The sequence below is a fragment of the Drosophila willistoni genome, unplaced genomic scaffold, assembly GCF_018902025.1.
Source record: "Drosophila willistoni isolate 14030-0811.24 unplaced genomic scaffold, UCI_dwil_1.1 Seg290, whole genome shotgun sequence".
Taxonomy (NCBI): Eukaryota; Metazoa; Arthropoda; class Insecta; order Diptera; family Drosophilidae; genus Drosophila; species Drosophila willistoni.
The window spans coordinates 33,536-105,624 of record NW_025814245.1 but is presented as its reverse complement, the minus strand read 5'-3'; the positions used below and the strand labels follow the sequence as shown (position 1 = coordinate 105,624).

Genomic DNA, 72,089 nt, shown 5'->3' with positions numbered 1-72,089 from the left:
CTAATTCAAACGCTTTCCAAAATTCTATTCCTCCTTTTCCATCCTTTTCTGAATGGACGCAATGATGAATAACTTTATCGGTCTGGTTTGGTTTTTATAGGTAATATCTTACGTAATGAAACCGATGACTGGTTGATCTTGTCCATCCGTTGTTTTAACTTGGGAAGAAATACGACGAAACTTTGGATACTTTGACCAATCTTCTGAAGCCAAAGTCGAACCCACGCAACTTATGTTCCCGCCGGTATCTAAACCTTGTTCACGAAAATTCAACAATGATACTTCCGCATACAATCTTCCATCCGACTTTTCATGAATCATTGACGAAATAAGTAAACGCTTAGTTTGTCTAACTACTTTCCAAAAAGTTCCCAATCGAGTAGTAGAATCGAGTTAAACTTGGGTTGCTTCCGAAAATTCTACTACGCACTTTGAGATAATTTCTCAAACGTTCTTGATAGGGTTTCACGAACGATATAACTTGCGTCTTATCGTAACAGTTAAAAGGTAAGTCTGGTATTTGGTTTGCTTGCTCTATTGGTTCTGAGCTAGCCGGTAAATCAGGTAATATTTCAATTAAAGATTTTTCGGGGCCATCCGAGCTTTCACAGATGGACCCTTGACTAAGTTTTCCACTTTCTTGGCGATACAATTATTACATTGGGGCTTTTTCGAGCCACACCCATAACAAAATATAGTGCGAGGCTCTAAGCAGTTGTCCCAGCCATGTCCCTCTGCATCACAATTCCAACAACGAAATACTTTAACCGGAGCTTGCACTGCTTCTACATTGAACACATTTAAATCTATCTTTTCGGAGAGTTCGAACTCTTCTAGCTCTTCTACTTCCGCAATGTTGCGTTTAGCATACTGAAAATTGGCTGAAGTTTTATTTGCTTTCCAAGAGACTACATCCCCTAATAAATTTTCGCGCATTTGCACTAGCTTTCGAAGAAGAGGTATAGAAAGGATAGGTATATACAACAATTCATGACGAATGTCCGGCAATAAATTACGTGTGAGCAACTGAATGAGTTGTTCTTCGTCATTGCTTTTCGACATACGTGACATCTGAGTCATAATCTCATCGTAAAAGTTTTCAAAGGTTTCTTCTACCTTTTATTTACGCCCACGAATATCTTCTAGTATATCTACATCACTTCTGTAATCTTTATATTGATATTTCATGGCTGTACAAAATTCTGACCACTCTAAGTTTACTACATCTCTACGGTATCTCCAATACCACTCTTTAGCTTTGCCTATCATCAAAATCTTGTTCTAAGCAATCCTCCGTTAACGTTTTGATACGATAAAGAAACTCTTCGACCGTAACTCCTTTTGACGAACCGTCAAATTTTACATTCCAACTATGAATTAGCTGTGTAATTTTATCCGGGTTATGACCTGTTCTGCTTGGTCTGAGTGTAGATGACCTCCTAGGAATACTTTGGTTTTGCGCTGACGCATTTACATGTTGCTCTGTAATTCCCAATTAGGTATATTATGGACTCTATTTGATTACTAATTTTGTCATAATCAATTTCTACCGCTTGGAAAACATTGAGCAGCCAAGTACACCGGATCAAGTGGCTAACCAGTTGCCGACGATGTCTCGTGAGACCTCTGTAGGGCCAGACGCGAACGTGCATGTTCGTGAAAGCGCACAACCGGAATATAATTGTCGCATTAACTTGAAGGATTTCAAAACTACCGTACCTAAATTCTCTGGGGTAACCGACTGCTGGAGGGACCTGCTAAAGCATATAAGATATATGAAAAGACTACAACCTGGAACGAGCTGAAGGATGCCCTTGTGAAGGTATTTGACCTTCAAATGACAAACTACGAGATTGCCAACCAAATAAGAAAGCGCCCGATTGGCAAAGGAGAGTCACTCTTGCCGTATTTCATCATTATGCGAAATATTGCTCAGCAGGGCAATTTTGAAGACACCGATGTGGTCAAATACATTGTTGACGGACTACAAGATCGAACATGATTGTCAGCTCCTTTGTATTATTGTACTTCTCTGAACGAATTGCGAGAGAAGATGATGCGTTTTCAGACAGTTCAGCCACCAGCCAAAAACTACGTTCCTCAGGCTCGTCAGACTTCAGACCGTGCGCGGGCCATTACGCCTGCTACAAAGGAGAAGAGATGTTTCAATTGCCGCCAGATTGGTTACTTAATGTTTGACTGTCCACGCCCGGAGAGACCAAAAGGAAGTTGCTATCGGTGCTTCAAAGTGGGCCATCAGTACCGGAATTTTCCAATGCGAACCCAGCTGTGTGGCGTTGCCACTTAGTTCATTCTTTTTCCAGCTGGTTAGCAACATTTCGATTCTCACCACTTTAGCAAACATCGATAACAACAACAAAAATACTAAATAATCGAAATCAGTTGAATTTTAAAATAACTGAAATTCCTGTACATTACACCACTGTTTAATTCGTAGTTTATTCAACGTCACGACGCTTTAAGAAACGCCGGTCAAAGTTTCGCATTAATTCCTTTACTAAAATTGCTCTGAACAAAATTCCTTCTAAAAACTTCCTGACCAACTTTGAAACAGATAAGCCTGGTTCTTAAATTATATTGCTGGGCTTGTTGTTCATATGCACTTTTCAAGTTTTCCCGTAACTTTGATCGTAATAATTTAAGCTGATCATCTCGATCGAGCTGTACTACTGGTTCATCTAATATTGTTAAATTCCTTAGCAGTTCATATTGACTTGCATGTATTATCATATCTAATCCATATACCGCATGGTATGGTGATATCTTTAAACTTTGATGATAACTATTTCTTAAGGCACAACTTAATTCTTGGATGTGGGTATCCCACTCTGTTTGATCAGATTTTAAATACGAACGAATAGCGGACACGATCGAGCGAATCACTCTCTCTGAAGCATTTGATTGAGGGGAATATGCAGCTGTATATGTATGGTGAATTCCAAACGTAGTTAAAAATTAATTAAATTCGTTTGATTTAAACTGCACTCCATTATCACTTACTAAAATTTCTGGCACTCCATAGGATAGAAAAATCTGACTTTGAAGAAACTCTATAATTGGTTTTGTCGTGAAGTTTTTCACTGGACAAAGCCATTGAAATTTGGTCAAATGATCTAATACAATAAGTAAACTTATGTTTCCTTTTCTACTCCTTGGATATGGTCCTAAGAGGTCGATGTACAAACGTTGAAACGGTCGTTCAGACACTGCCTGTTTACCCATGGGTGGTTTTAATGTCATATTAGGAGGTTTAGTACACTTACATACCTCACAATTACGCACATATTCTCGAATCTCGGAAACCATCCCTGGCCAATATAAATGTCTTTTTATTAGTTCCACGGTTTTTACCATGCCTCCATGCATGGCCACTGAGAGAGCGGGGGTGACGGGTGGGTTTCCCCCGGGCCCGCAGTTTTCAGAAGGGCCCGCTATGCATCACGGTCGAAAATAGCGGATTTATTTGAAGGGAGGTAGGTAATTTAGGGGGTCCGAACCCCCGGGCCCTGATTTTCTCTCAGCGGCCTTGCCTCCATGAGCTGTAATAGTGGAATCATGAGCACGTGATATTACTTCTGCGGTCATTCTTTGCGGCACCCACAATTTCCACATTTGCTTTCTGCACTCCTCAGTACCATCATTATGTTCAGTCCTAATATACACCAAGTTATCCATGACTTTGGGTTTGACTGCACATTTTGTAGTACTTCCTCCTTTAGTTTTTGATACTCTTCATCGTTAAAACAGTCTGAAGATAAATCAATTCCTGGCCCAAATGAGTCTAATTGCGCGATCTCTTCGGAGTACATACGCGACAATGCATCTGGTAATATATGTTCTCGTCCTTTTCTATTACTTGTCTCAAATTTATAACCTTGCAATTGCATAGCCCATCTCGATAGACGCCCTTGAAGAATGGACTGCTTCATCAACCAAGATAAACTGGCATGATCTGTAACAATCTCAAAATCTTGAAGTTCTAGATAACAACGATAGCGTTCTACACCCCAAACTACGGCTAAGCATTCACGTTCTGTGACACTGTAATTTCTTTGTGCCGCGTTTAGCCTTTTGGACATATAGGCTATGGGTTTTTCTTCGCCTTCCAAATCTATTGCACTAAACTGCACCAACACCAACATCGCTTGCATCACATTGAAGAAAAAACTTTTTACTAAAATCTGGGTTTTGCAAAACTGGAGCAGTCGTCAGTTGTCTTTTGAGATCATCAAAAGCTTTCTGCGCACTATCTGTCCATTCAAACTTCGTTTTCTTTCCTAGCAAATCTGTAATCGGCGCCGCAATTTCTGAAAAGTTTGCGATGAATCTTCGATACCATCCTGCTAATCCTAAAAATCCACGCGTTTGTTTTAGGGACTTTGGTGTAGGCCACTGCCAAATCGATTCAATCTTGCTTGGATCGGTTGAAATTCCGCCTATGCCAATTATGTACCCTAAATATTTAACTTCGGTCACAAAAAACTGACTCTTCTTTAGATTTAACCTTAGATTCGCTTTACGAAATTGATCCGCTAATCTCATTAATACTGATAAATGTGAATCAAAATCTGCTGTTACTACACATAAATCATCAAGATATCCAAAACAAAAATACTTTAAATCCGCTGGAATAACTTCGTCCATTAACATGCACATAGTTTGCGGGGCATTGCACAACCCGAATGGCTTTGCTTAATCGGTTTCGAAGATTCGACATCTATATGATGTTTAATCAACGTTGTTCGCCCAAGCCCTTTACTTTCAAATGACGGAAATAACGAAATAATGGCTTGAAGTTGACTCTTTGGACAGTCAGATAATGGGTATGATTGTTCCTCTTTACTATCTGGAATTCTGAATTCGCTTTCGTAATCTAAAGCTGATAACAAACCTGGCGCCAATTCAAACGCTTTCCAAAATTCTATTCCTCCTTTTCCATCCTTTTCTGAATGGACGCAATGATGAATAACTTTATCGGTCTGGTTTGGTTTTTATAGGTAATATCTTACGTAATGAAACCGATGACTGGTTGATCTTGTCCATCCGTTGTTTTAACTTGGGAAGAAATACGACGAAACTTTGGATACTTTGACCAATCTTCTGAAGCCAAAGTCGAACCCACGCAACTTATGTTCCCGCCGGTATCTAAACCTTGTTCACGAAAATTCAACAATGATACTTCCGCATACAATCTTCCATCCGACTTTTCATGAATCATTGACGAAATAAGTAAACGCTTAGTTTGTCTAACTACTTTCCAAAAAGTTCCCAATCGAGTAGTAGAATCGAGTTAAACTTGGGTTGCTTCCGAAAATTCTACTACGCACTTTGAGATAATTTCTCAAACGTTCTTGATAGGGTTTCACGAACGATATAACTTGCATCTTATCGTAACAGTTAAAAGGTAAGTCTGGTATTTGGTTTGCTTGCTCTATTGGTTTTGAGCTAGCCGGTAAATCAGGTAATATTTCAATTAAAGATTTTTCGGGGCCATCCGAGCTTTCACAGATGGACCCTTGACTAAGTTTTCCGCTTTCTTGGCGATACAATTATTACATTGGGGCTTTTTCGAGCCACACCCATAACAAAATATAGTGCGAGGCTCTAAGCAGTTGTCCCAGCCATGTCCCTCTGCATCACAATTCCAACAACGAAATACTTTAACCGGAGCTTGCACTGCTTCTACATTGAACACATTTAAATCTATCTTTTCGGAGAGTTCGAACTCTTCTAGCTCTTCTACTTCCGCAATGTTGCGTTTAGCATACTGAAAATTGGCTGAAGTTTTATTTGCTTTCCAAGAGACTACATCCCCTAATAAATTTTCGCGCATTTGCACTAGCTTTCGAAGAAGAGGTATAGAAAGGATAGGTATATACAACAATTCATGACGAATGTCCGGCAATAAATTACGTGTGAGCAACTGAATGAGTTGTTCTTCGTCATTGCTTTTCGACATACGTGACATCTGAGTCATAATCTCATCGTAAAAGTTTTCAAAGGTTTCTTCTACCTTTTATTTACGCCCACGAATATCTTCTAGTATATCTACATCACTTCTGTAATCTTTATATTGATATTTCATGGCTGTACAAAATTCTGACCACTCTAAGTTTACTACATCTCTACGGTATCTCCAATACCACTCTTTAGCTTTGCCTATCATCAAAATCTTGTTCTAAGCAATCCTCCGTTAACGTTTTGATACGATAAAGAAACTCTTCGACCGTAACTCCTTTTGACGAACCGTCAAATTTTACATTCCAACTATGAATTAGCTGTGTAATTTTATCCGGGTTATGACCTGTTCTGCTTGGTCTGAGTGTAGATGACCTCCTAGGAATACTTTGGTTTTGCGCTGACGCATTTATATGTTGCTCTGTAATTCCCAATTGTCCTATTCTTCGGTATATTATGGACTCTATTTGATTACTAATTTTGTCATAATCAATTTCTACCGCTTGGAAAACATTGAGCAGCCAAGTACACCGGATCAAGTGGCTAACCAGTTGCCGACGATGTCTCGTGAGACCTCTGTAGGGCCAGACGCGAACGTGCATGTTCGTGAAAGCGCACAACCGGAATATAATTGTCGCATTAACTTGAAGGATTTCAAAACTACCGTACCTAAATTCTCTGGGGTAACCGACTGCTGGAGGGACCTGCTAAAGCATATAAGATATATGAAAAGACTACAACCTGGAACGAGCTGAAGGATGCCCTTGTGAAGGTATTTGACCTTCAAATGACAAACTACGAGATTGCTAACCAAATAAGAAAGCGCCCGATTGGCAAAGGAGAGTCACTCTTGCCGTATTTCATCATTATGCGAAATATTGCTCAGCAGGGCAATTTTGAAGACACCGATGTGGTCAAATACATTGTTGACGGACTACAAGATCGAACATGATTGTCAGCTCCTTTGTATTATTGTACTTCTCTGAACGAATTGCGAGAGAAGATGATGCGTTTTCAGACAGTTCAGCCACCAGCCAAAAACTACGTTCCTCAGGCTCGTCAGACTTCAGACCGTGCGCGGGCCATTACGCCTGCTACAAAGGAGAAGAGATGTTTCAATTGCCGCCAGATTGGTTACTTAATGTTTGACTGTCCACGCCCGGAGAGACCAAAAGGAAGTTGCTATCGGTGCTTCAAAGTGGGCCATCAGTACCGGAATTGTCCAATGCAAACCCAGATTGCCGCCATGAGCGCTAGTGAAGACCCGGACACCATTGATGATAAGTCATTTATTCAATTAGTAAGTTTAAGAATATCTTGTAAAGGGGGATGCACTGATGTTAATAATATTTTTGCCCTATTAGATTCCGGAAGCCCAGTAAGTTTTGCCAGTAGAGCGTTGATGCCGCATTTAGATTGCGATAAATCAATTAAAAGTTCTTTTCATGGACTGAGCGGTGGCTCTATTCTGACTTTTGGAACAGTCAAATGTTTAGTTCTGTTTTGCAAAAAATATTATTTTAGTTATTCCCGATAATATTATGCCGACACAACTACTTCTTGGTAGAGAAGCCTTGAATAAAATAGGTCTTAAATTCTCATTGATTGAAAATGTAAGAAAATATGAAAAGAATTCCGCATCATTGAAGAGTACCATTGCTTTTGTTTACAAATCCTTCTGTGCATCCCTGTTTACTAAATATCCTAAGCATAATACCATTAGTAATAACACCACTGATCTAGATAATAATTGTAATAACCCTAATGTAAACACGAATGCATCCCCGTTTCGAGAATGGCTAACAGATTTGCAAACCGTTTGCCGAGACATTGTGCATGAGCATTACATTGATCGATTTTCAATTAATTACGGGTTGCCTAAATATATGATGAGAATATGTCTGACAGATACACCATTTCATAGTAGTCCTAGAAGGTTATCATATTATGAAAGAGGAATCGTTTCTAAAAGAGTTAGTGAGTTGTTAGCCAATAATGTAATCCGACCAAGCAACTCCCCCTATGCGTCCGCCATCGTCCTAGTGCGAAAAAAGGATGGCAATATACGAATGTGCGTTGATTATCGAGGTTTAAATAAGAAGACTGTGAGGGATAATTTTCCGTTGCCTTTGATAGAAGATTGCCTAGAATACCTGGAGGGCAAGACCGTTTTCTCCGTCATAGATTTGAAAAGTGGCTTTTACCATGTAGGCATGGAAGTGGATTCAATTAAATACACCGCTTTCGTTACACCCGATGGGCAGTTCGAATATCTGAGAATGCCCAGCTGTATTTCAGAGATTTATATCGAACATACTTAGTGATATGATTAGAGATCGAGAACTTGTAGTATATATGGACGACATTATTCTTGCCACCTGCACCGTAGATCAGCATCTTAAGTTGTTAGCAAAACTGTTAGATCGTTTTATTCAGTACAATTTAGAGCTCAATTTGAAGAAAAGCATTTTCCTACAGAAGAGCATAGATTATTTAGGATATGAAGTCAGTGATAAGGGAATTTCACCAAATAATACACATTTAAAAGCTATTCAAGAATACCCAGAACCACTTAACAGCAAAGCATTACACTCGTGCTTAGGATTATTCTCTTATTTTCGCAAATTTGTTCCGAATTTCTACCGAGGCTCGCGCTGGTCTTCTACAATCGTCCAAGCTTCTACGAGGTATATTGGACCCATTTCCTTGAGGTCTTCCTCGTTGTTTTCTTATCGTTGTGGGTCGCTCTCCTGCAGACATCTCTATATTTGCAGTTGCTTGATTAGCTTGTTCACCCCCACTAAAATTTCTACGAGAGCGTGTATTTGGGCCTCTCGGCACTGCTCCTGTTGTGATTGCACCTATGTTGACAGGACGTTCGGATTCTATCTCTGCAAATGGCACGTTTTGCACTTCCAAATCTGCTCTACGTATCGACGCATTACAAACTTGACATACATTAAACTGATCAATCCATTCTGATATACAATTTTTATGAAATAGATGATGGCATGAAGTTTTTACCACCAACTCTTGCGTGGCCCATACTGCTTTCTGACAAATTGAGCATAACGCATCTGAGATCTCATAAGCTAAGTTTTCTTCACTCCTAGTGAGAACCAATATGACCAATTTCTGATTAATTATACCCTTGCAAAAAGGGTATATTAATTTTGGTCAGAAGTGTGCAACGCATAGAAGGAAGCATCTCCGACCATATAAAGTATATATATTCTTGATCAGCACGACGAGACGAGTTCAAATAGCCATGTCCGTCCGTCCGTCCGTCCGTCCGTCCGTCCGTCTGGATCAACGCAAACTCCTCCTAGACCGTAAGAGCTACAGAGCTGAAATTTTGCATGTAGGATTGTATATACTGCAGGCGTTGTATATCTCGGATTCAGCCGGATCGGATCACTATATCATATAGCTCCCATACAAACGCCAAAGTCACGAACAGTGACTTTTCTTAATAACTTCGTTATTTTTTGAGCTATTGTCGTGAAATTTAATATTGGTTAGTTAATTACACATATAAACGACTATGCCAAATTTGATCAAGATCGGGTGACTATATCATATAGCTCCCATAGGAACGATCTTTCGAAAACAGTGACTTTTGTCAATTACTTCGTTACTTTTAAAGCAATTGTCATAAAAATTTATATTTCTCAGTTTAGCATAACTATTTATGACTGTGCCAAATTTGATTAAGAGCGGGCGACTATATCATATACCTCCCATAGGAACAATCGGTGGTGAACAGTGACTTTGATCAATAACTTCGTTATTTCCTAAGCTGCTCTTTCGCAAATATTAGACCTTTTACTCAAAAAACTTGCAAGGGTATACAAACTTTGACGCGGTCAAAGTTAGCCCCGGCCCTCTGGTTTTAATAATATATCGTGATTAAATTTTAATTGGTATTGTAAGCATTAAGAATATTTGAAATAAGCCCGCTCTTCGTCTCAATGAATTTCCCCGATAACCGAATTTGGTCACACTAAAAGGTACACTAAGGCGGGGTACGGGCACACTCTCAAAAATAGGCAATAAGACCACATGTGCAATTAATAAAAACAGAAATAAAATTCGAAAAAAAGGCAATCCCAAGGGATTAATTAATGAAAATAATAGAGAGTTTACAAATCAGGTGTGGGGTTTGCCCTAAAGAAAGTATTTTTATGAAATACACCGAGATCATTAAATTAAACAAAACCGCATTGTTTGAGTTGCTAGCGGCCAAGGAAGTACCTTGCGATAGAGAAGCGTCAATTTACCAATTGCGAGCATTGGTAAAAGCAGTCATGGCACAGAATCAGTCTGGAGAGAGGGATGTACCCGAAGAGAAGGCAGTCAGCCCAGCAGTGTCTGCAAATGTGCTTGCCGGATAACTTGTGGATGTTGGTCCGGAGCCTCTTATTGAGCAGCGCGGCTTAGGAAACGTTGAGCAGCCAAGTACACCGGATCAAGTGGCTAACCAGTTGCCGACGATGTCTCGTGAGACCTCTGTAGGGCCAGACGCGAACGTGCATGCTCGTGAAAGCGCACAAGCGAGCGAAACCGACGAATTGGCTACGATTCTTAGTAGCGTCGAATTGTATACAGCACGTAAAAATCTAATGGAGCTAAAAACACGTGTTATGGAGCTGGAGGAGAACGTAGGCAAAACGGAATACATTTGCCGCATTAACTTGAAGGATGTCCAAACTACCGTACCTAAATTCTCTGGTGATGGTGATCTGTCCATTCACGTATGGATTCGTGAGCTGGAGATATCGGCTAGAGTCTATGTACTGAGTGATGCCCAATGTTGGTAGTTGCATAGCATACAAGACATATGAAAAGCCTACGACCTGGAACGAGCTGAAGGATGCCCTTGTGAAGGTATTTGGCCTACAAATGACAAACTACGAGATTGCTAACCAGATGAGGAAGCGTCCGATTGGGAAAGGAGAGTCACTCTTGCAGTATTTCATCATAATGCGAAATATTGCTCAGCAGGGCAATTTTGAAGACACCGATGTGGTCAAATACATTGTTGACGGACTACAAGATCGAACCGAATTGTCAGCTCCTTTGTATTATTGCACGTCTCTGAACGAATTGCGAGAGAAGATGATGCGTTTTCAGATAGTTCAGCCACCAGCCAAAAACTACGTTCCTCAGGCTCGTCAGACTTCAGACCGTGCGCGGGCCATTACGCCTGCTACAAAGGAGAAGAGATGTTTCAATTGCCGCCAGATTGGTTACTTAATGTTTGACTGTCCACGCCCGGAGAGACCAAAAGGAAGTTGCTATCGGTGCTTCAAAGTGGGCCATCAGTACCGGAATTGTCCATTGATGATAAGTCATTTATTCAATTAGTAAGTTTAAGAATATCTTGTAAAGGGGGATGCACTGATGTTAATAATATTTTTGCCCTATTAGATTCCGGAAGCCCAGTAAGTTTTGCCAGTAGAGCGTTGATGCCGCATTTAGATTGTGATAAATTAATTAAAAGTTCTTTTCATGGACTGAGCGGTGGCTCTATTCTTATGAAATTCAATTTTTAGTTATTCCCGATAATATTATGCCGACATAACTACTTCTTGGTAGAGACGCCTTGAATAAAATAGGTCTTAAATTCTCATTGATTGAAAATGTAAGAAAATATGAAAAGGAATCCGCATCATTAAAGAGTACCATTGCTTTTGTTTACAAATCCTTCTGTGCATCCCTGTTTACTAAATATCCTAAGAATAATACCATTAGTAATAACACCACTGATCTAGATAATAATTGTAATAACCAGGGGCGTAGCGAGGTTGTCGATAATGGGGGGGTGACTCTTATTGAATTGCCGACTTACCTCGTGTATTTGCCAACAGCATGTAGATTTGCGGTAGAAATAAATTTACTTCGATAAAACAAAGTCAGTATATAAGGAATTTATTCTTTGAAGATAATTTGGCAAAAATTATAATTACAGCATTTGGTACGTACATGAATGTGTAACTAAAACTAACATTGCGCAGAAATGGACGATAAATATTTCTAAGTTCCCTTTATTCGTTGATCAATTCTATTTAAATTTTCACTCTGCGGTGTTTCAATAACGACCATTTTTCTACGTGTCGTCTACCTTATCGTTTGAAGAATAAAGTAGCATCAATGCATTCAACCGATCATATCCCATCGTTGTTCGCAAATGATTGAAAACCAATTTCAATTTACTAAATGATCGTTCACAAGAAGCTGATGTTACAGGAGCAGTCAAAATAAAACAAACGAATTTGTAGGCTAAGGGAATCACATGTTTCAACTTAAACACAACTTCCAAAATATCTTTGAAATTCGTACACTCTTTACATGAATCAAAAAGAATTTTCAACTCAGCAAGCAAACATTCTGGTTCCTCGCTAAAATAAAAGGGTTCTTATTGCACAATGGATTCGATTGAATTCATTGTGACATTTTTTCTGTCGATTGGAATTTGGAAAACTTTCTGGACACACGCAAATGTTGAAAAAGTGTCTTTCAAGTTTTCTTGAATGCAATTGTTGAAAACTTGAAGCACAGTCCTGAATTCTTTTCGATAAAATGTCAAAATTGTGAGCTGTTTCTGGATTTACACCATACTTTTTTGGTACATAACGCGTTTTGTGACGTTTCGAAAAATCGTCTCGAGGATTAATCTTCAATTTTTCAGCAAATACAGCCGAGCTATTTATCAATGCATTGATCTGGTCGTCATCGTCCATTTGTTCAAATGATGCGCTTGTTAGCATAGGAAAGAACGAATATATTGATCAAACTCACTGTTTTCCTCCGATCGTTCCTATGGGAGCTATATGATATAGATACCCGATCTTTATCAAATTTGGCTCAGTTATCAACAGATATATTAAACTCACAAATAATTAATTTGAAAGCAATCGCGTTAAAAGTAACGAAGTTATTGATAAAAGTCACTGTTTTCGAAAGATCGTTCCTATGGGAGCTATATGATATAGTGACCCGATCTTCATCAACCTTGGCATAGTCGTTTATATGTGTAATTAACTCACCAATATTAAATTTCACGACAATAGCTCAAAAAATAACGAAGTTATTAAGAAAAGTCACTGTTCGTGACTTTGGCGTTTGTATGGGAGCTATATGATATAGTGATCCGATCCGGCTGAATCTTGTATATACAACGCCTGCAGTATATACAAGCCTACATGCAAAATTTCAGCTCTGTAGCTCTTACGGTCTACGAGGAGTTTGCGTTGATCCAGACGGACGGACGGACGGACGGACGGACGGACATGGCTATTTGAACTCGTCTCGTCGTGCTGATCAAGAATATATATACTTTATATGGTCGGAGATGCTTCCTTCTATGCGTTGCACACTTTTGACCAAAATTAATATACCCTTTTTGCAAGGGTATAATAATGTTTTTGGTCGAGATATTGAGTGACTGAAGTGCAACTACAATTTTATTGGACAACTCTTCTCCCGTTCTCCCGTAATTGGGTTCATCAATCATACAATATTCTGATTACCGAATGCATGTCGACAATTATAAAATAAAAATATATTTTTGGATTTTGAGAATCAAAAGTTGTTGATTAGCCGATTACTTTTAAACAAATTGCCGACTCTAAAAACTTGGGGGTGTGTGCTACACCCCTGGTAATAACCCTAATGGAAACACGAATGCATCCCCGTTTCGAGAATGGCTAACAGAGTTGCAAACCGTTTGTGCAACGCTGTCGGATACCGGGAATACTACTGTTGGCAGTGAATTTGGATTAGGCGCGATGCGTGAGTGCCGAGACATTGTGCATGAGCATTACATTGATCGACTTTCAATCAATTACGGGTTGTCTAAATATATGATGAGAATATGTCTGACAGATACAACACCATTTCATAGTAGTACTAGAAGGTTATCATATTATGAAAGAGGAATCGTTTCTAAAACAGTTAGTGAGTTGTTAGCCAATAATGTAATCCGACCAAGCAACTCCCCTATGCGTCCACCATCCTCCTAGTGCGAAAAAGGATCGCAATATACGAAAGTGCGTTGATTATCAAGGTTTAAAAATAAGAAGACTGTGAGGGATAATTTTCCGTTGCCTTTGATAGAAGATTGCCTAGAATACCTGGAGGGCAAGACCGTTTTCTCCGTCATAGGATTGTTCTCTTATTTTCGCAAATTTGTTCCGAATTTCTCCCGCATAGCTAAACCGTTAACTGAGTTGCTTAAACAAGGTGGTATTTCTCACATTACGATCCGACATTAAGATTCTGGAAAGAATTATCCAGTCCGCCCGTATTAGCTATCATTAACCCTACTTACGAAGCTGAGTTGCATACTGACGCCAGTTCAAATGGCTTTGGTGCCTCTTTGATGCAAAGACAGACTGATGGCAAGATGCATCCAGTCTCTTATTATTTCCGAAAGGCGACAGTCGCCGAGTCCCGTTATCATAGTTTTGAACTTGAAACTTTGGCCATAATATATGCCGTGCGCCGATTTCGCGTTTATTTAGAACACAGACCATTTTTGATCGTTACCGATTGTAATTCATTGGTCCAAACGTTGAGTAAAAAGTCAATAAATCCCCGCATTGCGCGGTGGTCGTTGGAATTGGAAAACATTGAGTATACCATTGCTAATAGACCCGGATCAAACATGGGCCATGTAGACGCATTAAGTCGGCAAACCGAGTTGTTAGAGAATATTGTAGAAGGTGATTTTGATCCTTGCGATTTATTAGTGAAGAGAGGCCAGAATGCCCCAATTAAACCTTGTGAACCGTATATTACCTTTGAGGAAAGTTGCGTTAAACCGTGTGAGTCTGGTGGAGATTTGACCAAGCTGTGTGCCATTCAAGATAAAAGTTGCGTTGAACCATGTGAGTTCGTTAAACTGAATGAGTTTGAAAGCGATTTGATAGAACCGTGTGTCCCCTCAGAGAAAAATGCGTTTAGTAGAGATTCGATTGGACCGTATACCGTTCTGGAACAGAGTTGTTCCGAACCGTGTGAAATAAAACCGTGTGCTCCTTTAGGGAAGAATTATTTAAAACCGTTTGAGATAAAACCGTGTGTTCCTTTACGATAGATAGAGATAGACCCGTTGGAGATAAACCTGTGTAAAATAAAACCATGTGCTCCTTTAGGGAAGAATTATTTAGGACCGTTTGGGACAAACCCGTGTGTTCATTTAGCGAAGAGCTGTTTTTTTAGGCCGTGTGAGCTATGTTTAGAAAGAAGTCGGTTAAAACTGGTTAAGAATAAACCTTGCGTAGTGAGTCATCTAAAGTGTTAGATGAAAGTTCTGTGGATCCGAGATTGAGTAGAATACAAGAGAGAAAAGAATCGTTACTATGTAACCAAAGCGAAAGAAGTGACCAGCTCGATCGAAATGAGTCGGCAAACCTGGTTTGTGTAGTGGGTGCGTTTCCGCAAGATGTTGATTTATTATTGCAGTCAGAACAAATAAGAGATCCGGATATCCGTAAACTTAGAGAAAATTTAGGAAAAGGCAATGATGTTGGATTTGAGTTAATAGATGGTATTGTGTACAAAAGAAATGCTAAGGAAAGACTGTATTTGTATGCACCGGCTCGCAAGCAATTTAAAAGAAGGTGTCACGAGAAACTAAGTTACTTAGGCGTTGAGAAATGTGTAAACAATTTGAAAGAAAAGTACTGGTTCTCGTTAATGAATCCAAAGGTTGAGTCGTTTATAAAAGATTGTCTGCCGTGTATTCTACATAGTGTTCCAAGAACTAAATATAATAGAACCTTGCATAGTATTCCGAAGAGTCCGATTCCATTTGATACTATTCATGCTGACCAATTAGGTCCCTTACCGAGTGTTACATCAAAAAGAAAGCACCTATTAGTAGTGATTGACGCATTTACAAAGTTTGTGAAATTGTATCCCGAAAATTCCACTAGTACCAAAGAAGTTACCGCCGCATTAGAAAAATATTTTGATTATTATAGCCGACCAAGAAGAGTTATATCCGATAGAGGTACGTGTTTTACGTCGTTTGAGTTTGCTGAATTTGTAGAAAACCGAAATGTGGAGTTCGCTATTAATAACTCAGTGCAGTGTAGTACCGGTAAAACTCCGTCAATGTTGTTGTTTGGTCGCGATCAGCGAGGCCCTTAGTAGACGAATTCACCGAGTATCTTGATGAGAAATTTAGTTCAGAAACCCCTGTAACCTTGAGGCACTAGGCAAGAGGCAAGTGCGAAAATTTAATTATCGCAGGAGCGCAATGAAAAGCGGTACACCTTAAGGCATAAGGCACCTTTATCCTATAGAGTCAATGATTTTGTTGCCATTCGCAATGTTGATGTCACTCCTGGGTCGTGCAAAAAGTTCGCTCCTAAGTACCGTGGTTCTTATAAAATAAATCGAGTTCTGTCAAATGACCGTTACGGAGTCACTGATATTGACGATTGTCAACTTACTCAATTGCCCTACAAAGGTATCTTAGAATCAACCCGACTCAAGCCGTGGATGCATGCGTGTGATAAAACTGTGAGCTTCTGTTTGTAATATGTATTTGATAAGCAGTATTTGTATATGTATATTGTATGTTGTATGTTATATTGTATGATCGAGGTCGGTCAAATGTCAGGATTGACCGAATGTAAACATTAAGAATATTTTAAATAAGCCCGCTCTTCGTCTCAGTGAATTTCCCCGATAACCGAATTTGGTCACACTAAAAGGGTATAATACACTAAGGCGGGGTACGGGCACACTCTCTCAAAAATAGGCAATAAGACCACATGTGCAATTAATAAAAACAGAAATAAAATCCGAAAATAAAAAGACAATCCTAAGGGATTAATTAATGAAAATAATAGAGAGTTTACAGTATTTTATCTTAAATCATATCGTTCCCTTTATGTGAATTTGAAGTCACTTCTTATTACACCCTTGCAGAGGGTATTATAAATTGGTCAGATGTTTGTAACGCACAGAAGGAGACGTTTCCGACCCCATAAAGTATATATATTCTTGATCGGCATGAGAAGCTGAGTTGATATAGCCATGTCCGTCTGTCCGTCCTTCCGTCCGTCCGTCCGTCCGTCCGTCCGCCTGTGCATATGCGTTTTACTCAGCGTGGTTTTTTATTACCCGGGAAAAATAAAGTATGAAAACCATCAGGATCGGACCACTATATCATATAGCTCTAGAAGAACTAGAAGAAACATTTTCATAAAAATTGGAGTATGCTATGAAATTTACATATTTGATAATATTGGATATAAAACCCCAGATCCCAAAATTTGAATGTGATCGGATAAATATAACACAAGTTACACTCAATATAATAATCGGCTCTGCTCCCAGCTCTGCCGGCAGCGCTGCTTGCTGTCTACTACGTCTTTCGTCATCAACAGAGTACATGCATACACACACAGACGCAACGCTACATAAAGTGTATGTGTATGCGTGCGTTGCTTTGCTTTGGGAATGAGGGAAGAAGAAGAACAAATTGTAAAATAGAGAGTAAAATTGTTTTGTTTGTAAATTGATGAATTGAGTTGCAGAAAACAAACATGTAAAATTATTATTACGAAGGACTGCAAGGGTATATAAACTTCGGCATAGCATAGCTAACAAGCTTCTTTGATATTTATTTTTATGTTTGATATTTGCAATAAAGGTTGTATTTGAAAATGCTTTATTAATTTAAACACAATAAGAAAATTAGAAAAAAAAAAACAAAAACAAAAAAATGTATACACAAATATGGCCCGCCCTGAAACTGAGCTAAAAGTCTCATGTTTATCTTTGGTAAAGGAGTAGATTGCTCTGAGGAGTATGTCGCTCTGATTGTACAACATTATATATATATATATATATATATATTGTAAACATTAAGAATATTTTAAACAAGCCCGCTCTTCGTCTCAGTGAATTTCCCCGATAACCGAATTTGGTCAAAATAAAAGCTCGAATTGCGAGAGAAGATGATGCGTTTTCAGACAGTTCAGCCACCAGCCAAAAACTACGTTCCTCAGGCTCGTCAGACTTCAGACCGTGCGCAGGCCATTACGGCTGCTGCAAAGGAGAAGAGATGTTTCAATTGCCGCCAGATTGGTTACTTAATGTTTGGCCGTCCACGCCCGGATAGACCAAAAGGAAGTTGCTATCGGTGCTTCAAAGTGGGCCATCAGTACCGGAATTGTCCAATGCGAACACAGATCGCCGCCATGAGCTATAGTGAAGACCCGGACACCATTGATGATAAGTCATTTATTCAATTAGTAAGTTTAAGAATATCTTGTAAAGGGTTGATGTTAATAATATTTTTGCCCTATTAGATTCCGGAAGCCCATTAAGTTTTGCCAGTAGAGCGTTGATGCCGCATTTGGATTGCGATAAATTAGTTAAAAATGTTTAGTTCTGTTTTGCAAAAAATATTACGAAATCCAATTTATAGTTATTCCCGATAATATTATGCCGATGCAACTACTTCTTGGTAGAGACGCCTTGAATAAAATAGGTCTTAAGTTCTCATTGATTGAAAATGTAAGAAAGTATGAAAAGAATTCCGCATCATTAAAGAGTACCATTGCTTTTGTTTACAAATCCTTCTGTGCATCCCTGTTTACTAAATATCCTAAGAATAATACCATTAGTAATAACACCACAGATCTAGATAATAATTGTAATAGCCCTAATGTAAACACGAATGCATCCCGTTTCGAGAATGGCTAACAGAGTTGCAAACCGTTTGTGCAACGCTGTCAGATACCGGGAATACTACTGTTGGCAGTGAATTTGGATTAGGCGCGTTGCGTGAGTGCCGATACATTGTGCATGAGCATTACATTGATCGATTTTCAATTAATTACGGGTTGCCTAAATATAAGATGAGAATATGTCTGACAGATACAACACCATTTCATAGTAGTCCTAGAAGGTTATCATATTATGAAAGAGGAATCGTTTCTAAAACAGTTAGTGAGTTGTTAGCCAATAATGTAATCCGACCAAGCAACTCCCCCTATGCGTCGCCATCCTCCTAGTGCGAAAAAAGGATGGCATAATACGAATGTGCGTTGATTATCGAGGTTTAAATAAGAAGACTGTGAGGGATAATTTTGCGTTGCCTTTGATAGAAGATTGCCTAGAATACCTGGAGGGCAAGACCGTTTTCTCCGTCAAAGATTTGAAAAGTGGCTTTTACCATGTAGGCATGGAAGAGGATTCAATTAAATACACCGCGTTCGTTACACCCGATGGGCAGTTCGAATATCTGAGAATGCCCAGCTGTATTTCAGAGATTTATATCGAACATACTTAGTGAAATGATTAGAGATCGAGAACTTGTAGTATATATGGACGACATTATTCTTGCCACCTGCACCGTAGATCAGCATCTTAAGTTGTTAGCAAAACTGTTAGATCGTTTTATTCAGTACAATTTAGAGCTCAATTTGAAGAAAAGCATTTTCCTACAGAAGAGCATAGATTATTTAGTATATGAAGTCAGTGATAAGGGAATTTCACCAAATAATACACATTTAAAAGCTATTCAAGAATACCCAGAACCACTTAACAGCAAAGCATTACACTCGTGCTTAGGATTATTCTCTTATTTTCGCAAATTTGTTCCGAATTTCTACCGAGGCTCGCGCTGATCTTCTACAATCGTCCAAGCTTCTACGAGGTATATTGGACCCATTTCCTTGAGGTCTTCCTCGTTGTTTTCTTATCGTTGTGGGTCTGTCTCCTGCAGACATCTCTATATTTGCAGTTGCTTGATTAGCTTGTTCAAACCCACTAAAATTTCTACGAGAGCGTGTATTTGGGCCTCTCGGCACCGCTCCTGTTGTGATTGCACCTATGTTGACAGGACGTTCGGATTCTATCTCTGCAAATGGCACGTTTTGCACTTCCAAATCTGATCTACGTATCGACGCATTGCAAACTTGACATACATTAAACTGATCAATCCATTCTGATATACAATTTTTATGAAATAGATGATGGCATGAAGTTTTTACCACCAACTCTTGCGTGGCCCATACTGCTTTCTGACAAATTGAGCATAAGGCATCTGAGATCTCATAAGCTAAGTTTTCTTCACTCCTAGTGAGAACCATTTTGACCAATTTCTGATTAATTTTAATAATATATCGTGATTAAATTTTGATTGGTATTGTAAGCATTAAGAACACTGAATCTTCGTCTCAGTGAATTTCCCCGATAACCGAATTAGGTCACACTAAAAGGGTATAATACACTAAGGCGGGGTACGGGCACACTCTCTCAAAAATAGGCAATAAGACCACATGTGCAATTAATAAAAACAGAAATAAAATCCGAAAATAAAAAGACAATCCCAAGGGATTAATTAATGAAAATAATAGAGAGTTTACAAATCAGGTGTGGGGTTTGCCCTAAAGAAAGTATTTTTATGAATTACACCGAGATCATTAAATTAAACAAAACCGCATTGTTTGAGTTGCTAGCGGCCAAGAGAGTACCTTGCGATAGAAAAGCGTCAATTTACTAATTGCGAGCATTGGTAAAAGCAGTCATGGATGTTGGTGCGGAGCCTCTTATTCAGCAGCGCGGCTTGGGAAACATTGAGCAGCCAAGTACACCCAAGTGGCTAACCAGTTGCCGACGATGTCTCGTGAGACCTCTGTAGGGCCAGACGCGAACGTGCATGTTCGTAAAAGCGCACAAGCGAGCGAAACCGACGAATTGGCTACGATTCTTAGTAGCATCGAATTGTATACAGCACGTAAAAATCTAATGGAGCTAAAAACACGTGTTATGGAGCTGGAGGAGAACTTAGGCAGACCGGAATATAATTGCCGCACTAACTTGAAGGATGTCGAAACTACCGTACCTAAATTCTCTGGTGATGGTGATCTGTCCATTCACGTATGGATTCGTGAGCTGGAGAAAGCGGCTAGAGTCTATGTACTGAGTAATGCCCAATGTTTTCTGCAACTTAATTCATCAATATACAAACAAAACAATTTTACTCTCTAGTTTACAATTTGTTCTTCTTCCCTTATTCCCAAAGCAAAGCAACGCACGCATACACATACAGTTCATGTAGCGTTGCGTCTGTGTGTGTGTTATATTTATCCGATCACATTCATATTTTGGGATCTGGGGTTTTATATCCTATATTATCACACATGTAAATTTCATAGCATACTCCGATTTTTATGAAAATGTTTCTTCTAGTTCTTCTAGAGCTATATGATATAGTGGTCCGATCCTGATGGTTTTCATACTTTATTTTTCCCGGGTAATAAAAAAACCCGAAAAAAATTTCAGCCCGACAGCTTTTAAGACGCATTCGCACAGACGGACGGACGGACAGACAGGCGGACAGACGGACATGGCTATATCAACTCAGCTTCTCATGCTGATAAAGAATATATATACTTTATGGACTCGGAAACGTCTCCTTCTGTGCGTTACAAACATCTGAGCAATTTTATAATACCCTCTGCAAGGGTATAATAACTGAAATTCCTGTACATTACAGCAAGTAAATGTTGACCCAACTACCATGTTTTTCCATCCATTTTATTTGATTGATAATTCTAATCATTTCAATAATTGATTAGCAGGCAAATTTTGGCATACGCCAAAAAAAATCAATTCTATTGCTTAACACATTGTTATATTTGTTTTAATTTTTTGATTTCTCGCGCATAACTCCAAAAATGTTTAGCTTCTATTTAAATTCTTTTATATTATTAGACCGGTTTAAATTGATTTGTTATTCACGTTATTGTATTAACGAACAGTCTCTAATATTTCCGCCAGATGACATTTCTTCATTCTTTATTTTTCTTTCAGACATTCTATACGGCGAAAGTTTTAACTAACCACTTCTTTTATTTGAACACTGCTTAAATTCTCGCTTCGCACAGTAACATTTATCCACTCTTCGTCGTTTTCTTCGATTGAAAATCGGAATCTCTCAAGAAAATTTTTTTTTAAATTGCAAAATAAGTGTCTCGTTAAACCTTTTTTTATTGTGCGGCTAGATCCAGCAATATAAATAACTTAATTAACCGAAGCATCTCACTAATACACTGAAAGTCATTTAACTGTGCCATTTTTCGTTTCAGTTTACTTCGTTTATGTTGTGTGTATGTGTAGCCGAAGCGGTAAAAACGCTGTAAAAATGTGGCGTCTTTTTTTGCTGATGTAATTTCCCAGAAATTGTGAAATTAATTTTTTCTTTTACACCGATTCGACTTTTACTAAACTTTAAGCATATCTTATCTTATCTATATATATATAAAAGAAAGTCGTGTTAGTTACAACAATTATAACTCGAGATCTGCTGAACCAATTTTCATTTCATCATTTTGATTTGTTGTATTTGTCTCCACCTCGAATAGGAGAATACATCTTAAAAACAATAAATAATTGCACCCCTTAAAACAGCCAATTTCTTTTCCCTATACAAACGTTTTCAAGCAGTCAATTTAAATAAAGTCAACCGTTGTTTTAATGTCATTGTAGACATACTCAATACTCTTTCAATACATGTAAATTGTATGTATAGGTAAAACAAGGTAGGCCAAAAATAAAGAATCAAGTAGTCTGCTGCGACCATTTTTCCGACTGCTGCTTTTGTCGACTTCCGAATTTGGCCAATAGCAACAGTCGGAACAGTTCCTAGTATTAAAATGTATAACTTGGCTGTTGCTATCAAAGCAATCTGTTTCGGGTTTTTGCTATTGCTGCTGCTGTCGGGATTTTTGCTTTCGGATCTTTGCTGTGTGCTGCTGCTGTCAAAATTTTCTATTTCGGTTATTTGCTGCTGCTTTTTCTATCAGATTTTCTGAATTCGGTTTTTTCGGAAGCAAAAGCAACACAAAGTATTTGTTTTCATACCGTAAGAGCGTCTCCACACGATCGGTAGTTCAACTTAAGATCCTTCGTTGCCGCCAAATACCTCATAACTTGCTTAACTGCTAGTTCCAAATAGCCATCAGCCCTCACTGTGAGGTTCCTTACTCCTTTGCGCTAATTTGATAACTGAACGGCTGGCCGTTGCTTCGGCCAATGCTATTTTGATTACGTTGCATTTTCATCGCGCGGGTTACTCGAAATCATTGCGAGGGCCGTTCGTTGACTTGGCTGTTAACTAGTCCCCCCTTAAGTTTGTTGCCGTCCTCGGTGACACTTAGTTCATTTACCACAGCCTGCAGTTTGAGGGAGTATCTTCTCCGGTACCAGTACTGGTAGATTATGCCAATGCAGCCAATGGTGAGGCTGAGGGTTACACCGACTATGAACCAAACTCGCGAGACCCCTCCGGAATCCACGTCGTCTCTTAGTTGTCGAATTACGTGCAAATTATGTTCATTCATTCTTTGTAGCAATGGTAGGCTAAGAACTTGGTCGTGTCCTGTAATATTCAGCAATGGTGATGCCGCGATGCCTGGACTTTTCTTCACAACGCCGTTGTAGTTAATGTATGTGGTATCGTTTATGGTCGCGAAGCGTTCGAATGTGACGAGATGTGTACCTCTGACTGTCATCAATGGGCCGTCATCTATTCTTATTCCTGCTGGTATCTCATTGACGATGATTATCCCTTCGTCGACTACGGTAACTGGTTCCATTATGTGGATTACGCTATCTGATTGAAATATTTTTATTTTTGACACTGCCATTAAACTAACTATTGGGACTTCTGTGAGCTGTTTGGTAAAAATGGATTTCAAATCTTCGTGGTCGAGAATTGCTGGGTTTATGATATTAGATTTGGCAAGCGTTATAGTGAGCATAAGGTTTTGGATTTCGGTGGATAACATTCTATTGCGCGCAAGTAAGGTTTCATACAAATGAGGGGAGTCTACAAACTCGCCTTTCTTTTCTTTAATTATTTTATTTACTGTATCAGTTAATAGGTTGATTTGTTTTTGCGCTTCAGTGATTACTATTACTTGTCTGTTGTTTGATTCTATGAGCTCGGCTTCGGTAATCTTAATCCTTTCTAAGTCTGACGCATCGGGCGTGCCTGCGACGACTTTTAACGCTGTTCCTAAAAAGTCTAAACTTCTGGCCATTCTATGGTGTACCGTTAGGCTAGAAAAAATACTCTGGATATGATCGATATCTAAATCTAACAATTTTCGCATATGTGACTGAGGGAAAAGTTCTGGCAATTTTATTGGATAAATTTGTAGAGTGTTTTACGTAATTATGTTGTTCCCATACGAAAACGTTGCCGTCCAACACAGGAATATAGCTTGCGTGCGAGAAATCGGTGAGAAGTGCGCGAGTTGTGGCCAAAAGTATTAGGGTTACTCCGACGAACCTGAATGAAACGATTAGACTCAATTTTAGTAGCTTTCTGTAATAATCTTATGTGGTATGACCTATGTTTACCTCACATTGTCCTAATGGACCACCCTCCCCTTAACAAGTACAGACGTTCCCAGGTCTGCGTGTATGGCGCCCTCCGTGCACAAGGGGGATAGTTTGTTACCTAATCTTTTGTTATTTTTGAGGTAAACGTTCTCACCTACATCAAACACCCTGTTTTGTCTGTTTGGGTTGTATCTGGCTAATTGGTCTTGTTGGGCTTTTATTAAACGACTTTTGATTTCTTGCTTAGTTTCATCTGGTATAGAGTGGATTACATCGAGTGGCTTATGTCCTGTTACTGAGTGTATAGTTTTATTATATTCTATAGTTGCTCTCATGATAGCTTGAACTGTATCGCTAATTTTTTTGTCCAATTTTAAACACCTGGGAATTTCTATTAATGTACTGTGGAAGCGCTCTACTTGCCCATTGGAACAGCTATGTAGTGGGGGGGCGTTCACCACGTCGATGTTAAACTGATTCTTCAACAATGAAGCGATCGTTTCGGAGTTAAACGATGGTTCATTATCGCAATAAATAGTTTTTGTGTCCGGAAAGGTATTAATTATCAGTAAAATGGGGTTGACAATATCGGTTATTGCTCGAGAAGCTAAAGGTTGGACAACGGTGAATTTGGAAAATTTATCAATACAAGTTAGGAAAAGCTTCTGATCGGTAGAAAATATGTCAATGTGTAACATTTCTCCAGCAAATGAGGAAATTGGCGTCTCCCCGAGTTCTTGTTTTTTGGGGTGTCTGTTGTACTTGGCAATAGCAGATCTTACAATTCAGTACAACCTCGTTGGCCAGTTTAGTCATTTTTGGAAGTAGTAGTCTCGAAGTATTTGTTTTCGGTGTTGACTATTTCTACCTGTTCGTCCTTGTTAGTGATATCCGATACCATCTTTTTGCAGTGCCAGAACTTGGTTGTCGGGAACAGTGCAACTAGCTCATGTTGGAATGCAGCTAGAGTTGGGAGGTCGCAATAACACGCGTTTACGACGACGGGGTTTACAGCAAGTTTTAAAGTTTTTATAAGATCGGTCTTATCTATAAATTGAATTAAGTGACGGGTCTTTTGCCAAACAAAATAAATTTTCTATGCAGTGAATAACGTGAGTCCTCCAAAGCTATTTGATTTCTGTAGCAATTCAATGGGTTATCGGCAGTTTCTATAGTGTATGTAAGGGATATCTCACTGTGAACAGTGGCTATGTCTGACTGCGCTCCGTCTTGGAGAGCGTTAAGCTCTTGCCTAGATAAGGCATCTGCGACAAAATTTTCCTTCCCTGGCTTATAGTGCAACTGGGCGTTATATTGTTCGATAAACGCCTTCCACCTCTTGATTTTCGCATTCGTGTTTTTATCAGACACTGCGAATGTGAGCGGTTGATGATCAGTAAAAATATGCAACTTTTTTGTACCGTAAAGATAATTCTGTAGTTTGCCGAGAGCCCACACAATTGCTAACAACTCTCTTTCGTTGGTAGCATAATGAGTTTCGCACGTTTTTAGCGTTCGGGAGATCATGATGATTGGTCTCCCACCTTGAGACAACACTGCTCCAAGGCCAATCGCAGACGCGTCCGTAGTCAAGTCAAAAGGTTTCTTGAAGTCAGGGTCCATAAGCATAACGTCTTCCGACGCTAGTATGTTTCTCAAACGGTTAAAGGCGTCGCGCTGAGATTCGTCGAATTCGACTGTTACTTTTTTAGACATGTGTTTGCTTACAGTGCCATTTTCGCCTTTGAGTATATTAGTCAAAGGTCTTGCTATGGATGCAAAATCTTTATTTTAAATAAAGACCTTTGACTAATATACTCAAAGGCGAAAAAATATGCATCAAAGGATAAACACCCTATAGTAGCTGGCTAGGCCTAGAAAAGATCTCAGATAATATAGATTTTTTGGCTCAGGGTACTCTTGGATCGCTTTGACCTTTTCTGGGTCTGTCTTTGCTCCCTCGCTAGTAACAATAAAACCTAAGTACTCAACACTTTCTTTGAAAAACCTTGTCTTCTTTAGAGACCCTCATGTTAGCCTCACAAAGTTGAGGTACTATGTCAATATGGCGGACGTGATCCGCGGCATTTTCGGAGAAGATAATTACGTCATCAACATAGACGTAACATATCTTGCCAATTTGTTCTCGCAAGACATCGTCGATTGCTCTTTGAAAAATGCTACCCGCATTTTTTAAACCAAAAGGCAGTCGACAGAACTCGTACTTTCCGCCATTTACTGAGAAGGACGTCTTTTCCCGATCGCCCTCCGCCAGGTAAATCTGGTGGTACCCGGATTTAAGATCTAATGTTGTGAAAAACTTAGCTTTTCCGAGGTTAGATAAAATTAGTTGGATACTTGGCATCGGATAACGGTCGGCGACGGTTTTCTCATTTAACTTCCTAAAGTCAATGACAAGCCGCTTGTTCTTATTACCGTTGGCGTCTGTCCCCTTCTTATCAACAACCCAGGCCGGGCTGTTATACGCAGATCTTGATGGCCTTATGATGCCATCTTTTAGCAGCTGTGCGACTTCGTTGTTTACAAAATCTGACAGTCCTACCGGGTACGGATAGAGCTTTGAATATATCTCCTTATTGTCTACAGTTCGGATTCTAGCAACGACTGAAGTATTATAAGGCAGCGCCTCGTTATGCACTAATGCACGATGTCGCGAATGCACTAATTCTTTTTAGTATCATTTTCTTAAATTCGGCTCTTACAGAAGTTCACATTATCGCACGGATGGTGTTTGAGTACCACCGAAGTATTACCGTAGTTTATGGTGTTTTCCCTTAGGTCCATGGTTACCCCCGCCTGCGTGAGCAGATCGAAGCCTATTATTGCGTCAAAGGTGTCCAGGGTATCTAATAAGAAAAACGTGGCAACTTTCCCAAAAATTACCATTGAACATTTTTGCTGGATTTTACTGGACCCATGAATGGAGTTCACAGTAAATGGGGTTCCGACAGGTGTTACGTTTTTTAACTCCTTTACGGGTTTAACGTAATTTTTTGCCGCCCCAGTGTCGACAAGAATCTTTAACGTTCTGCCAGCCAACTGACGTTCGACGAACGGCAGTTGGGAACATCCCCTAAAAAATTCAACAGATCGTTGCTTTCAGATCCGTCACTCTCGTCATCTATTTCTTTAAGGGTATTCTCGGCTATCTCTTCATATTTTTCATCGTCTTGGCTAGGTGCTTTTTGGGTAACATTGTTAACTTTTGGCGACTATTGCCCGATGTACGCTCCGAATTATTATACCTCTTTTGAGCCCCGTCTTGTGTAGACTGGCCCTGTTGCTTTCCCCAGTTGGTGTTATGTCTTAACCTGGACATCGAAGGATCAACGTCCATGGGTTGAGCCTGATTTCTTAACTGTGCCTCTTTGTCCTTTGACGAGGTTTTAGGGTCAGCCTGTTGTGCCCTGTTCTGTCCTTGATTCCCAACAAAATGTGGGTTTCTTTCCTGGCTCCTACCTTGTTTAGCCTGGTTACGACTGCCAAACTTATTATTGTCGATGTTATGATTTCTCTCTTCTATTACTTTGGCATACGATGCAGCAAATGCACTCCTTTCAATGCTATTTTCAGCCTCACGGGTCACTGCTAGTGCGGATGGTAAATCCTTGGGCTTCGCTGGGATCACCAAGGATTTTAGGACCTCTTGAGTCCTGCCATGAAGGCATGTAGTGCGTCGTCTCAAATTTCTGCACAAAGAATGGACGCCTGTTCGTCATGTGTCATTACTATCTTATTTGTCCCGAGCGTAAGCTTCTTTTCTACCTCATCGTAATAATTCATTAGGCTTAGGTCACCCTGCCTTACTAGTTCGAGTTGCTGTCTTAGTACGCGTAAGGACGTTTTGTCTGCGTATGTGCAGTCCAGTCTGGCAATAATGGCCTCGAAATTAAGCACTGTGTTGTGCGACGTAAGGATTACTCGAGCCGGCCCAGTGATTTTATTTTTAAAAATGGCCACAGCCTCGTAATGCGCCTCACTGACTACGTATCTTCTGAAAATTTCATACGCGTCTGTAGCCGCTTGTAGCCAAGACACGTACTCCTCATGATTTCCATCAAAGCTAGGCACTGACTTTACAATGTCTAACTTAACTTCACACTTCACACTAGGGTCAATTGTCACTCTCTCATATACCTCAACCTCTTTTCTTTTTTTTTTTTTTTTTTTTTTTAAAACGCACTTGCACGTTAACAATATTACAATTAACCTGTACCGCAATGCACAATTTCGCGCTGCCAATTCACTTACAAATTCTTTACTTTTTATTTTTATATTTTTTAAATTTTCATAAAATTTTTTCAATTTTTACCAAACATTCACTTACATGTTTTTGTTTAGGGCCATGGTATTCCTATATAATAGTATATGGTAGTATATGGTATTCCAATATCGTAAGATTAACGGATTCCAGTATAAAGCCTGTTGGGCGCCAATTATTTAATTCCACCTTTCCCTCTGACGGCATTTGTGACGTCACCGGTGTAGCGGCGGATAGAGTTGTATATCAAAATGATTATGGTGGAGGACTTGACTTCGTCCTCTTGCTGAACGGTTGGCCTTGTGGCTCAACAGTGTATTAATAAGCGGGTAATACCGATTTTTCGTTCTACCTAGTTAATTCAAAAAATATAACATAAAGAGCTACTTATTCCTCTCGTTTGCGACAGTTTGTTTTTAACTTCATAAGTGGAAACACCTAAAATCAGGACTGAATAGTATTTGTCAATATAATTCAAGACAGTTTTATTTAATTGTGCAAAAATGTTGTTCAAGAATGAAAGGATTTTGAAAGTTTTCAAAGAGTGTGAAAACTTAAATGATTTTGAAATGGGATTGCTAAAGGAGATGAGCGTTTCATTCGGAAACGCTAGTACGGAGCTTAAGTTGAAAATCAAATATACACAATATAAAGCTGGGACTAAAAGTTGACTGCCCAAGGCATGATGAAAATACTTCAAGGAGATTTTTTGAAAATGATGAAGTGACATCTTTTATAACAGGTGTTGGTCAAGAGATCATTAAAAGGTTGGCTGTTATCTTGAATGTTATAAATTGCAAGGAAATGGTAAATGGTGAAAAATTTGCCGAATATACTTCAAAGACTGCTCATCTTTTGACTGAATTGTATCCGCAAAAAAAACTTACCCCAACGGTACATAGGATTTTGGCTCAAGGAAAGGATTTAATAGAATATTAGTATTTACCACTTGGAGAGCTATCCGAAGAAGCACAGGAATGTAAAAACAAGGACTACAAAAGGTTCAGATACACTAATACATTAAAAACTTTTCGTTTTAGACAAAATAAAGACCTTTTTAACATTCTAGCAGCCTCTTCGGACCCACTTATTGCATCACTGAGACACGTGCGATCACGAAAGGATTTGGAAAATAGCAACTATAGTCCCGAAATGTTGAGTTTATTAGTTACTGACGTAAATAGTGAAAATTATTTTGAACAAAATCAGCCATCAATAGCAAATTTTCAAAATTAACCTAAAAAAAAATGTTAAAAATGTTTTTTCTTTTTGTAATTATATTAAAAAACCAAATTAAAACATTAAAAAATGTTACATAGTCGTCTAAAACAATGAAAAATTCCATTTGTGATTGAAAAAAACCGGGTTTCGATCCATTTTTAAAGGAAACACATGCTTGGAAATATTTTCTGACTTTGACTTTGAATATTACAGCACCACGAACACCCAGCACTTTTGACAAGCATTCATTTTGAAGCTTAAGGTATTCTTTATCATATGCTTTTTGAAATCGCTTTATTGGTTTAGACGCTATGATTTTTGCAATGCTAAATGCCAGAAGGCCCTACTGTGCGTCGTTGCCACTCACCATTAACGTCATTAGAGTTATCCCTCGACAGGTGGAGGAGCAGTAGTTTAAGGTGAAGAGTAGAAAGGCGGGAGGGGAAGGGCAGTTGGGTTGGTTGAAACCAGAAACAACGTCAGAGTCGATGCACAAAAGCTGCAAAATGCTTTTGTGGCTTAAGTTCGCCCCAGAGCCTAGCGAATGGAGCTATCGAAGCGTACCAGGACATGAGGATGTATGAATGGAGTCCAGCCATGGGTCTCTTTCTCGCTCTTTCTCTCTCTATTGTTGTCAAAGCCAGAGTGTCGACATTGCACTTTTTTGATGGGCTCCAATGACCTACCCATCTTTCTAGCCTCTTTTCACTGTGTCACTCTCTCTCTCTGTCTCTCTCTATCTCTTTCTCCCATCCCCAAAAGCCTTTAATATTGCTTTGTTGTCGCGTTTTTGTTCACGCGCAATCCGAAAGACAACTGCCTTCCCTTCGGTTTCAATCTCCTACCACTCGATTCCCTTTATGTGAATTGCCAAACAATAGCGACGACAGCAGCCGCAGCAGCAGCAGCAGCAGCAACAGCAGGAATTTACCAATTGTGAATTGGTCAATAGACGCCGTTGTCATCGTGGTAGTCTCTTGCTGATTGATTCTGAATTGAAAACCAGTCTAACCTACAGATCGGACCTGAATGCAATTGGTTTGCCAATCCCCATTCAAGTGTCATCAGGTCTCAAAATTGAAGTTCAAGCTAAATCAATGCCGTTTAATTTTTGGTCAAGAGTCAGCTTAGAGTTCTCATGTTAAATGGATAAACTATTACTTATTTGATCATTTAAATTTATATAGATCATCCTTTAAAGAGATATCAGATAAATTTTGGTATCTAAGTGTTGACTTCTATGTATATAAAGCTTTTAACCGGTTTCTTTAGATTTATATTATTTTGTAAAATTTAAATATAAATTCAAAGTTTGTCCACTAAATAATATGTGGTTCCGTATACAATGGCTATAAATTGTTTAGAATAGAAAAATTAGATGTTACAGCTGAGAAAACTTTTCTTCTATGAAATTTCGGCCTTCGAAGGGCTTAAAAACAAATGTCTAACAAAGAAGAAACCCGTTTAAATTAAAATTTAAACCTATATAAATGATAGCTTGAGTTTTAATGACTAAACTAAATTTAGTTCCAATGAAATTTGGCGCATAATTTTCTCTCATTATATTTGAGAGGCAATAATAACATCAAATTGGAAGTTTAAGTAACGTCGCAATGGACATTTTTTGTTGAATAATAAGGATGACACTTTATTGTGAAATGTTAGAAAATCAATCTCTTTTGTTATATCATAGTAAAGATACACCTCTTAAGTCAAACCAAGTCTGAATATATAGTATTCTAGACACAATTTTACTATTCTTGTTACTTAAAACATTTTCATAGTAGATCTATAAATGGTTTTTCCACAACGATGCTGCCTGAAGTTTTATGTATGTACGTCAAGTCAGTTTTCATATTTTGTAATATGAAGAGAACATATAAAGCAATTGACTATCAGCTAAGATGAGAGTGTATATGTATATATATTTTTGGCCAAAAATAAATCCGCTCGTTACATTTGTTTGTTTGCAAGTTGTTAGGCCTCCCATTGGGCTCATTTTGTCTTAATATCAATTACGACAGTCAAAGTTAGGAACCCTGTCGCGAGATTGTCATAAAACTTAAGGGGAACGAGAACTGAGAGAAGGGAGAAAATAATGTCAGATAAGACCATGGAGATGGCGCCACATGGACAGGGGAACCAAAAAACATAAATGGATCCTTATTTTTGTCTCTCAGTCGATTGCTTCAGTTTCTGTCGCTGTTGTTCGAGATGATGATGGTGAAGATGATGATGATGTTGAAGATGATGGAGTTATTGGTGATGCACTGAAGCATGTGGCCTTAATTTGAGGTGACAAAAAAAACAAGAGCAAGCACACGCCATTGGCGATCATTCTCTGGAAAATTGTTGCAAAAGACACTTTGTCAATCACATGGCTAGGAATGCTCCTAAATCAATCATTAATTTCCCATCCTCTTGGTCATGCACTTTGTCATCTCAATTAGAAAATCAATTCAAGTTCTGGTTCTTTCAATAATTAAAAGTTTGTCAACTTACCTAAAATTGATGAGTTCCGAATAGGAAGTAATCTTTCAATATTTTCCCAGTGACCATTCCTTTAAAGAATAATGGACTTTGTCGTTCTGCTTAATGAAAAATGGATAAATGAAAACTATTTGTTCTTTTCGCCAATGTAATAATGACAATTCAGTAGTTTCAGGACAAAAAATTAATTAAAACGTAATAAAAAAGGACGATAAAGAAACGTAAGATAAATACAAAATACATTATTGAACTGTTATCAACGAATAATAAAGAAGTTTCTTTTATCAACATTTAGCAAGGATTTTACTTACTGATTCAACTATGAATTAAGCCAATATTCATTTATGAAATATTTAAAACTACTTTTCGAACTGGAACTACATTTTGGATTTCATCCATCTTTATTAACATATATCGAGTGACATGTTAATAGTTAAAGAAATTGTACAACAAATTCAGAAAGTCAAGCTGAGTTTCTCATTCAAAATTGGCAAAATCGATGTCAAATGACTGCAGCTTAATACAATTAAATTAAAAATTTAACATTAAGAAGAATCCAAAATCCATTCACTCGTTAATTTTGTGGGCTAAGAATATATAGTGTTTCAGTTATTAGTTTATATATCTTAGACAAATATCCAGCTTCACCACTGGTTGTAAATGGAAATCTACGCAGTACTCGATTCATTGAGATGGCAAATTGACGACGAAGATTTTCCATTCGGGCCCTACGACGCAGTACTCGATTCATTGAGTTGGCAAATTGACGACGAAGATTTTCCATTCGGGCCATAAGACGACGCATTCGTTCATCATTTCTTGCCCCAGCTCTCCGGGGTACACTTGGTGGAGTGAATATTCTTCGCATTATATGAATCGCGTCTAACTGTCTGTTTCTGTGGGCAATTGACTGTCTTCTATTTGTTGCAGCATGACGTCTGGCTGGAGCGGGAGCACGACGTCGACGACTAGGTTCATCTAATGTTCCAGTAAGTCGAAAACGAAAAGGCATATCAAGCGGATATTCCAAATCTTCATCTGGAACGGTTGACACTGGAGTTGGTTCCTGATATGTTGTTGTTGTATTCTCTTCATTTACATTATCATTGGATTGAAGGCGTTCCAATTCCAAATGCATGTCTTCGAGCTGATCGCGCTCATCGATCTCGGTGAGATCGATTCTTGACGAGCAATTCGACATCTTTTGTGGCTTCAATAAAGGTGGTTAGACATCCATTCAGAAATTATATTTTCTATAACTCACCAAGTATTTGAAATGGAAAATGAATGGGAAAAAAGCTGTGAGAAATTCGTCGAGTAAACGATGAACTACAGTCATATACAATAGCAGAAATGAATGAAAATGAACAACAAATGAAAGCAATATAATACTTTATTTACAGTGGCTTTTTTGATAAACATATTTTTATTAAACTTGCATATGACCAAAACATGAAAGCAATAATATTTATCTTCGTTTTGTAAACTCTCTACTTTTCAGTTATTAATCCCTTGGGATTGTCTTTATATTTTCGTATTTTTATTTTCTTTCAAAAAATTTGCACATGTGTTCTTATTCACTATATTTCGAGAGAGTGTGCCCGTACCCCGCCTTAGTGTATTATACCCTTTTAGTGTGACCAAATTCGGGTATCGGGGAAATTTACTGGGACGAGGAGCGGGCTTTTTTAAAATATTCTTAATGTTTTCGGCCAATCCCGACAATTGATCGACCTCGATCATATAATTCAACATACATACAACCTACAATACACATATACGAATACTGCTTATCAAATACATATTACAAACAGAAACTCACAGTTTTATCACACGAATGCATCTACGGCTTGAGTCGGGCTGATTCTAAGATACCTTTGTAGGGCAATTGAGTAAGTTGACAATCGTCAATATCAGTGACTTCGTAACGGTCATTTGGAAGAACTCGATTTATCTTATAAAGACCACGGTATTTAGGATCGAACTTTTTGCACGACCCGGGAGTGACATCTACATTGCGAATGGCAACAAAATCATTGACTCTATAGGATAAAGGTGCCTTATGCCTTAAGGTGTACCGCTTTTCATTGCGCTCCTGCGATAATTGAATTTTCGCACTTGCCTCTTGCCTAGTGGCCTCAAGGTTACAGGGGTTTTCTGAACTAAATTTCTCGTCAAGATACTCGGTTAATTCGTCTACTAAGGGCCTCGCTGATCGCAACCAAACAATAACATTGACGGAGTTTTACCGGTACTACACTGCACTGAGTTATTAATAGCGAACTCCACACGATTAACTAATTTATACCAATCGGCTTGGGCTAAAGGTTCTGACAGCTTTCCCAACATTGGGGTCAACACACGGTTCACACGCTGGACCTGCCCATTGGCTTGAGGGGCAGCAGTCGCTACTTTGATTAGGTCAATATTTCAGTTTTCTACAAGTTCAGCAAACTAAAACGACGTAAAAGACGTACCTCTATCGGATATAACTCTTCTTGGTCGGAATAATCAAAATATTTTTCTAATGTGGCGGTAACTTCTTTGGTACTAGTGGAATTTACGGGATACAATTTCACAAACTTTGTAAATGCGTCAATCACTACTAAAAGGTGCTTTCTTTTTGATGTAACACTCGGTAAGGGACCCAAGTGGTCAACATGAATGGTATCAAATGGAATCGGACTTTTCGGAATACTATGCAAGGTTCTATTATGTATAGTTCTTGGAACACTATGTAGAATACACGGCAGACAATCTTTTATAAACGCCTCAACCTTTGGCTTCATTAACGGAAACCAGTACTTTTCTTTCAAATTGTTCACACATTTCTCAACGCCTAAGTGACCTAGTTTCTCGTGACACCTTCTTATTAATTACCCTTGCATGCGAGCCGGTGCATACAAACACAGTCGTTCCTTAGCATTTCTTTTGTACACTACATCATTGCCTTTTTCTAAATTTTCTCTTAGTTTACGGATATCCGGATCTCTTATTTGTTCTGACTGCAATAATAAATCAACATCTTGCGGAGACGCACCCACTTTCACCAACCAGGTTTGCCGACTCATTTCGATCGATCTAGTCACTTCTTTCGCTTTGGTTACTCAATCTCGGATCAACAGAACTTTCATATAAAGAAACGCAAGGTTTATTCTTAACCAGCTTTAACCGACTTCTTTCTAAACATAGCTCACACAGCCTGAAACAACTCTTCGCTAAATGAACACACGGGTTTGTCCCAAACGGTCCTAAATAATTCTTCCCTAAAGGAGCACATGGTTTTATTTCACACGGTTCGGAAGAACTCTGTTCTAAAACGGCATACGGTCTAATCGAATCTCTACTAAACTCATTTTTCTCTTAGGGGACACACGGTTCTATCAAATCGCTTTCAAACTCAGGCGGTTTAACTAACTCACATGATTCAACGCAACTATCATCTTGAATGGCACACAGCTTGGTCAAATCTCTACCAGACTCACACGGTTTAACGCAACTTTCCTCAAAAGTAATATACGGTAAATCGCAAGGATCAAAATCACCTTCTACAATATTCTCTAACAACTCGGTTTGCCGACTTAATGCGTCTACATGGCCCATGTTTGATCCGGGTCTGTGAGCAATGGTATAATCAAAGTTTTCCAATTCCAACGACCACCGCGCAATGCGGAGATTTATTGATTTTTTACTCAAGGTTTGGACCAATGAATTACAATCGGTAACGATCAAAAAAGGTCTGTGTTCTAAATAAACGCGAAATCGGCGCACGGCATATATTATGGCCAAAGTTACAAGCTCAAAACTGTGATAACGGGACTCGGCGGCTGTCGCCTTTCGGGAATAATAAGAGACTAGATGCATTTCGCCATCAGTCTGTCTTTGCATCAAAGAGGCACCAAAGCCGTTTGAACTGGCGTCAGTATTCAACTCAGTTTCGTAGTTAGTGTTAAAGATAGCTAATACGGGCGGACTGGATAAGGCGGATCTTAATGTAAGAAATACATTTTTAGCGGTTTTGTTCATCGAAAATGGACCACCTTGTTTAAGCAACTCAGTTAACGGTTTAGCTATGCGGGAGAAATTCGGAACAAATTTGCGAAAATAAGAGAATAAGCCTAAGCACGAGTGTAATGCTTTGCTGTCAAGTGTTTCTGGGTATTCTTGAATAGCTTTTAAATGTGTATTATTTGGTAAAATTCCCTTATCACTGACTTCATATCCTAAATAATCTATGCTCTTCTGTAGGAAAATGCTTTTCTTCAAATTGAGCTCTAAATTGTACTGAATAAAACGATCTAACAGTTTTGCTAACAACTTAAGATGCTGATCTATGGTGCGGGTGGCAAGAATAATGTCGTCCATATATACTACAAGTTCTCGATCTCTAATCATATCACTAAGTATGTTCGATATAAATCTCTGAAATACTGCTGGTCCGTTCTTTAGACCAAAAGGCATTCTCAGATATTCGAACTATACTAGGCAATCTTCTATCAAAGGCAACGGAAAATTATCCCTCACAGTCTTCTTATTTAAACCTCGATAATCAACGCACATTCCTATATTGCCATCCTTTTTTCGCACTAGGTCGATGGCGGACGCATAGGGAGAGTTGCTTGGTCGGATTACATTATTGGGTAACAACTCACTAACTGTTTTTGAAACGATTCCATTTTCATAATATGATAACCTTCTAGGACTACTATGAAATGGTGTTGTATCTGTCAGACATATTCTCATCATATATCTAGGCAACCCGTAATTAATTGAAAATCGATCAATGTAATGCTCATGCACAATGTCTCGGCACTCACGCATCGCGCCTAATCCCAATTCACTGCCAACAGTAGTATTCCCGGTATCTGACAGCGTTGCACAAACGGTTTGCAACTCTGTTAGCCATTCTCGAAACGGGGATGCATTCGTGTTTACATTAGGGTTATTACAATTATTATCTAGATCTGTGGTGTTATTACTAATGGTTTTATTCTTAGGATATTTAGTAAACAGGGATGCACAGAAGGATTTGTGTTTACAATTTTAAAAGCAATGGTACTCTTTAATGATGCGGAATTCTTTTCATATTTTCTTACATTTTCAATTAATGAGAACTTAAGACCTATTTTATTCAAGGCGTCTCTACCAAGAAGTAGTTGTGTCGGCATAATATAATCGGGAATAACTAAAAATTTAATTTCATAATATTTTTTGCAAAACAGAACTAAACATTTGACTGTTCCAAAAGTCAGAATAGAGCCACCGCTCAGTCCATGAAAAGAACTTTTAACTAATTAACAATCTAAATGCGGCAAAGACGCTCTACTGGCAAAACTTACTGTGCATCCGGAATCTAATAGGGCAAAAATATTATTAACATCAGTGCATCACCCTTTACAAGATATTCTTAAACTTACTAATTGAATAAATGACTTATCATCAATGGTGTCCGGGTCTTCACTGGAGCTCATGGCGGCGATCTGGGTTCGCATTGGACAATTCCGGTACTGATGGCCCACTTTGAAGCACCGATAGCAACTTCCTTATGGTCTCTTCGGGCGTGGACAGTCAAACATTAAGTGACCAATCTGGCTGCAATTGAAACATCTCTTCTCCTTTGTAGCAGGCGTAATGGCATGCGCATGGTCTGAAGTCTGATGAGCCTGAGGAACGTAGTTTTTGGCTGGTGGCTGAACTGTCTGAAAACGCATCATCTTTTCTCGCAATTCGTTCAGAGAAGAGCAATAATACAAAGGAGCTGGAGCTTACTAAGAATCGCTTTCACAAACATGCATCCGGTGTACTTGGCTGCTCAATGTTTCCCAAGCCGCGCTGCTCAATAAGAGGCTCCGGACCAACATCCACAAGTTGTCCGGCAAGCACATTTGCAGACGCTGCTGGGCTGACTGCTCTTCGGGTACATAGTGATGTACCCAGTGATGAATCAGTCTTCAGACTGATTCTGTGCCATAACTGCTTTTACCAATGCTCGCAATTGGTAAATTGACGCTTCTTTGTCGCAAGGTACTTCCGTGGCCGCTAGCAACTCAAACAATGCGGTTTTGTTTAATTTAATGATTTCGGTGTATTTCATGAAAATACGTTCTTTAGGGCAAACCCCACACCTGATTTGTAAACTCTCTACTTTTCAGTTATTAAACCTTTGGGATTGTCTTTATATTTTCGGATTTTTATTTCCTTTCAAAAAATTTGCACATGTGTTCTTATTCACTATATTTCGAGAGAGTGTGCCCGTACCCCGCCTTAGTGTATTATACCCTTTTAGTGTGACCAAATTCGGTTATCGGGGAAATTCACTGAGACGAGGAGCGGGCTTATTTAAAATATTCTTAATGTTTACAGTTTAAATTTTGACTCGTTGGAGTATTCAATTTTTTTCTAACAGTGACAGTTTATTACAAAGATATTTTCCCGAATATTTTCGTGGAACCTAATTGTTCCCATACTCTATCACGGAAATGTTTGGTTTATGGTAACTGAAATATGAAATGTATGTTTGTGAGTGGATGTGGGTTAAAAAACGTGAAAAACAGCATCTATGGTTGTGTTATATCTTGTTGTAGATTCTGCAGGATTACTGCTCATTGTTAAATTTAATTCTTCGAAAAGAAGTTTTCAGCGGCGCAGACTTTTCATCTGCAAAATTGACATTGAAGTCTCCAGCCAAAATCAGTGGGAGTTTATGAAAATTTTGTCCAAGTAGACGAGAACCTTCCTCAGTATACTCCCGAAGTGTTCGGTGGATGAACAAAATTATGTCCTCAAGTCTATTACCCGGCGATATGTAAAGGACTACTATAACTAGTTCAGTACCGTTCTCCATCCTGCATGTGGCGGCACAAATGTCCCCGATACTTGAACTTCGCAACAATGAATCTGTATTACTCCTCATGATTATATCCATATCTGCGGTGACAATGGTAACTGTATCATTTTGATTTCTATAGATTGCTACTCCTCCAGTTCGAACCGCTGGTCGTTTATAATGCACAATGCACTTGAAATTCGGAATATCTATTACATTATCGTTCTTCATCCACGTCTCGGTTAGTAATAGAATATTACTTATTTCACAAACGACATCTGTTAAGTCAAGTAGAGTCGTGACAAACTCATGCAAACTCTGGCAGTTTAATGTATATAACGAAATTTTTAATGACAATCTTTGAAATTCTCGTATAAGAGATGCAGTCGCTACTGTTTCCTGTCGATTGTGATGAAATCTGAATTTCTTGCTATCAATCTCGGGTGTCACAATAAACAACCCATCTAAGCTCGTTACGCGCGATAGTGCAACATAAACCATTGATTGCGAATGCATTTTATGATATTCATAAACGATTGAAACTTTTCACATTGTGGTTTGTAGACCGTCATTGCACAAGCCGCAATCAGAGGAAAATGTTTCCATCGGGCAGGAACCTTTTTATCCCTTGACAGAGAAATATTTGCAGTTCGCAATTCAATGGGCACAGCAAAATTTCCTCTTGTACAACTAAACGAGCAGCTTTTTTTCTCAGTTGTTTCCCAATGTTTGGAAAACCTGGAAATTCTAACCAAACTCTGCATACAATGTTGTCTTCGTTCAGTTGTGCACCATCTGCCCAAGTGCACCATTTGTTAAGCCATCTGACACATCGATATTAGAGGATATAATATAATATTTACCTCTGACAAGTTGTAATTCGGGAAATACATAATACAAAACTTATCGAATAACTTAAAAAAGGGATCTTTCGTATTCGACTCAAATTTTGTATAATTTATCGATAATCGATAAAGATATTGAACAATCAATTGACATCAGCTGACAAAAGTGCAAGTAAATTATATATGTAAATAAGCTAATTCCTCGTTCAATTTTAAATTCAAATTCGATTATTAAAAACTAAAAATTTATTGAGAAACTCTCTTTTTGCTTTGATTGGCCACAACCGACGCTGACGGCTGCAAGGTGAATTTTTTGAATCCTTCAAAATAAATTTTTTGAATATGAAAAGTCCACTCCGCCCACCTACACCCAAAAATACAGTTCTCAGCTGTGCGCGTGACAATAATCTTCTATACAAAGAAATTTGTTATCAACATTTCCTCTTTCTCATTTTGCAATAGTCGCTGACAAATTTCAATATACTTACGTTGTCGCAATGGGAGGCTGGTTCACGGGTATGAATGTAAATGAAAAATCTAGGAAACGTTGATGATATAAAAATCCTTCATAGAACTTTTGGTTTAGTTTTTACACTAAGATACATTTTTTTATACAATTACATTTTGACATCCGCAAAATCCATTAACTTTTAAATGACCTTAAGAATATCCTTTTAATTCACCGAACGAAACGGAAGTCCCAAATAATAATTTTACTTTATTATAATTTATATTATTTCCAATTTTAAAGACGAATCAAAGTGACAAAATTGTTTGTATCAAATTTTTCGACAATTCAAACGCGATTTTTGATTAAAATGCTTCACTCGAAAAAAAAAAGTCATCGATCTATTTCCTTAATCGAAGGCCTGTAATGGGTTATATGGTGCCTATAGAACCCGAAGACCAGGCCGAGTTATATAAGATGCAACGACCGACTTGCTCAAGGAACTGGCAGGATGCTACTTCTTCAAGCAGTACAATTCGCACCAAAGCCATTGTTGAGGTGGATCCTAGGTCTGGTGGTCCAAGAGGATACAGGAAGTTCGACAGGAAGTAGTCTGGAAGAAGGGACTATAGGCAGAATTGTCGCCAGCCTGTTTTGTTGCTGAAATGGACTCAGGCCAAGATAAATCTACATTATGACACGGATAAGTCCATACAGACGGGTCAATCAGTGAGGATGGATGCTCAGGTCTACTCGGACTGAGCCAACTTCAAACGTACCACATAGACAGAATAAGAGCACATCGATGCCGATAGTGCATCGACAGAAACTATATGCAGCCTTGTCTCCATGCCCCCCGATATAACCCAGAGCACCATTAGCTATAGATATAGCTGAGAGCTACTATGATTCAGAAACTGAGGCAACTCCAGCTAATCTACTGCGACGCAGGAAACGAGGCAACTCCATCCAAGAGCTTTTGCGCAATTGCGAGACCAAATTGGAGAAACTGAAGAATTCAATGGACGAATGGTTATCTTTCGATATTTAAAAATTGGCCTAACAGTCAACTTTCTATGTAAACTTACCGAAATTTGTGTAAAACATGCAGCATAATCTTTGAATACATTGTTTTACTGATGAAAATAATCAAAATATATAAAGAAATATTTTTGGAATTTTTGTGATTTATAGAGAGTCGTAAAGAGAATTGTAAAGAAATTTGAGAATTGTGACAATATTGTCGTGTGCAAAGTAAAGTTTATTTTTAGTTTTGACATAAAACTCGAATGTCGGACTGTTCCGAATAAATTTATTTAGCAATCGAAAGAGACTTCTGCTCAGTCATTGTGTGACCAAGTCATTGTGTGACCAAAAGCAAATGCCAAAATCGTTAGCTTAAATAACTGAAATGAACTCACATCAATTCCAATGACATTATCATATGTAGGTTCCGTGAGACTTTAAGACTCGAGGACACAATCGAAAACCAAATTTCTTAAGCTTAAGCAACCGAAAGTAAAGAAAACTTGGTATACTTTTCAGCATGCACACACATGTTTGTGGGTATGCGTGTGAGTGTGTGTTTGTAAGTATGGTCTTGATGTGGCTCGTGGGCAAGTAAGTAGCAGCAACAGTGGTATTCCAGATGAAGGATACAAAGCAATGTGCGTGCCGTCGAGTATCTAAGCTCTGGCACGTACTAAAAACGAGCGTGTAACTAGCAGCAGAAGGAGACTTTGTCCGTGTGCATGGACTGCGTATTAATATGTAAGTTCTTACATATATAAATATACAACTACATGAATGAGTGTGCGCGTGTGTGTTTGTGTGTGCGGGTGCCAAATCAGCACGGCAAAAAGAAATGCCAAACACTGAGCTATGGGGACAACTATAAAACGCCTGGCAAAGGTCACGAACACAACCTTTTGACTGGTGCTACGAACAGCTTTCACAGGAAAATCACTAGTTTTGATTAGCTACGCACTGAGCGGAAGGAACTAAGGGAAAAGAACACACACAAAATATTCCATACATTTCGTTTCAAGTGACGATTTAGCATACCCTTTAAAAAAGTAGTTTACATTTAGATGGAACATATATTCGTATAGATATTTATAACAATTATATCTCAATAGCTTATATAGCTTTACAATCAATTTTGAAGAATCCAATTCTAGTCTTGAGACTCTATAATTGCTTAATTTGGAAGTTAACAAATGAAACTAATAAAATTCAAAATTTGATACTCAAATGAAATTTGGTCATCGATTGATCTGAAATCCTTTATAGTCCCCGGGGTCAACTTATCAAAAGGATACACATATCTACACGAAGGCTTACGAAGTTATTTGCGGAATGGGCGGGAAATGTTTATAATAATCAAACAGAAACTGGTGTTAAAATAAAAATTTCAAATAAACTTTATTGTCACTACAATATGTGGTCAATACATTTATTGTCAATGAATCATCAATGAAGTCATTTTTATTTATTCAAATGTTATAAAGTTGATCACATTAATTTCGTAGACATTCTAGTCACTAAACGACTATCTTCTTCAATGTCAGGTGATTTTATTTAATTGGAATGCCAAAGCCATGCCAAAGCCATGCCAAAAAAGGCAAAAAAGAAAAGAATTTAATAAATCAGAAGGCCGGGGCTAACTTTGACCGAGTCAAAGTTTGTATACCCTTGCAAGTTTTTTGTGTAAAAGGTCTAATATTTGCGAAAGAACGGATTAGGAAATAACGAAGATATTGATCAAAGTCACTGTTCACCACCGATTGTTCCTATGGAAGCTATATGCTATAGTCGCCCGATCTTAATCAAATTTGGCACAGTCATTAATAGTTATACTAAACTGAGAAATATAAATTTTTATGACAATTGCTTCAAAAGTAACGAAGTTATTGACAAAAGTCACTGTTTTCAACCGATCGTTCCTATGGGAGCTATATGATAAAGTCACCCGATCTGATCAAACTTGGCAAAGTCGTTAACAAGCGTAATAAACTCTCTACCCTTTTTGCAAGGGTATAAAAAGGATTGTGAATCCATTCGAAAACTCAGAATTCAGATTACCTTACCAAATTTCATTTCAAGTAGTTGTGGGTTTGAGGAACGAATTCGGTGGCTTCCTCTACAGTTAAGAAATAAATTCAAATTACCGTTAAAACTTTTCAAACGTTTCAATAATAATGTTTACTCTAAAACTGGTATTATTTCGAACGATACGTTAATCTACATTTTAGCATAACACTATTCAAGACTTTTGCTAAGAAAAACTTAATATAAATTTACCTTCTTTCTCTCTTTGTAGCATTAACCTATTTGTGTGTCGTAACAGAAGCCTGTGAAGATATTTCTCAAGATCACTCAAAGGATCCTTCTGGTGAAGCGGCAAAATGTGTAATTTTTTTAAGAAACTACAAGAAAACTAAAAGGAAAGGAAACATATTATTCACTCTTGAAGCATATAGCATATATATATATATATATATATATATATAGCTGTGCTCACTGCAAGGGCAACCATACTGCCTCTTATAAGGGCTGCAAAGTCTATTTGAAGGCAAAGGAGACGCATCTGCCAAAGCCAAGGTCAACCCCAACGACACCATCACCAGGTTACTGGCAAACCTCTGCGAGCAAGCCAGGCGTCGCCAATATATTAAAAGGCAATCAGCTGCCTCCCCAGCAGGCAGAGGCCCCTCCTGTCAATTCGTCCCACTTTGTTTACACAAGTGTTCAGGACCATTCTTTGTTTATTGCCGAAATTTGTGAAGTGATTCTGCGTATGCACGGAACCCGACCCGTGCCTGGGAAAATGGGGTGCAGGCTTATTGTTTATCCTAGCGATGGGACTGTTACTTGGGATTTGCGATCATGTGACAATTGGGTATATGACGATTGAGTGGGGTTGACCAATGGGTATTGCATGTGATGATGAAATGGGCATGTGTTGACGGACTTGGGTTTATGGCTTCTATGTTATGGTATGAGTTGTGATAGAAGTGCTTAACTTATATATATATATATTTCCTTTCGCTTGGCTATATATATATATATATATGTGTGTATATATATATGTATATATACTCCTTTATCAGAGATAAACATGAGACTTTAAGCTCAGTTTCAGGGGCGGGCTATATTTGTGTATACATTTTTTTGTTTTTGTTTCTTTTTTTTTTAATTTTCTTATTTTGTTTAAATTAATAAAGCATTTTCATATACAAACTTTATTGCAAATATCATAAAAACAAAAATCGAACAATTCGATTGCCCCGTGTGTGTTAAATTGTTGTAGATCGTAATCTAGCTTCAACTTTGTTCCTTTCGCTTGGCTTCATGGTTTTTAACTTGTTAGTTTTGATGTGTTTAACTACTTTACAACTAAATATCTGTAGTCGGTCCTTGGCTTGCGGCAGTCCGAGGAACTATGAGCGCCTACGCATTTTACACAGTTGAACTGCAGGTTGCAGTTCTTCTGAGTGTGTCCAAATCCTTGGCATCCGTAGCACTGGAGTACGTCAGTCGTCTTACGGGGTGGCTCGATTGTGACCACGCAGCTGCAAAGGCGTTTAGTAGCAAACACATCCTTGTTGTTGCTTGCCGGTTCCAAGTTCACAAAGAACATAGCCAGAGGTTTCTTTGTACTGCGGCTGATTGCATTTTTGATGTCCAGGCCTCTAACAATGTGCCCGTTGGCAGCCAGTGCTTCCTTAATGTCCATGGGATTGGTGGTGTGATGAAGACCTTTGGCAACAATTCTATAAGCTCGCTCGTCTTTAGGCTGGAAAGTCTGGTATGGGATGTCGTGCTCACTAAGGTAGTTTTTCAGAGTTGAAAAACTCCTTATCTTGTAGGTTGACTCTGACTTGTCCATCCCTACCCGCTTTGTAGTCGAAATTGTTGCCGCCGATTACGGATGTAACGTCTCTTAAGTCCTTCATATCGTGAACCTCCGGTAGAAAAATAGGAGGCGGCTTGACCTTGCGCACCAGGGCCGTGGGTGGCTCCTGTTGAGCCGTCATTGGAGCATCTTCTTCGTCGTTGTCGCTTTCATCTGATAGCATGGCAAACCTGTTCGCATTGTTGACGTTGCTGTTAATACCAGTGATCATATTTGTGCCTGCTGCGGCCGGAGCCACAGACAAGTATGTGTCACTTATTTATTTGCCGCCACTTAATGGTTTTAACAATTGCGCAGGCGTAAATTATGTGAAATTTGATAACAATTATTTTCCCATTTTTGTATTTTTTTTTTTTTTTTTTTGATTGCAAACTCAAACACGTTACCGAAACCGAAACCAAGTCCTACATGGCTCGATCGAACCAACTCGAACCCATGACTTACGATCAAGCATGACCGATCGAACCGCATGCCACCGCTGGCGATTTCGTACAAGCGGGAAGATGCGTGGGAAGCGTAATGCAAAGAAACCGATATGCACACACATGCGATGGGCAACTAAGTCCAACATGGCTCGATCCCATGATTTACGATCAAACATGGCCGATCGAACCACATGCGACCGCTGGCAATTTCGTACAAGCGGGAAGAGGCGTGGGAGGCATAATGCATAATATCGGCTGTATAAGAGTGAATGAAACCGGGCTTGAGGGCAGAATTGCATGCAAAAAGGGGGCATTGGCCTCATAAGATAAATCAAGAGCACAGAGAGGCAAATATAGAGATGCATGCATTAGCGTACTGGGCTTATGAGTATACGCTGAATAAGCATACACGCACGTCACACATACACTATGGGTGAGTGACAGCAAGGGAGAATACCGGTGGCCAATAGGGTGCTCTCTGCCTACGTCACGCTCATGAGAACGAAAGCAGTTAGATTGCGAGCAGCAAAAATCTTGTGAGCGATAGAGAACAAAAGTGAGGGCCAAGCAAGCCCGGGAGACGGGTGCGGGGCATGCATGCATTATATGAAACGATAATGGTTTGTGGATTGGATAGGGGAATATGCGAACCGAAGGGGGAGGGATGAACAATGGGGAAGCCCTCTATCTAATAGATACGATATGCGTATGAAAGTGCATTGCATGGGAAATTAAACGATGTTGTATATTAAATTAATCAGGCTAATTATTATTAAACAATAGTTTAAGTTAATACAATTAGTATATATGTATATAAATATAATATGGAGCGAATATGGGCGAAATTGGGTATGACGAGTGGATCAAAGGGAGCATGGGCGGCCAATAGAAAGGCGACGCCAATGGGTGAAAGTGATGGAAGCACATAGATGCAAGGGAGCTAGACAAGGACAAGGAAATAAATGGGCGCGCAGCCACAAAAGAAAGTGGACACATATGCGTCAGGAATACGGGACTTTCACCACGCATGGCAACAAGTGGATGCGTGGGTGAAAGTAGACGGCCGATGGAAAATTACCAGCTGTATAGCGGTATTCCACCAGCCAGTGCCTGAGGCCAGAGGAGCTGCCTATATAAAGGCGGCACAAATCAGAGTAGGAATCAAGTCATCAAGTCGTGATCAAGTAACAAGTAATTAAGGCCTTACGAGTAACCTTAAGAACTTATCAAGGAAACACAAGGAGCAACAGAAAAACTAGGAACTATACAGGCCTTACGAGTAACCTGTACAGTTCATCCGATAGCAACAAATCCTTAAATAACGATAACAAACACCGTACCCAAGCTAGAGTAAATTGGAGAGAAGCCAAGCATTTCCAGGAGTATCCAAAGTCAGTGGTAGGCACGAGGATATATACTACTGCCGAAATTCCAGGATCTATATATCCTGAGGAGTACCAATTGCTGAGGAACATCCTGCTTCGTGATAATAGCTACGGGATTCGTCCCAAAGCCATAAAGCAAAAGCCATCTCAACGAGCATAGCGAAAGGGGTGCAGAGGTGTGGAGTACAAATCAAGCACACGATACAGACCGAGACAATAACCAGCAACGGCTACAGGAGCAAGAGGAAGGCAAGAAGGGACGACGAGGGATTCGAAGTGACTCAACAACGCTGTCCAAGTCCAGAACTACCGTAGAGAAACCGTCATATACAACCGAGCCCACTAATGATTTTGAATAAACATATGTATAAGCATTAGCAACTGAAATCAAATGTGTTTTTAATTTCACCGGGCCACAAAATAAATTTGTTGTGCCGAACCTAGCCCAAGAGATATTGTAAATATCCCGAAGGACGAAAAAGGATCGTTACAACTGGCGCCCAACGTGCTATACTGGTGAAATTTTAAACAAATCAAAAGTTTAAAAATTGTAAAGAAAACATCAAAATGGGGAAAGGATGGATGTACCACATGAAGAAGGAGGATCTGCTACAAACAGGCCAAAGGATCGGAGTCAACATGAACGGCACGGTAGAGGAGATGAGAAAACAACTCGGCGAACGGATAGACAACAACGAGTCTGATCCTGAGTGGAGAGAGGAGATAAGAAGCTTAGAACTCAAGTTCACAAAAATGTCCAAGCAAAAACCGGCCGCACAGAGTCAGAAACCTAGATGAGCTGATGCAGTTGGCGGAAGAACATGAGGTGCTTGAACAAGAACGATCAGATTTCCATCGCCCAAACAATGCTCAAAGAACACACAACAACCAATCAAGCCACAGAGGAGGAAATAATTACGGGCCACCAGTCACACAGTGCCGAAGATGCCAAGACAACAGCATGGAGAACAATTCAAGACCAAGCCAAGAAAATAAAAACATCCAAGAGGGAAGAGTCTTGAACCCAAACCAGGCATGCCGCAGATGCGGAGCAGCCGGACACTGGGCAAGGGAGTGCAACAATCAGAGACTCATTTTCTGTTGGCAGTGTGGAAGGATTGGGAAGAGAACAAAAGAATGTTGTTGGAGTTCGGGAAACGAAAGGCGGTTCCAGCCTGTCAGGGGCGAGCAGGGACCCAGCCAACAAGCTCCTCACCACTAATAGGCCAACTAATAGAGGAAGAGGATCAATTGTCAGCAATTATCGAAGTAGCAGGAGTCCAGATGAAAGCGACAATTGACTCCGGAGCCACGAGCAGTTTTATCAGCAAACAAATGTTGGAAAAGGTGGAAAACAAGGAGACCGAGAGACCACGAACAAGCAAGTATACCTTTGCGGACGGGAAGGTGAGAGACATCAACGAGCAGTGGACAGGATATGTTCGATTCGGAAACAAAGAAGGGAGGGAGCGCGGCCATCAACGCCGTTTCGTATGGTGGACTCAATGTCAGAGGCCAGCGAAACGGCGGGGATGGCCGTGGCTGATAAAGGTGCGGCTGATGGAGTAGCCAGCCCACCTCCACTCGAGCCGGAGGGGACGGACTGGGATGCAGAACGAGCCATGGTTGAGAACCAGCAATGGATGAGTTGGTGGCGTCAGCAGATCCTGCAGCAGCAGGAGGCTGAGAGGGATCTGCTGGCTTGGGAAAAAAGCCAGCAGGAAGAGGGTCAGCTGGCAAAGGCCATGGAGCGGCTGGCGGAGGCAACGAGGCGACAGCAACAGCAGCAACAGCTGCAACAACTGCAACAACTGCAACAACGGCAGCGACAGCAGCAACAGTTGCAGCAACAGCAACAGCAGCAGCAGCAACAACTGCAACAACGGCAGCGACAGCAACAACAGCAACAACGACAACTAGCAACTGAAAAAAAAAAAAAAAAAAAAACAGTTGTAACGATTCTTTTTCGTCCTTCGGGATATTTACAATATCTCTTGGGCTAGGTTCGGCACAACAAATTTATTTTGTGCCCCGGTGAAATTAAAAACACGTTTGATTTCAGTTGCTAATGCTTATACGTATGTGTATTCAAAATCATTAGTGGGCTCAGTTGTATATGACGGTTTCTCTACGGTAGTTCTGGACTTGGACAGCGTTGTTGAGTCACTTCGAATCCACCGTCGTCCCTTCTTGCCTTCCTCTTGCTCCTGTAGCCGTTGCTGGTTATTGTCTCGGTCTGTATCGTGTGCTTGATTTGTGCACCACACCTCTGCACCCCTTTCGCTATGCTCGTTGAGATGGCTTTTGCTTTATGGCTTTGGGACGAATCCCGTAGCTATTATCACGAAGCAGGATGTTCCTCAGCAATTGGTACTCCTCAAGATATATAGATCCTGGAATTTCGGCAGTATGAATCCTCGTGCCTACCACTGACTTTGGATACTCCTGGAAATGCTTGGCTTCTCTCCAATTTACTTTAGCTTGGGTACGGTGTTTGTTATCCTTATTTAAGGACTTGTTGCTATCGGATGAACTGTACAGATTACTCGTAAGGCCTGTATAGTTCCTAGTTTTTCTGTTGCTCCTTGTGTTTCCTTGATAAGTTCTTAAGGTTACTCGTAAGGCCTTAATTACTTGTTACTTGATCACGACTTGATGACTTGATTCCTACTCTGATTTGTGCCGCCTTTATATAGGCAGCTCCTCTGGCCTCAGGCACTGGCTGGTGTAATACCGCTATACAGCTGGTAATTTTCCATCGGCCGTCCACTTTCACCTACGCATCCACTTGTTGCCATTGTAAAAACTCCTTCGACCGGGTTCCGTTGGGTTGAAAAATAATAATCAGAGACACGTCTGTGTCGATTGACTGGAGTTTTTGATTGAATTCTTTATTCCAAATTATTCTTTTGCTTAGGCTAATTTTACATATATATTCTTATGCTGCGATTTATGCGACAGCTACAAAAGAGAGGGAGAGTGTCAGTACATACATACATACATACTGTTGGAGCGCATGCATCAAAGTGCTTGGTCAGCGGTCACACGCTGGCCTGGCTCTAGCTCATGTTACGCTTGTGCATACAGTGCTTATGTGAATATATGTATGTGCATATACAAATGTACATACATATATGTTCATGCTTAATTGTATGTTTACTTGAATATGTTTATGTGAATACTTCAATGTATACATATGAACATATTCAAGTGCACAATTATATTTTAATGCGTATATGTTTAATTGTTTATACTTGCAACAAAGTGTTACAAGTTGAGCTCATTGTGTTGAGTTATTAGTTGTATGAACATACTACACCTCCTCTTTTTAGAGAATAACGTAATATTATGTAGTTATTGTAATGATTATTTATATAGAAAGGTAAAATAAAAGGTAAAGTAAAGGTGTATCTTAGGAAAGTTTTTTTTTTTTTTTTTTTTTGTTTGTGTCTCTTTAGGCAAATTTTTTTTCTCTTGTTTTTCGAAATTGCGTGAATTTGTTTTCAATAATAGATGAATCCATAAAGATTTTTTTTTTTTTTTTTTGTAAAAATTACTTAAGTATCATGATAATTATTATTTTTTTTTCGGTTGATCATTCCGAAAATGGTTTTAGTCTGTTTTTATGAACCTTTTGGTATTTATTCTTATTATCTGCTATTAATATATTGTCATTTTCTTCTATACTCACTACCTTATAAGGCCCTATATATTTAGCATCTAGTTTATGACCTATTTCTTTTCTTAATAAAACTTTATCTCCTATGTTTAAATTGAAATCGGCAATATGTTTGTCGTAGTACTTTTTATTACTTAACTTATGGTTTTCTAACATTATCCTAGCTCTTTTATATGCTATTTCTATTCTAAACTTTATTTCCTTAGAGTAGTCGTCTAAATTGTATATTGGATCTATTCTATCGATTTTGTTAAAATCTATGAACTGATTTGGTAGTCTTCCAAATACTAGTTCGTATGGACAATATTCATGCACTGCCGAGGGTGTTGTGTTGTAACAATAAGTGAAATATTGTATCCAAGCATCCCAATCGGACTTATCTGCTGATATGTATGAACGAATATATTCATTGAATGTTCTATGACTTCGTTCTATTGTCCCTAAGGTCTGGTGGTGGTATGCTGTAGATGTCAGATTTTTAATCTTCATGTACTTGCATATATCTGTTATAATTTGGTTTTTATACTCAGTTCCCATGTCCGTAATGAGTGTTTTCATTGGACCGTACTGTAGTATACAATTTTCGAATATAGCTTTAGCTACATTACTTGCACTCTTAGATGCAACTGGAATGGCTATTAGGTATTTTGTCAGATCGCATATCAATGTGACAATATACTCATTTTCATTATCTGATTTTGGTAGTGGACCTATTGTGTCCACTATAACCTTATCAAAAGCCTTCGCTGGTGTTTCTGTTATTATCATGGGAGTCTTCGTATGTGTCGTCGTTTTTGACACCTGGCATTTATGACATCTCCTTATGTACTCTTTGATATGGCGTCCCATATTTTTCCAATAGTAGTGTCTTTTGATTTTTGCCAGCGTTCTGGTAATGCCAGTATGACCTCCTTGAATTGGATCATCATGATATGTAGACAGTATTGCTTCTTTTTCTTTTTCATTTTCTATTAGGGTCACCGGCTGGAGTAGCGCTACTCTTAATGTTTTCAATATAGTATTGCCCATATTTTTAAAAGAATCTATTGAAATAATTTCAAAGATCTTTTCGCTCGGTGCCAGTTTTAGTTGGCTGATTTCAAGTATACCGGCTTGCATTTCAAGCCTTTGGAAGAACTGACCTAAGTCGAGAATTCCATTGGTATACAAATCGCTACCTTCAATTCTTGCCATAACTTTCTTTCCATGTTTCAGTGAACATTTAGATTCTGTTATTCGCAAGGTCACTACTTTTCGTACCTCGTCATTATTGATGACTTCGTATACGTTGGGCCTAGAAGCATTTTGAAGTTTTTGCCTTGGCAAAAGGTCTTCTTTATTAACTGCGCAGTTTTTCTGTCTACTTTGTTGCCTGGTAGTGACTTTCAGGACTTTTATACTCATATCTTTTAATTCGGATATAGTTATCCGCGATAAGGCGTCTGCCACAAAATTGTCTTTACCTCGCAAATACTCTACTGTAAAGTCGTACTCTTCCAATTCTAGCCGCATGCGTGTTAGTTTTGAACTCGGGTTGACCATGGAGAATAAATATGTTAATGGTCTATGGTCTGTTCGCACTGTGAAGTGTTTTCCATATATATATGGTCGAAAATGTGTTATTGCCCAATGTATTGCTGCTAGCTCTTGTTCTGTAGTACTCTTGTTGCTTTCACCTTTAGTGAACGCTCTTGATGCATATGAAACTGGAAGCTGGAGTCCATTATAGTTTTGTGTTAAAACTGCTCCACATGCTTGTTTGCTTGCATCCGTGATTATGCAAAATTCTTTGCTGAAATCTGGGTACTGCAATAGATTAGGTTGAACGAGCTTTTCTTTTAAGTATTGGAATGCATTTTCGCATTCTGCTGTCCATTCGAAGGGAACATTCTTTTTACATAATCTTGTTATGTGCCGGGAGTATTCGGCGAAATTTTTTATGAAACGTCTATAATAATTGCAAAATGCAACGAAACGTCTAGCACTATCTGCATCATGTGGGACTGGATAATTCTTGATGACGTCAAATTTTGTGTCGTCTGGCAAGATTCCTTTGTCTGTGCATTTGTGACCTAGGAATGTCACCTCATGCATAAAAAATGAGCATTTTTCTGGATGCAGTTTTAGATTGTTTTTTCTGCAAAGTTTAAAAACATCTACTAAATTTTTAATCATATGTTGTTCAGAACAACCAATAACGATTAAATCATCCATATAGAGAAAAGCTTGGCTGGGCTCAAGCCCTGAGAATGCTATTGTCATCATTCTTTGAAATGAATTAGGTGCTATTTTTAGACCGAAAGGTAATCGCGTGAAGCGATATGAGCCATTGCTCGTTGAAAAAGACGTTATATCTCTTGATTTTTCTTCTAGTTCTATTTGATGAAAACCTGACATTAAATCAAGGCAAGAAAATATTTTGCTCTTCCCAATTGATCAAGAATATCATCAATTCTGGGGAGCGGAAACTTGTCTGACAGCAATTTTTTGTTTATTTGACGATAGTCAATTACTAATCGCCAGTTTTTTTCTTTAGATCCCGAAAGTGTTTTCTTTGGGACTAGTAAGAGTGGGCTATTATAAGGCGAAACAGACGGTTCAACAATACCCTGTTCAATTAACTTTCCAACTTGTCGCTGGATCTCGTCTATTTGGCTATGCGGGCTCCGGTAATTTTTCACATATACCGGTTCATCATCCTTAAGTCTTAATTTTTGTTTATAAAAATTATTTGTTGTGATCGGTTCGGTGTCAAGTCCGAACACATCACTATACTCAGTGCATAATTTTTCGAGTTTGTCTTTGAATAGTGTTGGGAAATTTTTCTTCAATTTATGAATTACAGATTCTTTTCTTAAATCTTTGGTATTTTGAACTATATCGTAGTTCGAAAGTGATTCAAATTTTAAATTGTTAAAGCCTACTAGTTGGCAGTTATCTGTGGTATTTAAGAATCGGACATAAGTACTTTGGGCTGTTGCAATAGTGTTTGCAACATAAACGCCCGGTTTAATTTCCTGATTCGGAATTAAAATGTTACCTTCTGCTGAAGATAGTTCTATTTTGCGTACCACTTGGGATCTTGCTGGTAGAAGTGCTGAGTTATTACCAGAATTGAATGTTATTGGAACGTAAATTGGGTACTTTAATGTTTGTGGTCTAAGTATAAACCAATCTTCTGAATTGCTGTAATCTATTTTGCAATTAAAAGTTTTTATGAAATCTAATCCTATTATTCCACCGCATGGGATTGCGAAATCTGCATGAAGCAGATGAAATTCGTATGGAATAATATATTTACTTGTCTGCAATTCTATTGAGACTAGGCCTTTGGAATTTATTACTCCTTCTCCTATGCCTCGAATGTCTACAGTTTTGTTTACTTTGATGTCATGAAATACATCAGAATTTTCTTTTATTATTGAAATATCTGCACCGGTGTCAATTAAGAATGTTATTTTCTTATTGGTTTCAACATTCTTAAATGATACGAAATTATTAAGACTTAGGTTGATAGAGTATACTTTATTTTTTAACTCTGAGCATTTGGAGGAGCTTGTCCGTTTCCCTGGTCGCTTTGGGTAATTCGGACATTTGTATTGTTATAACCATTTTGTTGGTTATTTGTGTTTTGTCTATTATTATTTTGTTGTCCACCTCCACGGCCGCCTCTTCAATAGCGTGAATTATTTCGGCCTCGTTGGCTCTGTGGGCATCGTTATTGCTCCAGCTCGAATTGTTGTTGTTCCAATTCGAGTTGTTTCTCCAGTTACCATTATTATTGTAGCGGCGTCTACCGCGGTCATTATGCTGGGCATAAAAAATGGTATTATTTTGGGAACTTCCCGTGGAGCCCGACTCTACTGAAAGAGTGGTAAATCTAGTGATGGCTTCTTTGGTTGAATCAAAGTTTCCCGATTCCATTAGTAGCTGGACTCTTTGACTTTTGGTATGACTTACCATAGCATTTACTGCCACTTTGGTAGTGTATTTTATAGCCTGTTCATTTGGAAGACCATCCGAAATATACGCGCCTTTTAGGGCGTCGGTCAACTCAGTAATCTCTTTTGTGTATGAAACACAGTTATTAGGGTTTCTCTGCAGATTTTTAATCTTTGCTGTTAAAAGATCCACTGATTCACCCTTAAAGATTGTTGACAGTTTTTGTATAACTTCGTCAATCGTTGTTTCCGAGCTTAGCGTATTACCCGCTTGACCTTTCAATTTTGATTTTATTATTTCGATGGCTACTGCTTCATGCGTTTCTTTTATGGTATCAAGTACGCGAAGTGCCCCAATGAAACCTTGTAGGTTTTTAATGTCACCATCGAAGAATGGTAGCAGCCTTGTGGCTGTGTTTATGAATTCTACCACTGTTTGAGTCATTTTGTTGCTTCCTTTTGGAATTGCTGGTTTATTATGACTTATAATTGACTGATCAGAGCTCACTGGTGGTTTTTCTTGACCTCTTTCATCATCGGCCATTAGTTGCGTTTCTTCTTCCAGCACTATTGAAGTTTCCAAATCAGTTGTTTGTTTAAATTCAATATTGTGTCTGTTTAGCACAGCTATTGCTTTTTGTTTGCAATCACTGTAGAACGCATTTGCGGCTGTTTTTTGCCCTTCCTTTAGTTTGCTATAGTGCTCAGTTAATACTGCCCTAATAGCTTGGAGCTTCTCGGTTATTATTTTCGTGTGTTTGGTTACTGTGTCTTGGGATGTTTCTCTGTTTTGCGAGAGGCACTTACAAGATTTAGTTAATTCTTGTGCGTGTATTCTAGCTTTTCCAATTATATCATCCCAAGTAACCATAGTTTGTTAAAAATAACAAAATTTTCGAAAATGTTTATGTTTATTTATTTTTTTTTTTTTTTATTATTCTGTATCTATTATTTCTACTTCTGAGTCTGTACTCGATTCTGATATGTCTATCAGCGCGATCGAGTCCTTAAAAAAGTTCGTGGACCCATCCGGGCACGTCTTTATGTAAAGGAGTCTTAGCTAACAATCTACTATAAGCTACTTTTATGGATTTTTCATAAGATCTACAATTTTTTTTTTGTAAATTTGTAGTTGTGGGCTATCCAATACCTTATTTCCTTGTATTTGTGATTTGTTTCGCCTGATTGTATCAGGAAATCGAGGAAAGGTAAGTATTTTTGTAGCCTTTTTGTTTCTATCTTATCCATATTCTACACTAACTTGTTAGGCCTATTAATATGGATGTACGTATATAAAAAAATCATGGAGGCTTACTGCCTCGGTTCCTCCATTCGGTAGAAACGATATGTGCCTGCTGCGTTGGAAAAGCAACATACATATGGTACTGTGAGGATGAAACTCATCTGTACCCTAGTGCTTCCTTGAACTGGGAATTCTTCTCCCGTTATATTTAGGTAAGCTGACTTAATTTGTACCAAGTTTATTGAGTTCTGTGGTGAATTGATATGCTCATTTCTAAAAACCTCAATTAAATCTTGGACAATACTGGGATGCCTAGCGTTTATTTTTCCAAAATAATTATCAAGAGTGGCCATTGTTTTCCAGAATTATTATTATTTTTTTTTTATTGTTATTCGCGTGTGTGCATATGTATTCTTAGACCTTATCTAGGTCATTAGCTTGGCTTATGGCTCTTTTGGTTACACATTTATTGTGTAATAGATAAGCTTTATATAAAATATATGCGCACATTATTACGACGATTATTAATAACAATATGTTCGTTAATCTCAAGTCAGTATTTGATGATTCGATTTTATTTATTACATTAGCAGTGGAGTCCACTGATTTTGTTTCTATTAACCCCATTGTGGGTATAAGAGATATATCATCAAATTTACTTATGGAATTATCGAACATATGGAGTTTATATAAAAAAAAATTTTTTTTTTTGTGTATAATTCTAATAATAATCTCACTGACTAACGATCCTATATGAGACTATTTTAATTTAGCAGGATGAAAATGAATATGACAAATACGGGAAAAAATAGGGAACAAAAGCCCATAAAAACATCTCAAAACCTTTTGTTTAAAAGTTACTAAAAAAAATTTTTTTTTTAAGTATTTCAAGCTTCGTTCTTATTTGCTTGAATACGAATTATAATTATAAAAATTTATATTTGAATTATTTGAAAAATTGTTATGGATTCATGAATTTTTATGAAATTTTATTTAAAAAAATTATTAAATTTTTTTTTTTTATACGACAAAAGAAAAAAAAATTTTATCTCAACTGTGTCTTGCACAGCGAGCCAGAGACGTGGAAAAAATTATAGAGCATGTGGTTGGCTCACAATTCAGATTTACATTTCATTCGTTATTGTTATTTAGAAATAAAAAAAAATTTATATGAAAAAAAAAAAATTCTCCAACCACATTGTTAGTAATAGCCTACAGAAAGTTAGTAAGTTCGCAAGTTGCACTTTCGTGCTTCAACTTGCTATTAGGCTTATAATTATTATTATTAAATTAAAGGCAAGTTAAGGCTTGCGCATTTCTGCGGCCCCCTTGCGTTTCTTCGCTCTTTGGCGAAGTTCGGTTTTTAGGTTCTCGATACGCTCTATGCAGCGTTGTCGGTCTTCTTCGTTGGTGCTGGCCTTTAGTAAATCCTGCTGCAGTCTTTTCTGGTGAGCAGGCGTCTCACCTCACCGCCCCGTTTCGTCTTTTTGGGGATTCTCGTCTGCTGCCGGGCTCTGTACTCCTCTATTGTTAGTGGCCGCGGTCCATCGTTGGGATACAGCTCTAGCGCTTCTTTTAGCGTCAGTGCATCCCTTTGCTCGACAGGAGCAGATTCCGCAAAGGAATATCTTCACTGTTGTTCATGTATTTTTTTTTTTTTTTTTTTTAGTCAAACTTATGTGTTGATGCTGATGTTCATCGTTGGGATAACGAACGAGACTCAAATATATTCACTAGATATCTTCAGTATTATGGTGTTGAAGCTGATGTTGATAGCTGTTCTTTAGTCTCTGTTGTTTATGCTGTTGTTGTTGCTACAATCTCTGTCAGTTGTTTCTTTTCTTGCCAATAAGTTGCAGCATCATTTAGTTGTTGTCGCTTTTCCATATATTAGTTGTCGCAGCATCATTTAGATGTCATCGCTTTTCAATATAAAATTATGTTATTATAATTTATATATATGTTGTGTGCAGCTCAGGTCCTGTCACGGTCGCCATGTAAAAACTCCTTCGACCGGGTTCCGTTGGGTTGAAAAATAATAATCAGAGACACGTCTGTGTCGGTTGACTGGAGTTTTTGATTGAATTCTTTATTCCAAATTATTCTTTTGCTTAGGCTAATTTTACATATATATTCTTATGCTGCGATTTATGCGACAGCTACAAAAGAGAGGGAGAGTGTCAGTACATACATACATACATACTGTTGGAGCGCATGCATCAAAGTGCTTGGTCAGCGGTCACACGCTGGCCTGGCTCTAGCTCATGTTACGCTTGTGCATACAGTGCTTATGTGAATATATGTATGTGCATATACAAATGTACATACATATATGTTCATGCTTAATTGTATGTTTACTTGAATATGTTTATGTGAATACTTCAATGTATACATATGAACATATTCAAGTGCACAATTATATTTTAATGCGTATATGTTTAATTGTTTATACTTGCAACAAAGTGTTACAAGTTGAGCTCATTGTGTTGAGTTATTAGTTGTATGAACATACTACACCATGCGTGGTGAAAGTCCCGTATTCCTGACGCATATGTGCCCGTTGCTCCCTTTGATCCACTCGTCATACCCAATTTCGCCCATATCCATAATATGGATATTATATTTATATACATATATACTAATTGTATTAACTTAAACTATTGTTTAATAATAATTAGCCTGATTAATTTAATATACAACATCGTTTAATTTCCCATGCAATGCACTTTCATACGCATATCGTATCTATTAGATAGAGGGCTTCCCCATTGTTCATCCCTCCCCCTTCGGTTCACATATTCCCCTATCCAATCCACAAGCCATTATCGTTTCATATAATGCATGCATGCCCCGCACCCGTCTCCCGGGCTTGCTTGGCCCTCACTTTTGTTCTCTTTCGCTCACAAGATTTTTGCTGCTCGCAATCTAACTGCTTTCGTTCTCATGAGCGTGACGTAGGCAGAGAGCATCCTATTGGCCATAAGCCCAGTACGCTAATGCATGCATCTCTATATTTGCCTCTCTGTGCTCTTGATTTATCTTATAAGGCCAATGCCCCCTTTTTGCATGCAATTCTGCCCTCAAGCCCGGTTTCATTCACTCTTATACAGCCGATATTATGCATTATGCCTCCCACGCCTCTTCCCGCTTGTACGAAATTGCCAGCGGTCGCATGTGGTTCGATCGGTCATGTTTGATCGTAAATCATGGGATCGAGCCATGTTGGACTTGGTTGCCCATCGCATGTGTGTGCACATCGGTTTCTTTGCATTACGCTTCCCACGCATCTTCCCGCTTGTACGAAATCGCCAGCGATCGCATGCGGTTCGATCGGTCATGCTTGATCGTAAGTCATGGGTTCGAGTTGGTTCGATCGAGCCATGTTGGACTTGGTTGCCCATCGCATGTTTGTGCATATCGGTTTTTGCATTATGCTTCCCACGCATCTTCCCGCTTGTACGAAATTGCCGGCGGTTGCGTGTGGTTCGACTGGCCACGTTTGATCGTAGACCACTTATATCGAATCGGTTCGATCCATCAGCAGCGGGTTCGGTCGTATATCGTACGTTTGGTTTGTGTCTCGGCTGTATCTTGTATCTGGTGCATCCTTTGCACCGTTTGATTGTGTTGCTGCTGGCTTGTTGTGTGGGATATTATAGTTAATTATAATGTTCCTCACACTTGGCAACCCTTGCGGAGAATCTAATCAAGGCCTTTAGGGAAAGGATTCTGTCGAGATTTGGAGTTCCTAAAGTGGTAATAACGGTCAATGGGGTCGAATTCACTAGCAGAACATTTAAGAAAATGCTAGAGGAACGGGGATGCCAACACCAATTAACAGCACCATACACACCACAAGAAAACCCAACCGAAAGGGCTAACAGAACAGTGAAAACAATGATTGCTCAGTTTACAAGTTACAGTTAACACTGGTTGTAAATACATACTAGTCAATCAGAGTCAACTGGATTTACGCCAGCATATGTGATACAAGGACGTGAACCTAGAATGCCAGGCGCGATATACGATAGTGTCACGACAGGCACAGGAAAGCAAAGCGTACCACCAGAGGCGAAGGCAAAACAAGTGCAAGAGCTGTTCGAGCTAATAAGACGTAATCTGGAGACGGCGGCACAAGATCAGGCAAGTCACTATAACCTAAGGAGGAGAGAGCAGAGACCAACAATTGGAACCACAGTATGGGCAAAAGAACACCATCTCTCCAATGCGGCCGAAGGATTTGCAGCAAAGTTGGCACCAAGATTTGGAGGCCCCTATGAAGTGACAGGTTTTTGTCTCCAGTTATATGTAAATTACGGCACAAAGAAACAGGAAAAACCAGGCAAGCACATATCAGCCAGATGAAACAACATATATGTGAACAAACAGATGGCAAGAAACTAGATGAACAATGAGTATGGACGACTCTGATGACATGGCAGCGAGAAATCTGCACAGACCGGCCGGCTGGGCAGAAAACTCAAAAACATGACACAGAGCCAAAAATCTCAAAATGCATTGAAATCATACAAAATCACATAACGTAGAGCTAAAAATCACAAAGTGCGTTGGAATCATGTAAATGGGAACAAGCAGAATAGCAAAGTCGCAAACCGCATACCGAAACAAGATGAATATATGCGGATATCGTAAATATACAGACAGTCAAATATGCATGAGAAAATAGAAAATAGCAAAAAAAAAAGGGGCAGCAAAACAAAAAAAAGAAACGATCAAACAATCAAAGAGAGTCAATGCCTACACATGCGCACGATATTGCGCATGTAATGGTGAATGGCAGCACATGTAATGGTATGAGTGCACAAAAAAAAAAAAAAGGAAAGAGAGGGGAACACACCTACACATGCGCATGAGATTGAGCATGTAATCGTGCAGCATCGCGACACACACACACATGCGCGCGGTAATACATTAGTATTAGTGGAGCATCGCAGGGGCATTAAAATATTCGGCGTCGATAGTTAGAATAGAGAATCCAAAGTTTTGAATAGCGGTAAAAAACTTAACAAATATCAAAGATGCGAGGTTTCCTGCATGCAAGAATCTTAGTCATGAAACACTCAAAGTCGAAAGCTCGGAGAGTAACCATCAAAAAAAAAAATATAAACAAAAAAAAAAAATGAATATTTACCAAGTGGATAATGGCCAAGATGAAGGCGTAGTTCGAGGTGGTGCGGCACCGGGGCCCATAGGGCACGCGGTGACTGGCATTGGTCCGAGGAGAAGTCCGACGACGATGATCCGGATATGATAAATCCGGTAATCGCCGCCTCCTCGGACGAGGAGCACTATGAGGACGGAGATGAAAGTGGTTACCTGACAGAGGAGATAAATCCGGTAATCGCCGCCTCCTCGGACGAGGAGCACTATGAGGACGGAGATGAAAGTGGTTACCTGACAGAGGAGAGCGGGCAGAGTCAGCAGTGAACCAGGGACACCAGGAGTCCCAAAAACAAAAACAAGCAAAACACATGCCAAACTACGAAAACAAAAAGGAACAAAGGCAATACATGGAAAATAAAAAAATGCACAAATACGGAAATGAAAGAAATACACATACAGAAAACAAACACAAGGTACAAGGGACAGGGGAGGGCAAATCCCTCCCAAAGAAGGGGGAGTGTGAGTAACATTATAATTAACTATAATATCCCCAAGCAGCAACACAATCAAACGGTGCAAAGGATGCACCAGATACAGCCGAGACACAAACCAAACGATATACGACCGAACCCGCTGCTGATGGATCGAACCGATTCGATATAAGTGGTCTACGATCAAACGTGGCCAGTCGAACCACACGCAACCGCCGGCAATTTCGTACAAGCGGGAAGATGCGTGGGAAGCATAATGCAAAAACCGATATGCACAAACATGCGATGGGCAACCAAGTCCAACATGGCTCGATCGAACCAACTCGAACCCATGACTTACGATCAAGCATGACCGATCGAACCGCAAGATGCGTGGGAAGCGTAATGCAAAGAAACCGATATGCACACACATGCGATGGGCAACCAAGTCCAACATGGCTCGATCCCATGATTTACGATCAAACATGACCGATCGAACCACATGCGACCGCTGGCAATTTCGTACAAGCGGGAAGATGCGTGGGAGGCATAATGCATAATATCGGCTGTATAAGAGTGGATGAAACCGGGCTTGAGGGCAGAATTGCATGCAAAAAGGGGGCATTGGCCTCTTAAGATAAATCAAGAGCACAGAGAGGCAAATATAGAGATGCATGCATTAGCGTACTGGGCTTATGAGTATACGCTGAATAAGCATACACGCACGTCACACGTACACTATGCGTGAGTGACAGCAAGGGAGAATACCGGTGGCCAATAGGGTGCTCTCTGCCTACGTCACGCTCATGAGAACGAAAGCAGTTAGATTGCGAGCAGCAAAAATCTTGTGAGCGAAAGAGAACAAAAGTGAGCGATAATGGTTTGTGGATTGGATAGGGGAATATGCGAACCGAAGGGGGAGGGATGAACAATGGGGAAGCCCTCTATCTAATAGATACGATATGCGTATGAAAGTGCATTGCATGGGAAATTAAACGATGTTGTATATTAAATTAATCAGGCTAATTATTATTAAACAATAGTTTAAGTTAATACAATTAGTATATATGTATATAAATACAATATGGAGCGAATATGGGCGAAATTGGGTATGACGAGTGGATCAAAGGGAGCAACGGGCGACGGCAGCGCTGACAGAGAAAGAAAGCAGAGAAAGTCAACGGGATGGAAGCACATAGATGCAAGGGAGCTAGACAAGGGCAGAGGAGCTGCCTATATAAAGGCGGCACAAATCAAAGTAAGAATCAAGTCATCAAGTCGTGATCAAGTAACAAGTAATAAAGGCCTTACGAGTAACCTTAAGAACTTATTAAGGAAACACAAGGAGCAACAGAAAAACTAGGAACTATACAGGCCTTACGAGTAACCTGTACAGTTCATCCGATAGCAACAAGTCCTTAAATAAGGATAACAAACACCGGACCCAAGCTAGAGTAAATTGGAGAGAAGCCAAGCATTTCCAGGAGTATCCAAAGTCAGTGGTAGGCACGAGGATATATCCTACTGCCGAAATTCCAGGATCTATATATCCTGACGAGTACCAATTGCTGAGGAACATCCTGCTTCGTGATAATAGCTACGGGATTCGTCTCAAAGCCATAAAGCAAAAGCCATCTCAACGAGCATAGCGAAAGGGGTGCAGAGGTGTGGAGCACAAATCAAGCACACGATACAGACCGAGACAATAACCAGCAACGGCTACAGGAGCAAGAGGAAGGCAAGAAGGGACGACGAGGGATTCGAAGTGACTCACCAACGCTGTCCAAGTCCAGAACTACCGTAGAGAAACCGTCATATACAACCGAGCCCACTAATGATTTTGAATAAACATACGTATAAGCATTAGCAACTGAAATCAAACGTGTTTTTTATTTCACCGGGGCACAAAATAAATTTGTTGTGCCGAACCTAGCCCAAGAGATATTGTAAATATCCCGAAGGACGAAAAAGGATCTTTACACTGTATTGTAATAAAAGTGACTTTATAAATTAAAATTCATTTTTTAACCCGTGAGTGAAGGAAGTGTTTAATTGGCGCCCGAGCAGGGACCCTGCTAAATACAACGTGATCGTGAGTTAGTGAAAGATACCAGTGATTCGTGACAAAAAAACGCGTTAAAGGCCTTTAGAGTCAGTGAAACAAAAACACTATGTCGAACTATACCACGAATCAGACAGGGTCATTTTAATAGCTGCGAATTCCTCTAAGACCAGTTCGGAGGAAAACTGAAAACCCAAAGGTGTTTGCCCAGGAGCGTTAGTACCTTCAACGTTGGAAAAGCGAGACTGATAGCATTAACGTAAGTTAAGTGAAATAAATTTAAGCAAAAGTAAATCAAAATAAAAATTTTTATTGTGAAAACACAGTGGGTGAAAAAAATTGTGAATCAAGATCAAGAATCAACTCTTATTAAAAAAGAAAAGAAACAAAGAAAAGTAGAAGCTAAAAATTTTTTTTTATATAAAATCCTTAATTAAATTTTTTCCCCACTCGAAAAAGAAAATAATGAAAAATTAAGAAAGAAAATAATAATAAGTAATATTCAAAAAAAAAAAAAATAATGAAAAGTTAAGAAAGAAAATAATAATAAGTAATATTGAAAAAAGAAGAGAAAATCATTTTGAAATATTGAAAAAAAATATTTTTATAAAAAATAACCACATAATATTGAAATTTTTGTATAATACCACAAGCCATTTCCATACAAGATTAGCGGACATACCGCTATATTTTTATCAATACAAGATTAGCGGACATACCGCTATTTTTTAGATTTTTTTTAGATTTTTTTTATCAATACAAGATTAATGGACATACCGTTATATTTTATTAATATAAGCCAAAAAATTTAATTTTCGCGGATTATATTTTTCGTATTCGCGATACCGTAACACCTATTTCCTTGAATTAATCCTAATTAAAAAAATCCATTTCCAAAATGACTAAAGACAACTGGGTTAAAGCCGCAGTCCTTCAGCAGGGTGGTATTCATGCAGCAGGTTCTGATGCTCCGACAGCATCCCCTCAAGTGCATCAACCGCAAATAGAATCGAGGCACTGTCAATACAGGGACTAGATGTAGCTATCCAGACAATTTTGTCGTCTCAGTTACAGGAAATAGTGAAACAATTAAATCATTTTCAGCCAGGACATATTCCCTTTAGGGACCAGACAGCTGGCGTTCAGGATGATTGGCATGAACTAGATAAAGTGCCAGACATCGTAAAGAATCTTGACAAATTCTCAGGTAGCCGTGAAGATTTCTCAACATGGTTTACTACCGCCACACAATTGATGGAATTGTATGCCCCCATTCAGGGAACACCCAAATACTATGCAATTCTTATGACCATTCGAGGAAAAATTACAGGCCATGCCAATACATTGTTGAAAGTCTATCGCACCGCATTACATTGGGGTGCAATCTCGCAGTGTTTGTTATCTGAGTACACGGACAAACGAGATTTAAGCACTTTAGAATATCAGCTATTTACCATGACTCAGAAGGGCACCTCCATTCATGACTTCTACTTCGCAGTTCACCAACAGATGTCGCTAATACTAGACCAAATCGAAACGATGGGTTATACTCCCGAGACTATGGAAGCCATGGCTAAACAGGTCAGAGATAGGGCTCTAGATACCTTCATCAGAGGTCTGATCAGAGATCTCTCAGACAGAATGAGCTTAGCTCAACCCAAAGATCTGAGGCATGCATTGCAATTGTGTGAGATGTTGGATAATAAGAGGGCTTCCTAGCCTACATTATCGGCCATCGTGACACTCGTCCACCTGTAGGACCAAAACCCCCGCAGTATGCTAAAATTAACGTGCAACCACAACGATCGTTCATACCAGCAATTCCACCCAAACCTTACAACAACAACAACTATTATAATCAGAAACCCATGCAAAACGTGTTCATTCCCCAAAATAGATTCCCTCAATCTAATAACCCCGTATTTTTCAACGCACCACCGAGACCATTTGCCCCGAAACCTCAGCCGGCACCAACTCCAATGGATGTCGACGGCTCTATTTTAACCAAAAAAGTTAACTACATGAACAAACCGAATGTTAATTTACCACAACAATTTGCTCTCAAGAGAGTCAACCAGTCCACCGCAAATTTTCCCAATAAAGTGCAGAGGCAATTCCATATCGAGACCGGTATGTCAGGTGAACAATATATCACCATACCGCCTCAAGAAGAGCATTACTCCGATATGTCCGATTATCAGGCTGCTTATCAGGGCCAAGAAGACCCTTTTGAATTAGTCCCATATTCTGAGGTTCAACAATATCAACAGCAGGAGGAATATTTTACCTCACAAGTAGACAACTCAGAGTTAGTCCCACAGAACAAAGAGGAAACCAGACCACAATCACAGGAGCCTCAACAGCCACAAATCGAGGACACCGTTAATTTTTTAGGTTAATTTTTTAGGTTCCTCTTTGCCGTACTTTGTTGTCCGGGACAAAGACGGAACGTCATACAATTTCTTAATAGATACCGGCTCGAACAAGAACTATGTCCAACCAGAAATAGCGAAAAATATCAAAATGAATGAACACAAGTTTTACGCGAACACCGTAAGTGGTCGCATTTTAATAACCAGCCATATCCATTTGGGTTTATTTAACGAACCCAATAAACCAATAACGTTCTTCCTATTACCTAATCTGAATCCGTTCCATGGAATTCTAGGTAATGACTCACTAAGAGAGTTAAACGCTATCATTGATGTAGGGAAAGATCTACTATACGTCAACAACGCTCATGTTGTTAAATTGAAGCAGATGCGAGCCCATCAGGTCCATACCATCAAATCAGATGAGCTCACTAATCAGCAGAAATTAGGATTAAAGGCGCTCCAAGAGGAGTAAAAATCGCTATTCGCGGACCCAAACAAAAAATTGACTTATGCTACTAATGTCCAAGGAGAAATCCGAACGACAACAGGTACTCCAGTCTACACCAAGCATTACCCATATCCAGCCTCTCTAAGAGAAGTAGTAGAAGACCAGCTACAAGAATTATTACGAGATGGTATAATACGACCCTCACGGTCGCCCTATAACTCCCCTGTGTGGATAGTCCCTAAAAAGAGTGACAGCCTTGGGAATAAGCAATATAGGATGGTCATCGATTATAGAACGCTCAATGCAGTTACAGTTTCGGATAGGTATCCTATCCCGAAATCGGAGAAATGGTTGCGCAGTTGGGCAACAATAAGTATTTCTCTGTTCTTGATCTAAAGAGCAGATTTCATCAGATTTCCCTTAAGGAATCTGATATTGAAAAAACGGTATTCGCCGTGAATGGAGGGAAATACGAGTTCACGAGACTCCCCTTCGGCCTAAAGAATTCCCCATCAATATTCCAAAGAACTCTCGATGATATTTTGAGAGATCTCATTGGAAAGATCTGTTACGTCTACATCGACGACATAATAATATTCAGTAAATCGGAGGAAGAGCATTTCCGACATCTAGCTTTGGTATTTTCTACCTTGTCCAAGGCAAATATGAAGGTCCAAGTAGATAAATGCATAAATGCAAATTCCTAAGACATAGCGTTGACTTCCTAGGCGTAGTAATTTCAAGGGAAGGAGCTAAAACCAAGCCGGAGAAAATCCAAGCTATTAAAATGTTCCCCATACCAAAACAACCTAAAACAACTAAGGTCCTTCCTGGGACTAGCTAGTTATTACAGAAGATTTATCAAAGATTTTGCTAAATTAGCTAGACCCTTGACTGCGTTATTGAGAGGAGAACATGCCAGAGCCAAGAAAAATGTCTCAAGCAAGATCGAAATCCGATTCGGTGAAGCCGAAATCGATGCCTTTGAGAAAGTGAAAAATGCATTAGTGTCACAAGACGTTATGCTAGCATACCCTGACTTTCAACAAGAGTTCCATCTAACCACCGATGCCTCAAACATCGCACTAGGAGCTTCTCTAGAACAGAATGGGAGACCCATTACATTTCTTTCCCGTGCGTTATCCAAAGCTGAAGAAAACGATGCCACAAACGAAAGAGAAATGCTAGCAATAGTATGGGCATTGGATAAGCTAAGAATGTATGTATACGGCAATCCAAAGTGATCATTTACACCGACCACCAGACTCTCACTTATGCTCTCAGCCCAAAAAATAACAACATAAAGCTGAAGAAAAGGAAAAGTTATCTGAAGGAATATAACTACGAGTTGAAATATAAACCAGGTAGCTCAAATGTCGTAGCAGACGCACTCTCTAGGAACAATACTAACATAAATGCTAGTAGTACGTCAGCTACAGTCCACAGTGATGAAAGCTCAGGGCATGAACTCATTCCAGCAATGGAAGTACCCATCAATGTCTTTAAAAACCAATTATTTATCCTCACTGGTGATAACGAATCCACCACCTTCGAAATACCATTCCCCACATACCACAGACATACAATAGTGAGAAGTCATTATTCCGAAGACAACCTTGTAACTATTTTAAAGGAAAAAATGGATCCGAGAATAGTAAATGGTATTTTCACTTCCGAAAGTATCATGGGGAAAATTTAACAAATTTTTCCGGAGCATTTTAGAAATTACAAGGCAAGATTCACACAAATCCAAACTGTAGATGTCCATGATCAGACCCAAGAACAAGAAATCATAATTAAACAACACCTTAGAGCACATAGAAATTCCATCGAAAATAAAAAACAAATTTTATCTGAGTATTTTTTCCCAGGTATGAAGAAAAAAGTAGAAGCAATAGTAAACTCTTGCTAAACATGTAAACTCTCGAAGTATCAAAGACACCCTCCGAATCCAGAAATACAACCAACCCCTATTCCGACATATCCAGGCAAAATAATCCATATAGATTTATATTCCACCCAAACTAAGATAATTTTAACAGCCATAGACAAGTTTTCTAAGTATGCGCAAGTTAAACTCGTAAACTCAAAAGCAGCAGAAAATATTAAAGTGCCCCTTCGTGAGTTATTGATAGCCTTCGGTATGACGAAAACCGTGGTAATGGATATCCGAAAGGGCTTTAAATTCTGCATCAATAAAATTTCTTTTAAATAATCAGTTAGGGATACAAGTCCACACTACCCCACCTTATACGTCATCCAGCAACGGCCAAATAGAAAGATTTCATTCCACATATACGGAAATAATGAGATGCTTGAAGTTAGAGCACCCCGAAATGGAATTTGAGGATTTAATATTCAAGGCCGTAGATGAATACAATAAAACAATCCACAGTACAACCAATAAAAAGCCAATAGAAGCATTTTTTGCAACAAATTTAATCCAATGGTTAGCGGGCACACCTGATCACGAAGATCATATGATTGTGGTAAATAAGATCAATGAACAATTGGTAAACAATAATCGGCAGGTAATTAAAATAACTAATACCATATTAATTAAAGGTAAACCCGAATCTAACAATAAGTCAAAAGAAATTGAAATAACCAAATTTAAATTGAGTCTCCTAAGAGAAGAAATAACAAATATTATCTATGCAATCGATTGGGCCAAGGCCAATACAGTAAATTCACTAATATTATCCTCTACCGAAATAGATTTCATCGAAACAATTAAAGAAGAAAGTTTAACATTTATAAACATTGAAGAATTAATAGAGTTTGCTGAGGTCAGTGTAGCCTCAGATGGTAAATCACTCCTTTATATTGTTAGCCTTTCCAGAGTAATTAATGAAATTTTTAAACAAATCCTAGCAATACCAATTAAATATCAAAAATTTGTAGACGAAATAGACTATGAAAACATCATGAAATGTAACAAGAAATATTTCGGGTTAACCAATAAGAGTAATTGTAAAATTCATAATGGTAAGACAATTTGTAAACTGGAAGATCTGACTAATTTAGAAAACAGCAAATGTATAGGAGCCTACTTGCAAAGAAGGAATCCCCAATGTAAGGTCATCAACAACCAGCACGTAAAATCCCATTCGGAAATAATGCCCGGTACCTTGCTGCTGAACCAATTCCAAGGGGACGTCAGCATCAATGGAGAAAACATCACCCTAGAAGGCACCTTAATAATCCAAGCGGAAAACGCGACAGTCATTATAGAAGACTCCTGGTATATTGTGAAGCCGAGGTTCAACCACCGCTGTTACAATTACTATCAAATAAGCAGCAGAGAGGTGAAAAGCTATCGCTGGAAATGATCAAGGAGTTACACTTCAATAATACTAATAATCTGGAGCGTATCCAAAGAAACAACTTGATTATGTCTTCATCAAACTGGATTATTCTAACCCTTCTAGCAGCCGCAATGATAACATATTGCATCATCAAAAAATACTGCAGCCACGGAACAGGCAACCATGGTCCACCAATGGAAGTCTCAATCGGGCCTGTCCAATATGTTGTTGCGACCGAGGACGTCCGCACTTAAAGGGGGAGGAGTTAAGCACTTCTATCACAACTCATACCATAACATAGAAGCAATAAACCCAAGTCCGTCAACACATGCCCATTAACCGCATGCCCATTGGCCGACCCTATTTCATCATCACAAGCAATACCCATTGGTCAACCCCACTCAATCGTCACATGCCCATTTGTCGCATGATCGCCAATCTCAAGTAACAGTCCGATCGCTAGGATAAACAATAAGCCTGCACCCCATTTTCCCAGGCCCTAGAAGAATGGTGTCGGGTTCGGTGCATACGCAGAATCATGCCATAAATTTCGGCAATAAACAAAGAATGGTCCTGAACACTTGTGTAAACAAAGAATGGTCCCACGCACTTAAAGTGGACTATTGGACTCAGCCAACGCCGCCGCCTGCGACGACGTCGATTACCCAAGCCTTCATCCAACATAATTGAACCATAGCAAATCAGTCTTGAGCCTAAGTACAAACCAACCGGTAACTTCGCTTAAACTCCGCCGAATTCGCTCACCAAAGTCAGCATCTTTCAGTTGTAATATTAACATACTGTATTGTAATAAAAGTGACTTTATAAATAAAAATTCATTTTTTTAACCCGTGAGTGAAGGAAGTGTTTAATTTACATATACAATACTCAGCTCCTAAATTTTCAAAACCAGCCTCCTTTAATACCGACTCAAAAACTTCAAGCCAACATTTTGCAGCTTGCTTAAGGCCATAAATTGCTTTATTGAGTTTACATACTTTATCCTCATCTCCATGGACTAAGCCTTTTGGAATCGTCATGTAAATTTCATCTTTTAGAGATCCGTTTAAAAAAGCATCCATGTGATGAATTTGTAGGTTATATTGATTTGAGAGTGCTAAAAGAAATCTAAAACTTGAACTGGTGCAAGTGTCTCATCATAATCTGTCATATATTCCTGAGTAAAACCTCTTGCTACAAGTCTTGCTTTATAACATTTTAAATTGCCAAACTCATCTTGTTTTATACTAAACACCCATTTGCAATTAACTATGTTTTTCCCGTTAGGCCTTTGTACTAAACACCAAGTATTGTTTTGAAAATGAGAGTTAAGTTCATCTTCAACGGCTTTTTGAGCATTCAAAAGACTTTTTTCTAAAAATCGATATGACAATTTGGGTTTATCTTTAATTCTTTCACTGCGTCTAATTTTCTTTCCAATTGCAACTTCTTTCAATTTATCACCAGTTTCAATAACTGGATCGGCATTCTCGAGATATGTGGAATTTTCTTTATGTTGCATTTTCCACCAATGGAAAAAACAACTCTTCCAACTCTGTGACTACAGAATCATCACTTGAATCAGCTTTATCAAGTTTAACATTAGAGTCTTCTCTATGAACATCACTATTTTCTATGATGTTAACTTCATCCACCACAACATCCCTTGCTATCATAAATTTCCACGAGTTCATGTTCCACAATTTATACCCATTTGGCTCATAACCGACAAGTATAGTTTTAATTGACTTATCGTCAAACTTCCTTTTTTGAACTTTATTAAGAGCATATACTGTCGAGCCAAATATCCTGAGATATTTTAAAACAGGCTTTTTATTATGCCAAATCTCATAAGGTGTTTTCTTTATATCTTTCAAGGCTCTACTTGGGGACCTATTAATTAAATATGTTGCTGTTAAAACAGCTTCACCCCAAAATTGTTTGCTAAGTTTAGCACAACAAATCATGGAACGAGCCTTCTCGGTGATTGTTTTAATCATCCGTTCTGAAACACCATTCAATTGTGGAGTATGAGGAACTATAAGATGATAACTGATGCCCTTTTCAGCAGAAAACTCACGCATTTCATTAGATAGATATTTCCTGCCATTGTCAATGTAGAGATTCGCTATTTTCAAATTAAAGTGAGCTTCACTTTTTGCAATGAAGTCTTTAAAAACAGAAAATACATCCGACTTATAAGTTATTAGGTATGTAACACAATAATGTGTGAACTGGT

At 38.9% G+C, this 72,089-nt stretch overlaps 1 protein-coding gene and 2 long non-coding RNA genes across 3 annotated transcripts; 2 read left to right on the top strand and 1 right to left on the bottom strand.

Annotated features, from left to right (window-relative positions):
- The first annotated feature begins 17,904 nt into the window (after positions 1-17,904).
- On the top strand, positions 17,905-18,337 carry LOC111518762. The gene is made up of 2 exons (XM_023176370.2): positions 17,905-18,254; positions 18,312-18,337. The coding sequence occupies exons 1-2, from the start codon at positions 17,958-17,960 to the stop codon at positions 18,327-18,329; spliced, it is 315 nt and encodes a 104-aa protein (XP_023032138.1). The 5' UTR covers positions 17,905-17,957; the 3' UTR covers positions 18,330-18,337.
- A 22,392-nt stretch (positions 18,338-40,729) lies between these two features.
- Positions 40,730-41,771, bottom strand: LOC124461271. Its single transcript, XR_006954998.1, has 2 exons — positions 41,561-41,771; positions 40,730-41,481 (listed from the first exon to the last, which is right to left on the bottom strand). It is a non-coding gene; the product is annotated as an uncharacterized LOC124461271 (long non-coding RNA).
- Positions 41,772-55,929: 14,158 nt separating this feature from the next.
- LOC124461273 lies at positions 55,930-56,430 on the top strand. The gene is made up of 3 exons (XR_006955000.1): positions 55,930-56,028; positions 56,089-56,275; positions 56,380-56,430. It is a non-coding gene; the product is annotated as an uncharacterized LOC124461273 (long non-coding RNA).
- Positions 56,431-72,089: the final 15,659 nt, after the last annotated feature.

Excerpts from the sequence above, each read along its gene's own strand:
- LOC111518762 (XM_023176370.2), top strand. The coding sequence starts at position 17,958 with ATGATGCGTTTTCAGACAGTTCAGCCACCAGCCAAAAACTACGTTCCT.